General features: G+C 37.9%; 1 protein-coding gene and 2 long non-coding RNA genes across 7 annotated transcripts; all 3 read right to left on the bottom strand.

Annotated features, from left to right (window-relative positions):
* Window positions 1–22,781: 22,781 nt before the first annotated feature.
* Window positions 22,782–26,368, bottom strand: LOC145099986 (uncharacterized). The gene is made up of 3 exons (XR_013704744.1): window positions 25,202–26,368; window positions 23,372–23,451; window positions 22,782–23,074 (listed from the first exon to the last, which is right to left on the bottom strand). It is a non-coding gene; the product is annotated as an uncharacterized LOC145099986 (long non-coding RNA).
* Window positions 26,369–29,781: 3,413 nt separating this feature from the next.
* On the bottom strand, window positions 29,782–36,187 carry LOC145101154 (uncharacterized). 5 transcript variants are annotated; one of them, XR_013705497.1, is made up of 10 exons: window positions 35,826–36,186; window positions 35,241–35,301; window positions 35,089–35,149; window positions 34,905–34,992; window positions 34,723–34,804; window positions 34,539–34,640; window positions 33,676–33,814; window positions 30,748–31,584; window positions 30,541–30,623; window positions 29,782–30,276 (listed from the first exon to the last, which is right to left on the bottom strand). It is a non-coding gene; the product is annotated as an uncharacterized LOC145101154 (long non-coding RNA). The 5 variants fall into 5 exon arrangements; XR_013705498.1 differs by having other exon boundaries at window positions 29,782–30,105; XR_013705499.1 differs by lacking the exon at window positions 29,782–30,276 and adding an exon at window positions 33,902–33,966 and having other exon boundaries at window positions 30,360–30,623; window positions 35,826–36,187.
* Window positions 36,188–36,609: 422 nt separating this feature from the next.
* LOC145099985 (uncharacterized) lies at window positions 36,610–37,678 on the bottom strand. The gene is made up of 2 exons (XM_079037439.1): window positions 37,371–37,678; window positions 36,610–37,282 (listed from the first exon to the last, which is right to left on the bottom strand). The coding sequence occupies exons 1-2, from the start codon at window positions 37,653–37,655 to the stop codon at window positions 36,644–36,646; spliced, it is 924 nt and encodes a 307-aa protein (XP_078893565.1). The 5' UTR covers window positions 37,656–37,678; the 3' UTR covers window positions 36,610–36,643.
* Window positions 37,679–72,089: the final 34,411 nt, after the last annotated feature.

Here is a 72,089-nt window from a genome sequence, read left to right as displayed (position 1 = left end):
AAAGGAAAGTATTCATCCTAAGAATAAGAAGGAGTCCAAAATAAGGACTTATTTGGTAACTCGAAGGTTATGATTGAAAGTACAACATAGTACGAAAAGCAGATGCAAGATTGAGCATCATCTGCAGTCAACAAACCCGAGATTTAGATACTCTTTCTAAGAAACATAGAAGTTACTATTATTACCTAGGATGAAGAAATAACGGATGGAATCATTTTTCAAGCCTTATTTCATTGATGTTTCCGAGACGTAATCATCTTAAGGGGGAGATAAGTGTAACGCCCATAGATCCGGGCTAGTCAATTTAGATACGATAAGCGTCAAAAATGACTTTTTGATAGAATATTATTTAGAATGAATAATCTTCACTAAGTTGTAGTGGTCGTGACAAGGATTCCGAATATATAAAGAATGTCGAAATCCGAGTTATAACGAATAAGTTATGACATGTCGAAGTTTCGCGACAGAACCGGCACAACACAGCGTGACTTAAATAGTGAATTTACGATGAAGTGATTTTTAGCCAAAACAATCTAAACGAGAATCGAAGATCTCGTCGATAGTGGTGTAACGGTAAAAAGACAGACGAAAACGGACGTCGGATGAAGAAGTTATGATTTAGTAGCGGACTTTTCATATCCCGGCCTACTAAAAATAATATAATAAAAATGAATTCAAAATTAGCCAACGGAGTCTAAACAAGAGTTGTAGATCATAGTCTCACCTACGCGTGGATATCAATAACGTTGAAAACGGAGCTCGTATGTGAAAGATATGAATTTCTGAAGTTCGGGGCACGAAACCCGACCCTATGTCAGGGTTCACAACGTGAACAGTGTGTTCACGACGTGAACTCAGTGATTCGACCCTTCAGAGCCTGCAGACCCAACTTGCGTTGACGCACCGGATGATGGTCGATCTCACGACGTGAGCACTTGAAACTCACGACGTGAGTATAATATTTTTGCCCTATAAATAGAAATCGAAGGGTATCCGGCCATGGTTGCTAATTCCTTCAATCTTTCACTCCCGATACCCTCTCTACCTGTCTTGAAGTACCCCCCAAAGCCCTGATATCATCCCGAGACCCGGAGTGAGTCCCGAAATCCGAAGATCCCGAGAAGAAAAGAGTTTTCAAGCCAAAGCTCTGCCCGCGGGAAACCCGGTTTGTGAAGATACCCGGTTTCACCGAAGAGTTACTACTTGGAAAGCCGTAGTGCTGTTCGATAATCATCTTATCAAGTGAGTGTGTAGTCACTTTCTTCTAACACATAAATATGAAGTATTTCTATGAAATGTGTGCTATGTGTTTACATCTTGTTGTTTATTTGAGATGAGTGTGGAATGAATGTTTTATATAGGTTTTAAATGAGTTAAATATATATATATATATATATATATATATATATATATATATATATATATATATATCTACATATATATATATCTACATATATGTTGGGTAGAACATGGGTAGATGAGATTGTTGGTGTGTGATAAAATATGAGTTGGATAAAGAGATAAAAGGGTGAGGATATTAGTTTTAGATCCGGGAGTATGGATCAGATCAGGAGGTTAGTTTTAGACCCAGGAGTACAGATTATGTATTTTTGAACTATGTGTTCATCCGATAAGGTCTCATGTGCATAGTCCCTTTTATGGACATGATTTTAATATAAGTATTGATTAAAGTATTAAATCTATATGTATATGAAGTATTTGTTATTTCCCGAAATACGTGTTAGATATATTTGATGATATTCAACGTGCGAATCAGTTATGGTTCAATATGTGTTAAGATGTGTATATGTGATATTATTACTTAAAACTTTGTGTTAAGTATACACTAGTTAGCATTGCCTAAATGGAGATAGTATCGAAATTTGATTATAAGCATTGTAGGTTTGCCTAAGTGATGGGTTTAGACTTAAAAAGGGATGTTTACTTCAATTAAGTTTGGACATTGGGTAGCCTCTTATTAAGAGTACGTGTATGGTGAGATCGATGATCGGTGGAGTACGTCTTACGTACAGAAGTACATTTTATGTACAAAGTCCTTTTCAAAGCTCTGTGTCTTAGGTGCTGCTTGTGTCGGGGTACTATTATGTTCTCGGGTACGAGTCCTATGCATACCACAGTACTATAATGTGCCATAAGTACTTTCATGTACAAAGTCCTTTTGACACTATTGTGTGTCGGTTACGGGAGCGTACGGGAGTACTCTATTGGTATTTCCCCATACTTTTTATCTTGAAAGAGATTTGGAGTCAGTGTTTCTTTTATGAAGTGATCGTATGAGCTACATATGGCAGTGTTTCCTTTCATGAAGTAATTAAGGGAACTTCGTAGACTGCCTAATAAAGTGTATCGGTAATAGACCACTACTAGGTATGTCTGGTGTTATATTGTTGAATAGGGTGCGTATGGGGTTGAAATACCTCATGATATTCAGACCACTGCTAGGCAAAGTTCGATGCTAGATAGGGTGAGTCTGGGGGTAAAATACCTCACGATATTCGGACCACAGCTAAGCATTGTTATCTAGATAACTACCCCTGACTTAATTATCTTGTGGTTCTTTCTTTTACGAATGAAGGTTCGTGGTGAAACTTATTTCATTCCCCTCATTTGATGTCTTTATTTATCCTTGTTTGCTGCCAGGGAATTTCCGAAGCAGTTTCATCAGTTTGTTGTTCATATCGATTCCGTAGGATAGATCTCATAAGATCATTGTATAAGGTCAGTATGCGGGGGATCGACGGGATGGGATAGATTGTTTTAGAAACATGATATATATGTGTTAATAATAAGAGTTGTTTTGCGGGATTGAGATATACATTATTATCACATTTTTTGAACTAGGAGTTTTGTACTATGTGTACATTAGGTGATTGGGTTCACTAGGAGTTTTTGTCCTGTGTGTACATTATGTGATTGAGTTCACTAGGAGTTTTTGTATTTTGTGTATATTAGGTGATTGTGTTCACTAGGAGTTTTTGTACTCTGTGTTCATTAGGTGATTGGGTTCACCAGGTGCTTTTGTACTCTGTGTTCATTAGGTGATTGAGTTCACTAGGAGCTTTTGTACTCCGTGTTCATTAGGTGATTGGGTTCACTAGGAAATTCTGGACTCTGTGTTCATTAGGTATTTCTGAACTATGTGTTCATTACGTATTTTTGAATTGAGTGGTTACTAGATGATTTAAACTGCGTGTTCACCAGATGTAATCTAAGAACCTTGGCAGCACTAAACTTTGTGTCAATTCCTTAGGAATGAATGTGAGAAGGATAATTGGTTCTTGGGGTAAATATTTAAGAAGTAAATGGAGAAAATGGGGGTGGGTAATTGGATTGATTGTTTGATGATTGAATATGAAAATTGTATTACTGTGGGTTTAAAAACCTATATGCTCACCAGGCTCCGAAGCCTGACCCACTCAGTTTTCTTTGTATTACAGGTAGTGGCTCAAGAGCATAAGTTAGTTGACATGACAAGAGATTATGGGTTGTAGGCTAGTAGGTATAAATAACTGTTGTAAGGTCTATTTTGTTCTGTTTATGCTTTTGGTCTGTATCGGAACATGACATCCCGAGATTTTGTTATATAATAAAAATACATTTCTTTAAAGAAATGCTTTTTTAAATTCTTATCATATTTTGTTTTGGGAACAAATTCCGCAACTGTTTTAATCAAGGGATCTTCTGACTATATTTTAAAAGCATAAATACAAATCGGTCTTTTCTGACCGTGAAATTGGGGATGTCACAGAAACACATATATCTTTGAATAAGAAAAGAAATTATTCAATGTTAACCTGATAGATATTTATATACATTAACGCGTGAACAAAGCTTGCAAAAAGGAATGAAATTGAAAGAATATCGTTGGAACAACGATAATGGAAGGTGAGAATCTGAAACTAATGTAGCAGGCATGAACTTAACGTATATATCCTTCTGTAGTGGCTGATAAAAAATATCGTATGTAAGAACTTCAAAGTTATGTATCCTGTAGACACCTCCTTCTTTGATTTTGTTATTAAATGAGTTTATCAATCTATGAGGAATGGTTGCATGGATGCAACAATTCTAAAAATAACAAAGAGTTAGACAAAACAGAATGTTTAAACAAATAGCAATTTATGTTGATACAAAGAAGAAAACTTACATGTTCATCCGATATGATTAGGTCAAAAGATATGAGCCGATTGTTGATAGGGTTGTATACTGTCCATATACGGGAAACAATTACATGCACTTTCCACCTATTTGTTATATTAGGACGTAAATCGCTAACCAAACGATAAACATATTGCATCTTCGTCAATGGTTGCCTGCATTTGTAATTATTTATATATATATATATATATATATATATATATATATATATATATATATATATATATAAGCATGGGTGAATAAGTAGATATGTACAATATTTGTACGGGTAGTTACTTTTTTATGCGACAACATTTGATGGATTTTGCTATTTATGTAACAAATATTTTTTTTATACAATATACAAACTATGTTTAAAGGATGACAACATAACACAACATGTTAACCTGAAAGTAATAAACAACAAAGGAGAAGTTGTAAAAGAAAGATTTTTAATTATTATCATGTAGGTGAAACAGAGGAGAAAAAATTGAAACATATTACTCGATTAGATAAACCAACAAATACCTGAGAATGTCATAAATACATCATCAATAAGTAGAATGTGGTTAAATAATGACCTAGGGTATCAACATTGGACTCTAATTTTAAAATGGTGTAAAGTACAGTTTAAGTTTTATGTGTTGGTTATTTTCTAAGGATCGTTAATGTGAACAAACATTTTCAAATTATTTTTACAGGCAAGTATTATAGATTGTTTATATAATAATAATAATAATAATAATAATAATAATAATAATAATAATAATAATAATAATAATAATAATTTCGAAAAAGTATAGAATCTAAAATTATAAACATCTATACTAATAATACTAATACTACTACATTATAAACAAAAAGAAGATTGTATAGGTATTCACAGAAGAACATAGAGAAATAGAATTTCAGTATTCTTGAGTGATATAAGAGGAGTGATATAAAAGGACAAATTCAAACCTACAAAAATATAGCTGATATAATATTAAAGAGCTTGAAAATGTATGTACATATAGCAGAAAAAACAATTAACATGAAAAAGTAAAAAACTTACGGTGCCATATTTCCTTTATACAGAAATCAACCAAATAAAAAAAAAGTGAACTCAAACAAAATATAAACAGTTATGTAGTAAAATCAACATAATCAAATGAAGCAGTTAAAGTTGTGTAACACTGTAATTTTTCAAACAAATTTTTTCATTTTAAAATCGCATACTTTTCATAACATTTTATATGGAAATCTCGTTTATTCAAATTACAAAACACAACTCTTATTAATAATCCAGGATCCTCAACACATAACTCTTTCTCTGGTGTGTACTGATAGGTTTTGGACATAAGAACTTTCCCTATGTGCACATACAACCCTATAGCTTGGGTCTAGGTTTCACTAATTGAACATGCCATAATTCCAAGACTTTCATGGCTAGATCTAAGAACAAAACATATGAAAAGAGATCTAGAATAATACCTTGAGTTACTTGCTTATTGAAACCTTCTTCTTCTTGGAGCTAAGAGTCACAAATGTCACTCCTCTAATGGCTTACAAACACCAACTAGCAAGAAGGTGACTTGAGAGAGATGAGGAAGAGGGAAGTCGGCTCTAGGGTTTCTCCAATCACAATGGTGGCCGATTTCCTCAACCCTATGGGTCTATTTATACTGTGAGCTCCTAGGGTTTCACCCTTAAACCCTAATTGGATAACTTAGCCTCAAAGCAATCCAAATCCCTTCCCAGATAAGGCCTTGGATGATTTCTAGGTGATCCATATCCCTAAAATCGTCCAACCCTATATCCATTAGGATTATCAGCTCAAAATACAACTTTCATATATTTGACAGTTTATACCCCTTTACTCAATTAATCTCTTTAAGTCACTAAATTAATTCCTTATTAATTTATGACTTATATTAATCAAATAATATAATTATTCTTTTAATATATTATTCTTATAATATATAAATAATATCTCTTCTCTCTAAATCACCCTATCAAGTTGCTATGGTGAAGGCAGCCCAAAAGGACCATGCACAATCGGGTCAAGTACTTACCAAATATAGTTACAGCCTTATACACTAATCCAACAGTCTCCCACTTGGATAAGTCTAGTAACTATAAACACAAACACAATCCAATTAGCAATCGTAGCTCTCAAAGACGCTGTCAACTCTGATCTTATCAGTAACCTGTCCTTTAGATAAGGGATCATACAACCCACTATTTTGATATCGTGTAGACGATTTCATGAGACATTGTTATACTCATTGTCCATCAACTATTTTCTCGATCTCAGATTTACTTGACATAGAACTTAATTGAACACATCAATTCAGTCCTGACCGGGCCCAACACATAAGTCAAATCAAATCATCGAGCGGCCGTGATATCGCTTTTACCCTCTTAGAATAAAAGTAACAGATAAACTTCGACTTATATGCATTTACTTATCGACTAACCAACTATACACAACAATGCGTTTTATGACATCAATTTACTGATGCGGTTTTGCATTATCAATGTACAACCAATTAGTAAATAATAAGCCATATATCTAGGTTTTAAGACCCTATGATATTATCGTCTTGCGATCACTCCAAAATGATTCTAGCAAGCGCGGGTTTATTCCAATGCTCATAACTTGTTCATAAGCACTCATGAACGTTGTAGCAACCCTTTGCTATGTCTAATACCATTTAGACAATCTACACACCAATTCATGACAATCTTCATTCATACCTACTTCCAACATATGAACGATTGTGGACTGTTTGAATAATTCAATTATTCTTAATAAACTTAATTATTCTGGAAGTCAAAACATGCAAAGTGAAACAATAGCTAAACAATTAACATAAGACAGTAACAATACTTATAAATAATACTCCTTTATTTAATCATCAAATGTCAATTACATTTATCTATTACACGTTTCTAATACTATCTAATCTAAACTAATATCATCCTTCAGCCCAATACTCCTAGCATGCTGCAAGTGCTTAACCCTGCTCAGTCCCTTCGTAAGCGGATCTGCTGGGTTATCTTCTGATGATATCCTCTTAACCACGAGGTGTCCTTCTTCTACTTGATGCCTAATAAAGTGATATTTTCTGTCGATATGCCGAGATCTACCATGATCCCTCGGTTCCTTGGTCAAGGCAACCACTCCTTCATTATCACAGAAAGTTTCCATGGGCTCCTTTATAGCAGGCACAACTCCAAGGTCGCCAATGAAGTTCTTCAACCATATTGCCTCCTTTGACGCTTCGCTCGCTGCAATGTACTCTGATTCACATGTTGAATCAGCTACAGTTTCCTGTTTGGAACTTTTCCAAGTTACCGCTCCTCCATTAAGGGTAAAGACCCATCTCGACTGCGAACGGTAGTTGTCCCTTTCAGTCTGGCATCACTGTACCCTCGCACCTTTAAGTCATCATTCCCTCTGAGGACTAGAAACCATTCCTTGGTCCTCCGAAGGTACTTAAGAATGTTCTTGACCGCAATCCAATGCGCTCTACCAGGATTCCCTTGATATCTACTGACCATGCTCAGAGCGAAGTCCTGTTAGTCTCTTACTTCTTTCTCTCACTATCCTTATTCCCAAAATATAGGAAGCCTCTCCGAGGTCCTTCATACCGAAGCACTTCCCGAGCCAGGACTTTACCTCCTGCAGAGTCGGGACGTCGTTTCCTATGAGCAGTATGTCATCTACATACAAAACGAGAAAGCTAACTATGCTCCCACTGGCTTTGACATATACACATGATTCATTTTCGCTCGTACAAATCCAAACTCTTTGACCTTCTCATCAAAGCAAAGATTCCATATGCGAGATGCCTGCTTAAGTCCATAAAGGGACTTCTCAAGCTTGCACACTCTATTCGGATGCTTCGGATCGACAAAACCCTCTGGCTGAGCCATGTAAACATCCTCAGCGAACTTCCCATTAAGGAATGCAGTTTTGACATCCATTTTCCATATCTCATAATCATGAAATGCGGCAATAGATAGCATCACTCTAATAGACTTTATCTTTGCAACTGGTGAGAAGGTCTCATCATAGTCAACTCTGGGAGTTTGAGTAAAGCCCTTCGCAACCAATCGCGCCTTGTACGTGTGCACATTCCCATCCATGTCGGTCTTTTTCTTGAAGATCCATTTGCACCCAACCGTCTTACGTCCGGGCATATTGTCAACCAAATTCCGAACTTGGTTGTCATACATGGACTGAATCTCGCTGTCCATTGCCTCTTTCCATTTTGCAGACTCCGGGCCTGCCATGAATTCCTTATAGCAATTAGGTTCATCTAGACTTATTAGTGTACTATCACTAATATACGTGTCCCCTTCGGTAGTAATATGAAAACCATACAACTGGGGTTGAACTCTAACTCTTTCGGAACGTCTAAGTGGCAATGACTCGTCAATTGGTTCAACCAGAGTTTCCTCCTCGGGTTGAGCACTAGCGGTAGAGGTTCCTTCATCACTCGACTCTTGAATCTCTTCAATATCGATTTGCCTCCCACTGTCTCCTTGGTTTATGAGTTCTCGCTCTCGGAAAACCCCTCTCCTCGCAACGAAGGCCACATTGTCACTCGGTCTATAGAAGAGATATCCAAAGGATTTTTGCGGGTAGCCGATGAAAATACATCGCTCACTACGAGGTTCGAGCTTATCATGAGTTTCTCGTCTTACGAAAACTTCACAACCCCAAACCTTGATATGTGCCAACGAGGGAGCTTTCCCTGTCCACGTCTCGTGAGGTGTTTTGGCAACCTTCTTTGTAGGGACTCGGTTAAGGATATGGGCGGAAGTCTCTAGGCATACCCCCAAAATGAGATAGGTAGTGCAGCACGACTCATCATAGAACGAACCATGTCCAACAAGGTTCGATTGCGCCTTTCTGCTACACCGTTTAACTGCAGTGTCCTAGGTGGCGTCAATTGTGAAACTCTTCCACATTCTTTGAGATAGGCGTGGAATTCAAGACTTAGGTACTCTCCTCCTCGATCGTATCGAAGCATCTTGATTTTCCTGCCCAATTGATTCTCCACTTCATTCTTGAACTCTATGAACTTTTCAAACGTTTCAGAATTGTGTTTGATTAAGTAAATATACCCATATCTACTATAATCATCAGTGAAAGTCACGTAGAAGCGGTTTCCATCCTTTGTGGTGGATCTAAAGGGCCCACATACATCGGTATGTTTGAGATCCGATAAACCCTCACCCCTTTCACAAGTGCCAGTGAAGGGTGACTTGGTCATCTTTCCAAGTAAACAAGATTCGCACGTGTCATCTTCCCTAAGGTCGAATGACTCCAACACTCCATCCTTTTGGAGTTGGTCTATGCGCTTCTTGTTGACATGTCCAAGACGACAATGCCACAAAGATGCCTTATCCATACTATTGGAAGAATCTATACACAACACATCATTTCCTAGGTTATCTACAACCATAACAGTCTCATAAATTCCATTACAAGGCATTGCTTCAAAGTATAAAACACCATTTAGATAAGCATAAATAGAACCATTCATATTATTAAACGAATATCTAAATCCTTGTCTAAATAAACCATGAAATGAAATGATGTTTCTTGCCATATCAGGCGAGTAGCAACAATTATTTAAATCTAGACCTAATCCATTACTAAGCACTAAAGAATACACTCCAATCTTGGTGACAGGCGACGATCTTCTGTTTCCCATGATTAGATTTATTCTTTCTTGCTCCACATCTCTATTTCTTCTTAGTCCCTGCAAATCAGAACAAATGTGGTAACCACATCCTGTATCAAGAACCCAAGAAATAGTGTGAGATGAATTACTAGATTTAATTGTGTATATACCTGCAAAAGATGGCTTGATCTTTCCCTCCTTGATGGCTTGCAGATATTCCGGGCAACTTCTCTTCCAATGCCCTATCTTGTGGCAATGATGGCACTCTGCCTCCTTCGGGTTAGGGTTGGGCTTAGCAGGATCAACTTTGGTCCCACTAGAAGAGGAACCATCTTAGGACTTTCCTTTGCGGTGGCTCTTTGAAGGAGCCTTCCTCTTCTTTCCCCTTCCCTGCCCTATAGCCAAAACAGGAGCAGCGGTTGGTGCAGGAGTTGGTGAAACAGACTTGTCCTTTAGGTTGCTCTCAGCAGTCCTTAGGAGTCCTTGGAGTTTGCTTAGGGTGACCTCTTCCTTATTCATGTGGTAGGTCATCCTAAATTGGTTGTAGCATGAAGGCAAGGAATGAAGAACAATGCAGATGGCCAAATCCTCCCCAAAGTTAACATTTAACTTGCGAAGACGATCAACATATCGCTGCATCTTTTGCAAGTGCACAGTCAACGATTCTCCATTTCCCATCTTAGCGGTGATCATATTAGTGATGATCTCGTAGCGCTCTTGCCTCGCGCTTTGGTGGTACCTCTCCATCAAGTCTTGATGCATTTCATACGGATACATGTCCTCATAGGACTTTTGGAATTATTGGTTCATAGTGGCTATCATGATGCAATGTACTTTCGTTGCATCACGTTCGTGTGTCTCAAAGACATCCATCTCTTCGGGAGTAGCGATTTCCGGGTTGAACTTCTCGAGCTTTTCGTCGAGGACATACTCTTTGTCCTCATAGCGTGCAATGGTGCGAATGTATCTTATCCATTCGCTAAAGTTGGTACCATCGAAGGTCACCTTTTGGTAAAGACTCATTAAGGTGAATGAGTTGGCAGCAGCGTTGTTTGCGTTCGACATCTACAAATAGAAAGGGCAAAGTTTGATTAGAATTTGGATCCCTAATTAAACACCCAAAATGAAAAATTAGGGCTAGGACCCAACAACATTATTCACATATTAGAAAAGGGATGCCGTAATCCAATCATGCAAATAATTTGGAGGTAAGTGAATGACGATTCACTAATTATTCACCACGAAAACATAACTTTAAGTTTTATTGAGAATTCCTAGATTTTAGAGATTCATTGAACCTTTCAATGGCATGTTTAAATCTCGATATGCCCCTCTAGTTTGTGACTGGGATACCGAGGATCACAAAGCGGGTGTGAATTACCATGCAAATCTACATGGTGCCTTCATTGTTTCAATCATCTATTCGATGTGCCGGTAAACCACACACGCTCCATCGAACTATGATAAACAATGAATCACCCTTTACCACCTTTGCTTAGAACCAATTAGTGTGCCGGTAAACCACACACGCTCCACTAACTTCTTAGCAAGGGTGCGAAGTGCAATTTCATGGGATTGCATCAATTCACTTTTCCTAAAGTAACTAAGATTGGGAATTTTATAAAATAGTTTAGTTACTTTATAGATTCATTATACTTATTAATGAGGAGAGGGAGTTGCCCTATCCTACCCGTTCGGCTAACGACCCTCCACCGATCAAGCAAGCGGTAGGTGTGAGTGTACACCCATTAAGCGCCATTTATAGGCAGCAACCTTATACCCACCTTATAGACCGACTTCGTGAATGAGGCCTACTAACGGTAAGACTAGCATTTTAATCTTACTTATATATTTATTAAGATTTTAATAATATAATAGTATAGGGTTGAATTTTAAACTTGTAAAACTCTAGGGGTTGAAATTTAAATTCTTCTAAATTAAACTATTAATCACAAAATTCAAAATTCAAAACTTCGGGATAGAAATTGAACTTTTCAAACAATAGGGATCAAATAACAAATAATTGAAATTAAACAATTAATTTCATAATTATCTATATTTGACCTAATCCAATTTTAGTCATTAGATAATTACCAAATAATCTTAAATAGTCAAATATTTATCATATAAATAATCAATATTTAAAAGATTTGAAATTATCTTTATTTATGTCAAGGATAATCATTAAATTAAGTTAAAATTTGGATTTTTACATAATAAAACGATTTAGGTATCAATCCAAGACAAAACAGCAACAAAATCCCGAATTATCCTCTGTCTGACGCTCGGACTCGCCGAGTCCAGCTTTGGGACTCGCCGAGTAGGGTCAACTCGCCGAGTCCAAAAACTGACTCGCCGAGTTGGGTCGACAGAGGGCAAGAAAAACGATTTTCAGCAAGTAAAACATTTAAGCATCATATTCAATTGAAACCAATCATGGCTCTGATACCACTGATGGGTTTTGGACATAAGAACTTTCCCTATGTGCACATACAACCCTATAGCTTGGATCTAGGTTTCACTAATTGAACATGCCATAATTCCAACACTTTCATGGCTAGATCTAAGAACAAAACATATGAAAAGAGATCTAGAATAATACCTTGAGTTACTTGCTTGAAACCTTATTCTTCTTGGAGCTAAGAGTCACAAATGTCACTCCTCTAATGGCTTACAAACACCAACTAGCAAGAAGGTGACTTGAGAGAGATGAGGAAGAGGGAAGTCGGCTCTAGGGTTTCTCCAATCACAATGGTGGTCGATTTCCTCAACCCTATGGGTCTATTTATACTGTGAGCTCCTAGGGTTTCACCCTTAAACCCTAATTGGATAACTTAGCCTCAAAGCAATCCAAATCCCTTCCCAGATAAGGCCTTGGACGATTTCTAGGTGATCCATATCCCTAAAATCATCCAACCCTATATCCATTAGGATTATCAGCTCAAAATACAACTTTCATACATTTGACAGTTTATACCCCTTTACTCAATTAATCTCTTTAAGTTACTAAATTAATTCCTTATTAATTTATGAATTATATTAATCAAATAATATAATTATTCTTTTAATATATTATTCTTACAATATATAAATAATATCTCTTCTCTCTAAATCACCCTATCAAGTTGCTATGGTGAAGGCAACCCAAAAGGACCATGCATAATCGGGTCAAGTACTTACCAAATATAGTTACAGCCTTAGACACTAATCCAACATGTACAATCAAGTCGGTGCCTTCCCGCGACTCTCTGAGATACCTGAAACACATATCACAATACACGGTAAGCACGAAGCTTAGTGAGTTCCCCAAAATACCACATACAACACATATTAGCCACTCGAGGCTATAAATCTGTTGACCCTCTGGTCAATGTGTCTCAGTGGGACCCTCCAGTCCCATAACTCTGTGGACCCTCTGGTTCTAAGCTCGTTGGACCCTCCGGTCCGGTCTGCTTGAGCCTTCCGGCCTCATGAATCATTGGACCCTCCGGTCCGGTCTATAAACTCTGCATAGCATAAATCACAAAGACATAATGCATAACATGTCACATACAACAGGATAACATAATACTCAATGTGAGCACATAAGAACTTCCGGTCACACATAACTACCACTCAAGGTAAAGTATAGTGAGAAGACTCACCTGAAAGCAGAAAGTGGTTATCCTTACACTTGAATCTCGAACTCGCCACCGCCTAACACATAAGGAAAATATCTCTAATTAAACCGACAATTTCTCTTTCCCTCTCTAATCGGGTAGTGGGTAAAAGACCATTTTACCCCTCTATGATCTCTATTACTTATGTTGACCAAAACCCCAAAGTCAACAGAAGTCAACTCAAGTCAACGGTCAACTCTGACCAGACTCGTCGAGTGCACAAGAGTGACTCGGCGAGTCCATGCATGTCACCCGACTCCTCTAAGGCCTCACTCGACTTGTCGAGTGATCCTTTCACTTGACGGGTTTCCGTTGCATTCGAATCGCGGGGCAACCCAACTCGACTCGTCGAGTCTTCCGATGGACTCGGCGAGTTGCTCCCATGACAACACTCATCTGACCTTCTGAGATCAGATCTGTTCCTCTAATCCATAGATCTGGCTCCTTACGACCAATAACCACATAAAGGTCGAATCTTGGTACACATGCAAGGCTCTCTATGCTTATTTTGATGAAATCCTTTATATCATGACAATCCTAGCTCATAACTCCAAGGAAAAGGCATAAAGCAGAATGGAAGGGACTCTCTGGACCTCTTAAGGTCCAGATCTAGGAATCATTTCACCATGGGACCTCATACTCTAGATTCAAGCTAAATGAAGCATGAAGAAACCCTAGATTCATAAATCTACTAAACAAACGCAGGTGGACATGAATCATTACCTCTCACAGCAGCTCTGAACGAAATGATGGAAGATTTGAGTCCCACAAGACAGCCCAACTCAAAATCCTTCCTTCCCTTTGCTAAGACACTCCAAAGGATGATGAATTAGCCCTCCTCTTGCACTACAAGCTTCCTCTCTGCTCTCTATGGTTTCTAAGGGTGTGGTAGCCGCAAATGAAGGCCATAAGGACCTTTAAATAGGTCCCAAACCCAAGAAATTAGGGTTTCTCTGCCCAGCACCTACTCGGCGAGTCCCTCCTCTGACTCGTCGAGTCCACTCATTAAATCTGCGTGAGAAACCCGACTCGACTCGGCGAGTTGGATCCTCAACTCGTCGAGCCTCTCATTTAATCAAAAGATTAACCTACACAATAATAACCCCAAAAATCCGGATGTTACAATTCTCCCCCACTTGAATTAGATTTCGCCCTCGAAATCATTCCTTAACCACACATAGATTAAATCATTAACCCGAAAGGCACTACCGAAATGATCTTCAAAGCACACTGATGTCTTTATCTATGGACACCCAAAACCACATAGAACCTCCAAAACCAGAGTTTAAACCAACTCTTTCGTCGCTAAAATATTCCTTTCCAATAACCGGAAACTCTAGTGGCCTGACCCGCCGCCAGACCGCCTACTTGAGCGATCACCATGATATTTGCTCCTCGAATATCAACCCAGTTTCTTCACTAGCTCTCTGATTCTCATAAGACCACATCCAACAACCGTCTATCTCTTCTCCAAGACGATCATGCTAAATCATAAGAATCATGCCCCACGAAAATAAAGGGATCACACTCCACCGTGGCACATCTACTTTACTGCTATCAGAAACCATCCGAACAAAGAATCCCCAACACTCTGCCCTTAGACACAAATGCATAACCATGCTCGCTCAGAAGTGTCCTCAAACATCACATTCATAATCCTCAGCTCCAAATTCCGTATCTTTTTTAATACCACACGAGGTCTGACCTCAACCCTATAGTTGAACCTCCATGGTTACCCATAACATGATCCAAAATGTCTCACTGACTTCCTATTCACATCAACTATCTCGGCCCTGTGACACACAAGTCACAAAATTCTCAAACGAAATCTACAATCCAACCGAAGATCGACTTAGCCCCGACCTCTGATGTCTACTACACATATCTCCGCACATCTTGCGGTATCTCCCACACCCGAGCACTGACCTATACAGGCCTAAGACATCAGATTATGAACAATACCCCTCATCTTGGAACCCAACTCAGAATCCAGAATCTCATCTCGCCTACTCAATGCACTACTAGAGCCAAACTCAACTCGAGAGTCTGGTCCGACCCAGAGTTGGAACCACTCGTTCCAACGAACCACTCAACTCATGACTCATGACCCGCAACCCATGCGTACATCACTTCCCAAATTCCTTCTGATTGTGATAACCATACCTTAACTCAGGATATAACGACTCCTGATCGTTAAGGAGACCCCTGTCACGCCCCTGATCCGACCACCAATCTCCCAAAACTCATAGATTAGGGCTACCCAAGCCTAAAACTTTTCTGCGTCATGCTCTAATCAAAGAGTACTTCATCATAAAAAACCTCGTGCTGACTAGCGAGTACTACGTCTCCCCGTAGCATCACCACACCCTCTCTCTGACTAGTGAGTACTACGTCCCCCCGTAGCATCATAACACCCTTTCTCTGCCTAGTGAGTACTACGGCTCCCCGTAGCATCACAACACCCTCTCTCTAATAGTGAGTACTACGGCTCCCCGTAGCATCACAACACCCTCTCTCTGACTAGTGAGTACTACGGCTCCCCCGTAGCATCACAACGCCCTTTCTCTGACTAGTAAGTACTATGGCTCCCCGTAGCATCACCGATTCTGACGACAACCGCCATAACAAAGCATCCTTCCATGCTGAAATCCATATTCTTGAATAATCCCTCTTGATGTCAATACCCGAAGGGCTCCCACTGGAACCGTAGATACTTAATTCACCATTTGCCGCCTCAAATTCACGACTCTAATATAATTCGGAATTCAGGACATCATACTCGGATACCCCGGAACACCATCGCAGAACATCACAATGTCCTGCTTCAACCACCAATCCCATACTTACGACATCGTTCACGGATACCTCCGTACATTCCCTCAGGATATCATAACTATCCTTCATTTCACACAACGCGCAACTTCGGAGTATCCCAACTCTCAATCGACACACTGATGAATCGACAATGACTCAGAACATGATGATAACCATCCGAAACTCCCTCCTTTATTGCTCAAAACACATGCAAGAATACACTGAACGACCCTGAGGTTGGTCGCCCAATCAACTTCTTTCCTTCCCATACTGCATATAATAGCCCATACTCTGAACCAGAAATTATCAACCGCCGAACTAACCTCGCAAGCCAACCACCTCGATTTCACCATTTTAACCTTGAAGGATTCCTAACTACCACAAGGTCTCCGACCAACGGCCAATTGCCGTGGAGACACTCATCCTTTCTCAAACATGTATCACATGCACTATCTTGCTCTGCACCTCTCCTTGACCACCAATAACTCTGGTCTCAGGAATTCGCATTGCAGGCCTCTCTATCCAGTTCTCTAATCGCTCTTGAACAATTCTCAAATCTCCTCAAAAGTACTCGGTTCTCCCCCACTTAGGGTTTGATCCATCACCAATTGGTTCGCCAACAATCTAACCCACAAACTATTTTTTACCAATAACATCACACCTACTCTTGGAAGGTGATACACAATGCTCGATGATCTCCCTGATGGAGGTCAAGCAATTCCAAATTCTCTGAATCTCCGATGAAATCCTCAGAAACTTCTCATCATGACTACCTCTAGTCATTTAGAATCTCATACCATCCCACTACCGGACATCTCAACTGTCCATTCGTAACCCTGACTCTCAGTCTGAAAATAACGAACTACATATTCCTCATCCTCGACTCTTCAACCAACGTTCCATCACGTGGGTTGTAATAAGAGTGGATTCCTCGTTACCACACTTGTCACTCATCATAGACAATAATAGCCACCGCCCCAATATCCTCTTCTTGATCGTCTGCCGCTGCAGCTAATACATGCCCTACTATGCTCAGATAGGGTGTATCCTTGTCCTTAACCATCTCAGTCTCCGTTGACAACCTGCTCAGGCTCTAACATTACCTCTCGGCAGACATACTGCCCAAATACTCTGATGAAAGATTGTAACCAAAGCCACCCTACAGGGCTCACCCCCATCCCCAGGAAACTGAAAATCTCAATATCTCTCATGTTTCCCACAGGAACAGAAATAACACCACTCAGGTCACAGAAAATGACATCTCCACCATCGGATGATTGCTCAACTCATGCCACAATCCTCTATAACCGCCATCTCTACTCATTCCTGAGTCTTGTGACTCCAATTGGCATCTCACCAACAATTCCTCAGAGCTAACTCGATTTCTCTTTTTATGGATGCTCCACTAAAACTTGTTCATCATGGCCCTCTGGCCCCATACTTTTTCACATCTGATCTCGGTCTAACCAATCACCACAGAATAACTGGTAGAACCAATAACACTAACTTCCATGGGTCATGGTACTCGAACCATGTGGCCACCTCTCGATCTGCTATGAATCATGGTACCTGAACCATGTTATCTCTTCTCAACCCGCTACAAATCATGGTACTCGAACCATGACGTCATTCCTCCATCTGCTACGATGTATGGTACTCGAACCATAACACCACTCCTCAATCTGCTATGATGCATGATACTCGAACCATAACATCACTCCTCAATCTGCTACAATGTATGGTACTCGAGCCATAACATCACTCCTCAATCTGCTATGATGCATGGTACTCGAACCATGACATCACTCCTTAATCTGCTACGATGTATGGTACTCAAACCATAACATCACTCCTCAATCTGCTACAATGTATGGTACTCGAACCATAACATTACTCCTCAATCTGCTACGATGTATGGTACTCGAACCATAACATCACTCCTCAATCTGCTACAATGTATGGTACTCGAACCATAACATCACTCATCAATCTGCTACTTAGAACCTTCAGAATACTCCCTGTATTGAGTATGGGTCCTCTGCTTTCGATAGTACAGGCCTATACTACCTGCCACATCTACCCATACTTTCCACACGGACCATCCCAGAGCTCCTAAGTAGCTGCTCAACCTTCTCGTTCACCAATTCCGCCACGCGTGCCTGCTCCCCAGCGAAATGCTATACTCTACCAGCACACTCATCTAGCTAAGGTTACTACCTAGGCTCTTCCTTGGTTCTACCACTTATCCGCCATCAGTTGTTGAAGAACTCCTAATGATGCCAGCCATCTACCTCCTGAATATCGTCATATTCACTTAGTAGCTAACTCCCATCATCGAGAGCTCCACAAAGCACGAAGCAAGCAGCATCCGAGCATCGAAGTATCTCCTTCAGCACGTAAAACCTCCTTAGGTTATTATCTACTCGCTTTCCTCATACTCGAATGATATCACCTAACTCTAACATCTTCGCCCCACATGGCCTCTGGCTACCCTCTCGGAAGACTCCTCATATGCTCATATAGATACCTCTTCTAGATTACTCCTCTACTCGAATCCCCTAAAGGATTCCTGCTGAATACTCTCACTCATCTCATACTCAAAAGCACATCACATACAACAACAACTCCTAGGGTAAGGCATCACAAATAAGGCCACTCTAGTCCTAACATATGAAATACCTAGCCTGTCTCTAGCATACATAATATTTCATAAAATGTGTCATAAACATCTCGTAACAAAAGTAAGGGTATTTTGGGAAATCACCGTTCGGGCTCTAGCTGATTGTACACACTGCTCTTTCTCGTTTTCTCCTTGAACTCTTATTCGCTTTAGAAAAATCATTTCTTAGAAATTTTTTCTCAATTCCTCAGTTTGAGTCCAGATTTACCCGAAGGTGAGTTCGAATCCCTCAAACCAAGGCTCTGATACCAACTTGTAACACCGTAATTTTTCAAACAAATTTTTTCATTCTAAAATCGCATACTTTTCATAACATTTTATATGGAAATCTCGTTTATTCAAATTACAAAACACACCTCTTATTAATAATCCAGGATCCTCAACACATAACTCTTTCTGTGGTGTGTACAATCAATCCGGTGCCTTCCCGCGATCCTCTGAGATACTTGAAACACATATCACAATAGACAATAAGCACGAAGCTTAGTGAATTCCCCAAAATACTACATACAACACATATTAGCCACTCGAGGCTATAACTCTGTTGACCCTCTGGTCAATGTGTCTCAGTGGGACCCATCAGTCCCATAACTCTGTGGACCCTCTGGTCCTAAGCTCATTGGACCCTTCGGTCCGGTCTGCTTGAGCCTTCCGGCCTCATGAATCGTTGGACCCTACGGTTCGGTCTATAAACTTTGCATAGCATAAATCACAAAGACATAATGCATAGCATGTCACATACAACAGAATAACATAATACTCAATGTGAGCACATAAGACCTTCTGGTCACACATAACTACCACTCAAGGTAAAGTATAGTGAGAAACTCACCTGAAAGCAGAAAGCGGTTATCCTTACACTTGAATCTCGAACTCGCCACCGCCTAACACATAAGGCAAATATCTCTAATTAAACCGACAATTTCTCTTTCCCTCTCTAATCGGGTAGTGGGTAAAAGACCATTTTACCCCTCTATAATCTTTATTACTTATGTTGACCAAAACCCCAAAGTCAACAGAAGTCAACTCAAGTCAACGGTCAACTCTGACCAGACTCGTAGAGTGCACAAGAGTGACTCGGTGAGTCCATGCGTGTCACCCGACTCCTCTAAGGCCTCATTCGACTCGTCGAGTGAACCTTTCACTGGACGGGTTTTTGTTGCATTCGAATCGCGGGGCAACCCGACTCGACTCGTCGAGTCTTCCTATGGACTCGGCGAGTTGCTCCCATGACAACACTCATCTGACCTTCTGAGATCAGATATGTTCCTCTAATCCATAGATTTGGCTTCCTTACGACCAATAACCACGTAAAGGTCGAATCCTGGTACACATGCAAGGCTCTCTATGCTTATTTTGGTGAAATCCTTCATATCATGACAACCCTAGCTCATAACTCCAAGGAAAAGGCATAAAGCAGAATGGAAGGGACTCTCTGGACCTTTTAAGGTCCAGATCTAGGAATCATTTCACCATGGGACCTCTCATACTCTAGATTCAAGCTAAATAAAGCATGAAGAAACCCTAGATTCATAAAATCTACTAAACAAACGCAGATGGACATGAATCCTTACCTCTCACAGCATCTCTGAACGAAATGATGGAAGATTTGAGTCCTACAAGACAGCTCAACTCGAAATCCTTCCTTCCCTTTGCTAAGACACTCCAAAGGATGATGAATTAGCCCTCCTCTTGCACTACAAGCTTCCTATCTGCTCTCTATGGTTTCTCAGGGTGTGGTAGCCGCAAATGAAGGCCATAAGGACCTTTAAATAGGTCCCAAACCCGAGAAATTAGGGTTTCTCTGCCCAGCACCTACTCGTCGAGTCCACTCATTAAATCTGCGTGAGAAACCCGACTCAACTCGGCGAGTTGGATCCTCAACTCGTCGAGTCTCTCATTTAATTAAAAGATTAACCTACACAATAATAACCCTAAAAATCCGGATGTTACAAGTTGAATAAAAATTTACGTAACTTATATGATGATCATAGCCTATTAGGTCAACATTCAAAAAGTTTTTTTTTATATTTACATCATTTTGGACAATTTTGCCCCGGTTCCTAATATCATGGTCATTTGGGCCAAATAAAGTAAGTGTATCAGAACAAAACGATGACATAATAGTAAATCAAAAAGAAATTAAGATGTATTAGTCGATATTTTTTCCAAAATATGCAACCTATATATTTAACAATGATGCAACATGTTAATCTTCTTCTATTAAACATAAAAGGAGAAGGTTAAAAACACATATTACTAAGTATTAAGATACAGCTAAAACAGAGCATAAAATAACTAAACATTTGCCTCTGTAACTCAAACCAGGAAACAATAGAATTTGATTAAAACATCATAAATAAGTAGAATTCGATAAAATAAACAGTATGGGTAAAATGGAAAATGAAGAGCAAAAGGGCCACTAATGGAACAATGGAAAATAAAGAAAAAAAGTTACATAATATACAAAATTAAAGACAATGTAGGAACTTACAATCCCTCTTCTACAATTCACCACTGAACCTCTTTTGTTATTGGTTTCTGGCAAACACCGAAACCCCCCCCCCCCCCCCCCATCTTTTAAAAATCTGTAAAGAAAAAAATGGATAATGGGGAAGGACAACTTGAATTATAGTGCTCAAAGCCTCACACAATGAACATCATAAGGGATAAAACCGAATTATATTGACCATATATTAAACATCATGAAGGATAAAACCGACATAATGATGTGAGAAAAACATGGAGAACTGCCTTGGTCAAGTTATAAAAAAACCACATATACCAACCCACAACTCTAAAATGTAACTGTACGTGTGATAAAAAACCAAATGTTGGCCAGTACCGATTATATTTTCAATAAAATACATTTTCAATAAAATAAATAGTATACAACAAATATGAATCTGAAAAAATAATCAAATCATCTATTTTTTGTTCTGAGGAACTCAATTAAGTGATTAGTTGTGTATTTGATGTTATAATTATGTCGCATTTATAATATAAATCCCTTATTATATTTTTAGTTTTCTTTTTATGATATTTACAATCTTTCAGTTCGTCAATTGAGAAAAAACATAGGTTTTAATTAAATTGTTATGTATGTTTGAGCTTATTTCACATGGTATTGATTGTATTATACGTATGAACTGCCAAACTGAATTACCCCTCAAAGACACACACACACACCCACACATAAGTATGAAATTCAATATGACATTGTTGGAAACTATTATTTGACACACATTAAAGAGAATGAGAATATCAGTGAGAAATAAATTCCATTGATGAAGTGTAGGGGTAGTTTGCTAATTACATTAACCATTTGCAGTGGACCAATCATTGGGGAGCCATGAGGGAGGACAAATTAGCTCAATTTTGGTTCAGGTAAAAGAAATAGCTAAACAAAGGGCTAAAATATGTAATTTACTCAATATATGTATAAAAAAGGAATTAAAATTTTTATTTAATGTAATTTACCCTACATGTTCATAAATAAAAAGTATAAGTTTTTGTGAAGAACATGAATTGTTACATATCTGTTTTTAATGTCATATAATTTCCGAACGTTTTTACCCTTGTTCATGATATAATGGTTTTTTGGCAAATAAAGTCAGTGCATCAGTAAAGTAGATGACATAATAATAAAGTACCTTTTCTGTACATCTTCATGTATTAGTAAAGTACAATGACATATTAATAACAGAACATAAGTAAGATGTATTACCCTTGACAAACAGCAAATTGTAATCATATGGTACTGAAAAGATGGGTATAGTGGGTGTCAAAAGTCTTAAAACATACCCATGTTTCAAAAACCAAAACAAAATGACATGAAATAAATGGTATATATCACGTGCTTGTACAACCAATATGTCTAATTATAACATCAAACTGTATCAAAATGAAAAAACATGATCATATTTACAATCACATCTAACACCTTGGCATACAAACTGTCTCAAAATCTGAATGAAATGAAAAGACTTCATAACATTAATGAATCGGAACAACACACTCAAGTTTTTTTCCTGTTAAGAAAGATAGTTCATTGTTTCGATAATCCCACCATTCATGTGCATCTGCATTGTTATTAATAAAATCAACTTCAACCCACTGATTGCGAATGAGAACCCAAAGACGCCACATTCAATCTCCATTTAGACATAGAAATCCCAATTTCCCCTCAAATTTTATTAGCCTCGAAGTATACGACATGTAATGTATATGTGTATAAGGTGAAAATATGATTACATATTCTTCTGAATATGCATCAAATCGTAATATCTCATAGTTTGACAGTAAGATGTAAACTACATCTTTACTTATGATTGCTACATCCGATACAGGATGAAAAGAAGATAGTAAGTGAATATTACCAAGGTCCCTCCATTCCCAAGTAGTGGAGTGAAATAATTCTACTTGGAAGTTTTCATAGCCATGATCATTTGTCAAGTCACTACAATAAAAAAACATAAAAGTTATAGAACCAACTAAAACAAATAGTTAAATAATAATAGTAAAAGAGGCTTACGATGGCTCTGCATATGATAAACGAATAATCTTGAAATGTAATGGGTTCGAACGCATAACCACCATAGCAAACTTAACCGCAATGTACTTATAAATCGGAAATGGTAATGATTTGGCATCTAAAGTCGTTGGCTTACATACAAATAAAAACTTATTTGGATATTCATTTCGGTTATCACATTCACCAACAATGAGTCTGTTCAACGAAGTTGCTAAAATTGTAAACGCTTTTGGTAGACAACCAATGCCAAAACTCTTTGCACCAGACAATGGAACAAACTGACGCTCTATCGTTCCCCATGGTTTTTTTTGTTGAACAATAAAACCATGAAGCACATTATTTTTTCGCTTGTAAAGATCAAGAACATGCTTGTTGCAAGTTAGTTTTTCAAGACGTTTACTTGTGCAACGTATAATATGAAACGTTTTTAATGATGTTCTTGAAAGAATTTCAATAAACACGTCAGTCTCCAATACTACAAGCTGTAAAACAATCAAAATAATTATATAATGAACAAACATAAAGTAAAATTTGTAACGAACCAATTTTTCAAAGAAATTTTTCATTTTAAAATAAGCAACCACATTTCCATAATTAAAGAAATTCAATCGTAATTGATTTCAAAACATATATCAAATAAAACTTTTGTTCCAAATATGCGGATTTGGGAAGAAAGTGAGAGGAAGGAAAATTTTAAGTTTTATTTTCTTATTCCTCCTAACTCAGGATCACAAAAACTTAAAATTTTCCTTTCATTTCCTTTGAACTCGGGAACATGGAATAATGAATATTTTCCTTCTTCTCCCTTTCTTTATGTCAAAATGTTCCTTCCCTTTCCTTTATTGAGTTTACAAAAAAACTCGGGAACAAGGCATTAGAGAGTGTTTGGCAAAACTTATTTAAAAAGGCTTATAGCGGAGTCAAAACGGAATTTTTAAAAAAGTATTTGGCTAAGCTTATCCGATGTCAAAACGCTATAAGCTGATAAGTCATTTTTAGTGTTTGCAAAAAAAAACAGCTTATAAATGTAAAATTACCAAAAAAGGACTTCCTTGATAATTGAAGCACAAACACATTTACAAATCAAAAAAATCGACAGCAACACAAAATTCAGCTCATTTTTTTGAGTTCCAATTCAAATTAGTATCAATGGCAGCACAAAAATAAAACACAGCATCACAGAAAAAAAAATCAACATCAGCAAAAAAAAAAAAAAAAAAAAAAAAGAACTCACAATTTTTATTCTTTGATAATTGAAGCACAAACACATACACAAATCAAAATAATCGGCAGGAACACAAGATTCAGATCATATTTTTGAGTTCCAATTCAAATTAGTAGCAATGGGAGCACAAAAAATAAAACACAGTAGCTAAAAAAATATGTCCTTTAATATACATCAAATTCTAACAGAAGGTTTCAATAAAATATTTTTTGTAAAATACTTCGGTTAACTCCATTGATATACATCTTCTGTCCTTTAACTTAAAGGTCAAAAGATTGATAACATTGTATGTGCCGGGGAACAAAAGGAAGTGAAATCACATAAAAAATCGACATCAGCAAAAACAAGCCATGATTTTTTGAGTTCCAATTCTATCATACAAAAGAAAACAAAGGGAAAAGAAGGAATATCGACAGCAAGGGTAAAAAAAATGAATGCAGAAACACAAACCTTTATGGGGTCGAAGGTCGCCAGTGCTGTGGGTTGTGACGATCGGCCGGTGGGGAGGAGATGCCTAATGGTGATGCTTCGTGGGGACGGCTTGAGGAGGCAAATCGAGAACAGCATATGTTGGAGGCGTACGATTATTTGAGTCGATGTAAGGTTTAGGGTAAGGATATATTTGTCAAATTTTTTGAACGGTGAAATAAGGAGTTTTGATATGTGAGGGGTAAGTTACTTATCAAAAAACGACTTATTTGAGGTTCCCAACAGCTAAAAGCTGTTTATAAAAAAATAAAAAAAATACCCAAACATTTTTTTTTACTTGTACCGGTGTGGAATCGGTAATAAGTTAAAAAGGCATTTTTATAAGCTTTGCAAACACCCTCTTAGAATAACAAAAAAGAATGGAAAAAACAAGATGGAAGAAAGAACGTTTGATGGACGAGATACACGAAGCGGGGGGAACCACAATCATCAAGGAATACGGCTTGAAACCACCCGGTATTGCTGCTTGAAACCACTTGGTATTGAGCACGACTTAGGCACCGTGCATAAGCCTTTTGGGATTTTATTATATATATAATCAGTTAGGTCGGTTAAAGGTTGTTAACTCTCCATCCAATCCTTTCCTAGGAGCTTTTCGTGGGATACCCATGAAGATCGCACAATGGGAAGGAATCATCAACCTAATAGTGGTTCCGATGGACGACCATCGACCAGGGATGATCTAGAAGATACAAGATGAAACTAGAATAACTCTGAGGACTTTAGAACATCCTAGAACATGCTAGGTCACGAAAGAACAAGTTGGATAATGCTGGAACGTCCTAGAAATCTCTAGGACATTGTAGAATAGTGTAGTGTATTATAGAATCTTGTAAATGTTATATAGATATCATTGGAAGAGCCTATAAGAGTCGGCAAGATACAGAACCTAGAAACTTTCATTTGAGGAGGTGTAAAGTCCCTATAAATAGAAAGGATGTCTCATTAGTAGAATTCATTGATAAGTTGCCTTGTAAAGTAGTTGAGTTCTACAATACAAGATTTCTTTCATAGAATTCATCGATAAGTGTCTCTTGATTTCCAAGTTCGTTAGTACATCTAGATCATCAAAGTTAGCTTGATTTCCAAGTTCGTTAGTACATCTAGATCATCAAAGTTAGCTTGAATTAGTCGAAGAAAAGCTATATGGCACACGAGATAGACTAGTCATCCCGTGACAAGGAACTTATACTTTTATTAACAAATACATTTTCTGAATTACAATGTTTTAATAAAAAAAAAATAGACAGTGCTATTACAATTAGTTTACCTGACTTCTCATATTAACTTCCAAAACTAAATCAAATGAATTGGCATCCCCATTTGATCATCTATTTGAAGCAATTCACTCCCATAATATACGAACTCATATGTCTTCATCAGTTGATCAAGCTCTTGAATCATCCTTGTAACATTTTCTCCATTGACATTTAATCTTGAGCTTAAACATGAATCTTTTTCAACCAGCCAAACCCTTCAGGAACCTCTTAAAAAAACTTTTTTCTTGAAAAAACACTTTAAAAGGATTTGAAATTTGGTTTAGAAATCAATATAAAACCTTTTGATATAGTTGTGTAAAAGGAACACGAAAGATTGAATTGTCATTTGACCATATCAATGTCGAGTTTGCATCAGATGTTATTATCTTCCCCTCTAACCCACCCAGCCACTCACTCCATTTTGACACTGCTATAAGCTAATAGGCTATAAGTTAATAAGTTGAAAGCTATTTTAATAAACTTTGCCAAACACCCTCTAAAACCTAGCAAGAATATGTTCATCATAATACTAAATTGATCCAAAATATGTAATTAATCTTGTTTGATGATTATGTGTTTCTATCATTGTTCATATTTCTTAGTTTTTTGATTGATTAACTCTGTTTTATCTACTTGTTAATCTATTCTGTTTTCGATCTATTGTATCGGATTCCAGTTTAGAGGAATTGAGCTCATCGGATTCAAGAAAGATATATAAGCTAGTTGAAACCAAATTGCCTTTAGACGAAGTTAGCGATTTCCCCCTTATTTATTCTGTATGTAATGAAATTTTCTGTAAGTGGAGGTTTTCAAGTATTAAAACACTGGTCAAATGAGTAATTCTATGCAAATATTAACTGATTTTGGTTTATTAATGGATGATTTTAAGTTTTAGATGATTTTGTAACTTCAATGATAGAATGGAATCAAGATCACAAATCTATAAGATGTTAAGAGTTTTGTATTTTGAGTTTTAATAATTATCTTTTATTACAGAAATGGTCACTTTGATTCGTTGTCTAGTTACAACAAGGTAAAATTTATTTTTAACTATAAACATTATGTAAGCATTTGTTTGAATACAATCAACTTCATAACTTAAAATTCTATTTTTGTTTTTCATAAAACATATCTTTGGAAAAACCTCCAAAGGTACTCCTTGGACCTTAAGAGGAAGGGTCTTCATCTTCAAGTCTTTGAATGTAATCTCCCTGGTGGTATGGTTTAAGAGATATCATCAAAGAAATCATTTCTTTAGTGATATCTCTTTAACCATGCAACCAAACAGTTCAAGAAATGATTTCTTTAGTGATATCTCTTTAACCATGCAACCAAACAAGGAGATTAAGTTCAAAGGCTCGAACATGAAAGTCCATCCTCTTAACGTCTAAAGTAGCACCTTTAGAGTCGAAAACTTGCGTTAATTTGTATCCCTGTCCCATTGAAGATTCCGTTTTTTCTTTAGTAATTTTCTTAAAGAGGTCAAAATGGGATATTTAGGATCCTTCCACATTTTCTAGTTGGTCTATGGTTGATTGTGCCAATTTGTGTGAGACTTATTTTTTTATTCCTCCGGTTGAAAGTAGAAAATGAAACATCATTTAACTGAATGTTGTTTGATGCTATCAATATATCCCTTAAAGTTGGTGCAAAACTAACAATAGTCCTCTAACGGTAAATTTTATGTTTTTATTATTAATTTACCTTTTTAATAATAAAAACATAAGGGAGATATTGATAGCATAAGCATAAAATTTACCATTAGAGGAGTGTCATTAGTGTTGCACCAACTTTAAGGAGATATTGATAGCATTAAAAAACATCAAGCCAAATGACGTTTCATCTTTTATTTTCAACCGGAGGAATGAACAAATAAGACTCACACAAATTCACACAATCAGCCGTATACAAATCAACCTTAGACCAAGTGGAAAGATCCTAAATATCCCCATTTTGACCTCTTTAAGAAAATTACCGAAGGAAAAACCATGATCGTCATTGGGATAGGGATACGAACTAACGCAAATTTCGACTCTAAAGATACTGCTTGGACCTTAAGATGAGGGGCCTTCATGTTTAAGCCTTTGAATGTAATCTCCCTGTTTGGTTGCATGGTTAAAGAGATGTCACCAAAAAAATCATTTCTTGAACACTTTATAGGCAATGTGAAATGTTCAAGAAATTATTTCTTTGATCATATCTCTTTAACCATGCAACCAAACAGGGAGATTATGTTCAAAGGCTTGAAGATAAAGACCCCTCCTTTTAAGGTCCAAACAGTACCTTTATGAGTCATAGTAGTTGGAAGAGGTTTTTGCCAAAAGATCTATTTTATCAAAAAGAAAAATAGAATTTTAAGTTATAAAGTAGATTGTATTCAAACAAATATTCACAGAATGTTTATAGTTAAAATTAAATTTTACCTCGTTACTAGACAAAAATCAAAGTGACCATTTCTGTAAAAAAAAGATAATTATTAAAACTCTTAACATCTTATAAATTAGTGATCTTGATTCCATTCTATCATTAAAGTTACAAAATCATTTAAAACTTAAAATCATCAATTAATAAACTAAAATCATTTTATATTTGCATAGAATTATTCAATTGAGTTCATAATTCATGTTTTAATACTTGAAAACCTCCGGACATTTAATTGAACACCTGGCGGTCAAAAAATTTCATTACATATAGAATAATAAAAGGGGAAAATTGCTAACCTGACTAAACTTTTTAAACTTCTGAAGACAATTCGGTTTCAACTAGTTTATGTCTTTCTTGAATCCAATGAGCTCAAATCCTCTAAACCGGAATCCAAGACAATAGATCGAAAATAGAAGAGATTAACAATTATATAAGATAGAGTCAATCAATCAAAAAACTAAGAAATATGAACAATAATACAAAAGCGTAATCATCAGACAAGATTAATTACCTTTTTTGGATCAATTCAGTATGACGATGAACACATTCTTGCTAGGTCTTACAGGGTGTGTGGCAAAGCTTATTAAAATAGTTTTAACTTATTAACTTATATCTTATTAGCTTATAGCGATGTCAAAACAGAGTTTTTAAAAAAATATATTTGACAAAACTTATCCGATGTCAAACTGCTATAAGTTCCACTCTTAGTGTTTGGCAAAAAAAACTGCTTATATGTGTAAAATTACCAAAAAAGGCTTCCTTGTAGTTAACATATACAAATCCTCCATCATGGAATTGCTATGAAATATCATAACACTATATAGTGATTTCTTTTCAAAAGCTATTTTCCAAAGGAGCTACCAGAAAACTTCATAATCATTTAAGGAAACTACCATGATTCACACTCATCCCCCAACTCTTTACTGAATGTATACTTCTCATTCAGTAAAAAAAAATAGAATCTTGAGTGCATAAAGTTACAGTTTTTTAAGTATTAAACAGCATTAATGAAAACTGCTTATAACACCATTTAAGTAGCCTCCGGTCGTAACAAATGACACCACCAACATAACACCAGCCGGAAACTATACCAAACTTCTTAAACCGTATACCCATCACTCCTAAAGAAGCACCGGGTAAACCAAGTCCAACACATGATGCAAACACAAGATTCGCCGGCAACTGTGTAAACAAACAACAATAATGCTTGCAGATATATAGGCTTCCACTCTTCAAAAAACCCATCACACCACCCAACCCAACCAAGCAAGAAATTAAAGATTTATGGCTTCCTGTTCTTATGGTTTAACATCTAGGTTACATGTTTAACATTTTGATTTAACATCTAGCATCCTACAATCATATAACAGAATTGAAAGATAAACAACTTTCAGAGCTCTTATGCATCAATTGATAACAGAATTGAAGAATAAAGCTAGGTAATAAAAACGACACATTGATGTTTCTACTTTACAACTCTTATGCATCATATAATAAATTCAATGAACCAACAAATTATTCTAACAGAAACCAGGGAAAAGAAGGAAGAATAAAGCTAAGAAAAAATCGACAGCAGCAAAAAAACGAAGATGGTAGGAAAAATTGACAAAAACGAACCTAGCAAAATCGACAGCAGAAAAAACAACACAGTGATGTTTCTACTTTACAGCCAGACTTCTTAAACCGCATACCCATCGCTCCTAAACAACACAGTGAACCAACAAATTATTCTAACAGAAGGAAAAAAAGGAAGAATAAAGCTAAGAAAAAAATCAACAGCAGCAAAAAAACAAAGATAACAGGAAAAATTGACAAAAAACAAACCTAGCAGTGGAGTCAACGGAATTTGGCAGGTGGCTTCACATGGGAGAAGGCTACGATCAGGAGAGGCGAGCTGGAGGTCTCGCTTGGAGGAAACGATCGAAAGATGGAGGCGTATGTGATGTGTACAGTAGATGTAAAAGTTTATTAGGTTAAAGTTTATTGATCAATTTCTTCAAATGGTAAGACATAGTGGAATAACGAGTTTAGTTGTTTTTAAAAAAAATGTTTGTTAAAACATTCTTTTTAGAGAGACATTATTTTTAAGTTATATTGGTGTGAAATTGGTAATAAGTTAAAATGTTTTTTTAAGCTTAGCCAAATATAGTCTTAGGGAAACTAAAAGAGCGAGAAAGCTTAGAGTAAAAGATGGATGGGAACGAATTGGGACATCGCACTTTTATAAATTACTTATACAGGGTAATATATTTATCCTTTCATCAAGGGTTTTTTGGAATTTTAAGGAAAAACAAAAATGCTTATGTGGGTTTTTTCGTGGATTTAACCTCTTTATACCCGTCTGACCCGGACACCACATATTTAATATGTGGCTTTCTCGATCAGATTGTCTGGCCCAACTTTCTTACCCGGTCAGCTTGTAACATACGTTAATTAGAAATAAGAACGCTCCTATCCCTCTCCATTACTTCTTCCCTCGTAACCTAAAAGAAAGCACAGAGCCAAAAAACAATGTCGCCATCGAGAGCTCCCCATCGAGGCCAAAGAGAGCTCGTCGGCCGTCGCCATCTTGCCACCAGGTCGCCCGTCGGACCTCCACCCTCCCTATTTTCGACCTCCAGACAGAAATTCATCAAACAGGTAAGCTAATCTTCTCCTTTTCTGTTAATAAATTTTGAAATCAGAAAATGTTTATGTATAAGCTATATGAAATTTGAATACTTCTATGCTCTAATATTATAAAATCTGAAATTGTTTGCGTATAAGTTATAGAATCAGAATTCTTTTTTGTTTATAAGCTAAGAAATCAGAAATCTTATTATTTCTAATGTTATGAAATCAAAATCCAAATGTTATGAAATTGTTTGGGTATATGTGGACACTGTTGACCTTAATTGTGTTATTGTTATTTAGGATAATGTTGATTTCATCAGTATAAAATTGTTTTATATTTAAATAGTTATGTTAGTTTGTTATTTTTGGGATTTGGGAGCAATTTCGGTGTTTTATCTTGATCTTGATAAAAGTTATGATAAATTGGTTTAAATATTTCTGTTTTAGGATGTTAGTTTATACCTTTGTGGTGATTTAAATTAGTTGAATATTTATGTTTTAGGATGTTGGTTTGGACCGAGTGTGAGGACAAAACTTTTATTGATGCATGTATCCATGAACTAAACCACTAATGGTCGTGAGGGTTCTGGGCTTAAGGCAGGTTCATGGAAGACAATACGCGAAAAATTGATAAACGAACACGGTAAAGAGGTTGATCAGTAACAAATGAGAAACCATTTTGACTACTATAAATCAAAGTATGTTGATTGGGTGAAACTGAAAACCAAAACCGACAATATATATGAACCTATAAAAATAAATTTAATCTGACCAATAAACAATGGAAGGAAGAGGGCAAGGTAATATTTTTATAACAAATATTAATATGATTACTTTATAACAAATACTAATATTTACAAAAATTGTAAATAACTGAACAAGTTCGTGTTGTCACTGAAAACTAAGTCCCTGTTGTTCCCTGATCTTTGCACCCAACTATTTGAAGGGTCGATCTCGATCGGCTTTCAAAGTTGAAGGTCATCTTCTACACTCCATCGTCCTGTAGAAGAGTTTAGTGTCCATGATTTTGATGATGATGTTCTGATGGAAACCGCAACATAACACATACGTGCAAGTGAAGAATCTTCAGGGCATTCAAAATATAAGGAAGTTGGTGGAAACAAAAGAGTTGGTGGAAAAAAAAAGATACAAGGGCACTAAAAGTTGAGGAGGATATTGTCAAGCTTGCAAGGTAATTTGTGGGAAAAAATTAAATTGAAAAAAATGAAATGGATAGGGATGTTGATGTATGGATAAACCGAAGAAAGTGTAACGAGGAGAATATGAAAGACACAAGATCGCTCTTTTGCTATTTGGTGAAAGTGCTGATGTTCGAAAAGTTTGGTTACGACTTTCGCCTACTAGTTGTGAGTCATGATTAATGGGTGCGTGTAGGAAGTTTGCTTACCTTTGATGTCTTCCGACTACAAGTTTTTTGTTGCATGACTTTTGTTATTTGCATGACTTCTGGATGCTATGTTTGATGATTTTTTAGATGTTACTTTGGATGATTTTTACTAGTTTTTTGTTGGATGACTTTTGTTACTTTGGATGTTATGTTTTTTGATATTGAAGATGAATTTTGTTATTTACTAGTTTTTTGGTGCATGATTTTTTTTTTACTTTAACATGTCATCTATAATTGTTTATAAGATGTAAACTATGGTTTCTGATGGTGAAGTTGTAGTTTTTCTTTTACTTGTGTTTTATTGGTTAAGGTCAAACCGACGAAGGCTAAACAAAATTCATAGAATAAGAGATAACGATTCAAACATGTATGCGTATACACAAGATTTGATGCATGGAGACCCTACACAATGTTATGATATGATGTGTCTTACACAAGAGGCATTTGTATTATTATGCAACCATTTTACCCAAAAAAATTTGGTTGCAAGCTAGTAGGAAAATAAGCATTGAAGAGAAGATGACTATGTTCTTACATGTTATAGGACATAATGAACGTTTTCGCGCGGTTAAGGAAAGGTTAAACACTCCACACAAACGATTCATCAATGTTTTCAAGAGGTCTTAAGAGCAATGATGTGTTTTGCAAAAGAAATTATAGTACCAACAACTCCTAATCCAACAAGACATGACTCAAAACGACATAGACAGGTTGTAACATGTTGTGCTTACCTCTTGATATTGTTGTCTGAGAACTCACAGTGACAAATGAGACTCAAAAACAAATTATGCGGTCTTCAGTTACTTGTCTATGTTGTTGATTTTTCTAATATATAGCAAGTGAAGTTAAGGTTCATCTTTCCTAAGCAAACTGCAATCAAAATTAAGTCGCAAAGATTAAACATGTTAACATTACTATACAAATTTTCATGTGCATAGAACCTTGCATGCTATTTACCTAGTTTCAAGTTTAGCATCTCGTATAAACAACATTCTATACTTTCTCTTTCATAACAAAATAATCTGAAAGCCGACAACCACACAAGTTGAAAATAACTACAATAAAGCTTTAAAATTGGTCATATGTAGGTTTGAAAGCAAAGTAAGCAAATCATATTTGAAACAATATTTTCAATTAGATTAAAAGCAAAATAGAATTTGATGGTTGTTTTTAAAGAACCAATATCATCATCATATATCATATTATGGACACTTAATTTGACAGTAAACCCCGTTGACCTTTTAAAACTACCATCAAATCACCTGTTCTTATCTAAACATTTATGTATTAAAAGAAATGAACATAAACCATATTAATTTACCCTGATGTATGATATTAGTGTTTAACAATAAAAATCACGATATCAGATTAATGGAACAAATGGAACAGGTAACCGGTTCATTCCAATTAATCAAGTTAGAAAAACACATGCTTTTTGCCATTCAACACGAAAGATGATAGATAAACAAAGTATTAAATAAGAAAATCGAACTCTAAAATTACAAAACCAGTCACATTAGCAAACTAATCAATCATATAACTTCAGGGAAAAAAAATTGACATCAGTAAATATATTAAGTCAAGCTTTTTAAACCTGTGGGACATAGGAAACAGATCTACTTGAATGTGTAGATCCCTTGGTAAGCTTCATTTCTCCCGGGATAGTGTTCAACAAGGATGATTTACCTGAACCAACCTGCAATGCAAATACGTATTTCATTTAAATACTGATAGCCATAGGTAGAGATATAAGTCAAATGAGTAAGTTTGACTTTGACCTCTCCAATAACTGCAACTAGAGATCCCTTTGGAATGGAAAGATTGACATGATCCATAATCAGCTACTTCACTTCTTGATCACTGCTTGACAATACATAACATGCATCTTTCATGAGAATATCCATATTTTCATCTCTACATTTGGAGCAAGATGATGAAGAATCACACAAGAATGATTTACCTTTTCAAATATAAAAGTCATAAGGCCAGAACGTAGTTTTAACTTTAATTTGGAAAGCCGAAATGTGTATTTTGTATCAAGAAAAGATCTTGCACAATCAGAACATAAATCACATTATTAAATGGTGAGAAGTTAATATGCAATTCAAAAAATTACAAGATTCCATATTAAGCATGACACTTACTTCAAAATGGAAGTCAATCCAAGGGAAATTGCTAGGATATAACCATCAAAATTCTCAGATCCTGTTAATAGAAAAATATGTATTTTAATGGGGGCTATCTAATATATATCACCCTTCTATAAATCCAAACGAAATAAAAAATAGATATAGACCTTCTTGAAGATACTTAATCAGCTTATTCAGAAGCAAGGGTCCAAGACAATCATTAAGTACCTGCAATTTATGAAATATGAGATTTACCTTTACTTTTTTTTAATTCTTCTGTAATTTAGGAAAGATTACATATATGGCCAACTAAGAAGCATGTTTCTGTAGCTCCAAACAATTCGGCTGCTTGCTTTTGAGCATCTAAAACGGGTCCCACAGGTGCAAATAAGTTGTCAAGTTCTGGAAGCTCAGGTAAGTCATGGAGGGTTAAACACCAAAAATACACCGAATTTTCCTGATTTCAGCACAAAATTCGGCATCCAAATTCTAATTTCTAGTCAACATGTCATTCTCTTCGAAAACAAAGAAGAGTTGAACTAAAATCGGTAGCAAACAAACTCCCATTAATAAACTCAACCAACACATATAGCCATGCTTTCGTTTCAAGTTAACCAAATCCCATACGCAAACAAACAAACACGATTACACAATCTTCACCAATTAACACTAAACTTCCTAAAACAAAAAACAAAAAGAAAAGAAAAAAATCTATTTTTTGGGAAAAAATTGAAAGAAAACAAGATTCTCACCCGGGAAGTGTCGACGTTTTACGTCTTACGAACTAGTCGTCTTCAATCTAACCGGCGTGAGTGGAGTGTGGTGATAACTGAACTTGGAGAATAGTTGCAGATTGAACCTTCGATTGAGCCGATTGAACAACCTAGGTTACGACTTTGACGAGAGTGACAACGGATGGCGTTTGATGTCGGGCGGATGACGATTGAAAGGAGAATAACGTGGTATTTCTGTTAATCGGTAATGTGAGCGAACAAGATGACTGGTTTGAGAGAGGAGACCACCCTGTTCCCGAGTTTATAGAAAAGAAAAAGAAAAGAAGAGAAATGTAGAGAGAAAACAATGGAAAAGAAAAAGAAAGTAAAGTGTATTTTTATGTTTATTTTTTTGGTGTTCCTGAGTTGGAAGGAAAGAAAGAAAACTAAAAGTTGACAACTATATTCTTGTCACTTTTTTTCCATAATTTTAAATATATACCATGCCATTCTTTTAAAAACAAAATTATGCCTAAACTATTTTTCTTTAATTATTTTTTTCACATGATTATTTATATAAAAATCATTAATGCATAATTCATTATTAATCACAATTCTAGTATATTCTTCATTTATATAACTTTTTCAAACAAAATCAATATAAAGGGTAAAAGAAGTAAATAAACCCAAACCAAAAATAACATAAATGTATCAATAATCAAACAAATTCATAAAAAACCAATTTAAAGTCAATGCAAGAATAATCAAACAAATTCCAATGTATGAACTCAAACCAAAAACCAAAAAGTATGAAGTCAAACTAATAAAAAAATCAAAAAACTATCATCCTAAGTAAGTCATTTACTTGCCCCCATCATTTTTTTCAGCAAACTTTTTCGTATTTTAAATGGAACTCTAAATAAAGTCCCCGCATCAATTTGATTTCGCGACAAAAACATGAGAGCTTCCGCTAATTCATCGGGTTCCAAATCCATTGGCTCAAACTCTTTATAAATTTCATCACCAGTATAAACTCGATGATGAGAGTTTTCGAAGATTTTGTTACCCTCCCTCATAGCAGAAGCCACATCTTTAACTGCACTCATAATAACCTTTTCAAACGATTCAGGTTTAACTTCAGGTTCATCTTCATCTTCAATTTCATGTTTCCTTTTTTTAGTTTTGTACTTCTTAGAACTTGAATTTTGCACCGGTGAAAAGCATGTAGGAGATAACACTTGAATATCATCAAGACCATCATCATCATCATCATTATTTTTTTGTTGTTTCTCAAGTGTTATGTCATTGCTTGCTAGTAACTGATCCACTTCTTCAATTGTTTCTACTTTGATATCCCCAGTCTTGTTCAATCGAGCATTCTTCTCTTTCGGGGTTTCAGCATGCACCCCTGAAGCCCTATCTCTCGCAAACAAAGCTATCATTTCATTGTAGTTTGGTATTTTTTTGGACTTCAATGAAATTGCCTCTGGCTTTAACTGTAACACACAATCCCAAATACAATTATTGTTAAGAAAAATAACATAAATGTATACAAACTAAGTAACATGCAGTAAAAAAACTTACATTAATTAGGTTGGCCCACACTTCCTCGTCCGCTTCAATTAGTTGTGTTTCAGAATTCCAACCGAACCCACTCAATGAAGTTCCGCGGAACATGTCATACCATTGCGAGAAACCTGATTTTAAAGTTTTCAAACGATTCTTTAAATGACTTTTTGTTAAACTCTTCCCAAACTTTTGATTAAGCTCCTCCACCATGTTAGAGTACGCTTGTGGGATGAAACTCCCACTAATCCTTAATCCTTTGTCATCTTGTGTCATCATAGATTGAATAAAACAAGAATCCATCCAATATGTCCATTTTATGTGTTCTTTCTTAGTAACTTGTTCTTCCTTCATCATCTTGACCTACATAACATCATAAATAAACAAACCAAGCATTGATAACATAAAAAATACTTACTTAGAGGATGTACAAATAATGAGTAAATAACATGTCCAAAAGATAAATAACACAAATAAAGTCAAAACAGTAACGATTCATACAAAATCAAGTCAAACACAAAAGATCCAAACAAAATCAAATTGAAATGTTATAATAAAAACTGGTAGCTACATTGACATATCTATCTCATTGTTTCGATTTGGCAAGTAATCAGTCCACATTTGATTTGCAATTAAGTTCCTCATTTGCTCTGCCGCAGCATTACCCTGATTTGTCTCTCTTATATTATGGCGCATTTCCTCTCTTGGTTCATTTAACATTTCTTGTAGGACCTCATCTTCAAGATTTTTGTCTCGATCTTCTTCTAACAAAAAGTTATGTAAAATACAACATGCCAAGAAAATGTTTGATTGTGTTTCACAAGAATAAAAATGTTCTTGTGTACTTCTAATGATAGGAAACCTTCTCTTTAAAACACCAAATGCCCGTTCTATAGCGTTACGTAATGAAGCATGACGGAGATTAAACAACTCTTTTGCATTCTCAGGGGCCCGAGCAGAATACTCTTTCAAATGATATCTAACACCGCGATATGGTGCCATTAGTGTAGTTGTATGGGGCAAACCAGCATCTACCAAATAGTATCGACCTATAAATAAGTTGTAATTAGTTATGTATTAAAAATTAGATTACACATAAGAGTAATTTTGGTATTAAAAATTTACCCTTTGGAATTACTAGTTTATCTTCTCTATTGAGTGCATTCTTTAGTATCCTTGAGTCTGATGCTGTACCCTCCCAGCCACTTAAAATGTACGTAAATTTTAAATCAAATGTACAAGCAGCTAAGACATTTATCGTAGGGTATCCCTTGCGACCACGATATCTAGGGGCATCTTTGTTAGGTACTTTGACACGAACATGTGTCCCGTCAACTGCACCTATACAATTCTTGAAGTAAGGATAAAATCGTTCTTTTTTTTGAATTTCTTTTTGTACAACATCACCTTTTGGTTGTTGAATATAATAACTTTCCACTGATATAATTGCTCCGAGAACTCTATAGAAGCACCTACTTGTAGTGGATTTAGAGCGACGGTATAGCCAAGAGACAAATCGATTTCTAACATCATTGCCGACAATGTGCAAAAATCTTGCAACATGCTCTTCAACGAACATGCGTCGAGTAGCTCGAAGACCACCAACTTGTTGTAAGATAGTTCACAATTTCTTAAAAGTCTGCTCACTCATACGGATAAGTTCACGACATTGACCACCGTTTGAAAGGTCGTGTAGCAACTGTTCACGTATACGTCGCCGTTTTAAAATAAGTTTCCTAGAACGTACTTTGGGACGGTTTGTGTTGGCAAGGGCACGATATGTCAGAATGGCCATCAACAAGAAAAGCAGATGAACTACTTGTCTTTGCCTGACTCTCAGAAATTGAGCGGGTGTTTGTAGTTCACTATCCATCGAATTTTTTACCTATTTTATGAAAATTATTAAACTGTGATTATTGTCTTATATATGGATGTATAGGTTATTGTATGGTTATAGTTGCTTACTCAAACCAAAGGTATATTCAAGGGCAAACAAATTTGTGAAAATAAATTTCTTAAACGATATATAAAAATGTACTTGTTTATAATTTATACATTTATAATAATATGAAAAATCAATATTGAATTGAAGAAACTTATGAAAAAAATTATAATAAAATAAATAATGATGTATACATTTTTAAAGAAATACGTTTATAGATAAAATAGTAAAGCATAATAAATATAAAATATGAATGAAAGATAACAAAATATTGATAATAAAAAGGGATATGCATCTAATATGTTATGATAGTTTAACTGTTTATGGGACTCCAATATAATTTTTTGCAAAAAACTCCTATGTAGTAGTATTGGCACCAAGAAAATGAATCAAATAATCTGTGCAATAATTAGTCATATGTTAACAACTACCACCAAATTAAAAACAAGAGAAAAGTTATAGAAGCACATGCACCGGTCATTATCATTTTATTTTTCATTTGTTTCTTTTAGATATAAATAGAATTATTTGTAGCTACTTTATGAGATATCTTTTTCATATGTTTCTATTACATATAAATATCATAATTTGTTTGTAGTTACTTGATAAATAGCAAAAGAAAAGTTCACATCTCTTTTTTTTCTTTTTTCTTGTCGTGTACAGCAGCAAAAGCAAAAGCAAAATACTTGTTGCTTCTTTTGTTACTTATTTGTTCAGAGTTGGAGGGTTGAACCAGCAATTACACCAAAATAAAATAAAAACACATAAGAATCATACATAAGAAGTCGAAGAAGGGGTTGAAACAGCAACTAACACCAAATTAAAAACAAATAACGATCATACAGAAGAAAGCGAAGAACAGAATGAAACCTGATGTTTTGCTGAAAGAGAGAACAGCCAACAGAGCGTGAAGAAGGAAGCAGCGATTTTTTTTTTTCTGTGTTTTGCTGTTGACGTGATTATATAGGGTTCAAGGGCAATTTGGGAATCACCGAGATTTTTTGCTTGTCAATGATTCTTTCTCTCCAAATCTCTCCAATTTGGGAGGAAGATTAGGAGAGAAAAGATACCTCCGATTTCCTTTCCTTTCTTCCCAAATCAGTCAAAAAAATAAACTCGGGAACGCCATTGAATCCTTCTTTCTCTACAAATCCATCCTTTTCACTCGATTTCCCTCGTTAATTGCAACTCGGGAACAGGGTGTAACACCCTGTTCCCGAGTTTCATTTAAAGGAAAGAAAAGAAAATAAGAGAAATGTGGAGAGAAAAGAAAAGAAAAGAAGAGAAAGTAAAGTGTATTTTTATGTTCCTGAGTTCGAGAGAAAGGAAAGGAAAATTATTTTTCTTTGTGTTCCTGAGTTGGAAGGAAAAGAAAGGAAAACTAAAAGTGGACAACTATACCCTTGTCACCTGTTAACAACTACCACCAAATTAAAAACAAGAGAAAAGTTATAGAAGCACATGCACTACCACCAAATTAAAAACAAGAGAAAAGTTATAGAAGCACATGCACTGGTCATTATCATTTTATTTTTCATTTGTTGCTTTTAGATATAAATAGCATTATTTGTAGCTACTTGCTTTTAGATATAAATAGCATTATTTGTAGCTACTTTATGAGATATCTTTTTCATATGTTTCTATTACATATAAATATCATAATTTGTTTGTAGTTACTTGATAAATAGCAAAAGAAAAGTTCACATCTCTTTTTTTTTCTTTTTTTTTTTGTCGTGTACAACAGCAAAAGCAAAAGCAAAATACTTGTTGCTTCTTTTGTTACTTATTTGTTTAGAGTTGGAGGGTTGAACCAGCAATTACACCAAAATAAAATAAAAACACATAAGAATCATACATAAGAAGTCGAAGAAGGGGTTGAAACAACAACTAACACCAAATTAAAAACAAATAACGATCATACAGAAGAAAGCGAAGAACAGAATGAAACCTGATGTTTTGCTGAAAGAGAGAACAGCCAACAGAGCGTGAAGAAGGAAGCAGCGATTTTTTTTCTGTGTTTTGCTGTTGACGTGATTATATAGTGTTCAAGGGCAATTTGGGAATCACCGAGATTTTTTGCTTGTCAATGATTCTTTCTCTCCAAATCTCTCCAATTTGGGAGGAAGATTAGGAGAGAAAAGATACCTCCGATTTCCTTTCCTTTCTCCCCAAATCAGTCAAAAAAATAAACTCGGGAACGCCATTAAATCCTTCTTTCTCTATAAATCCATCCTTTTCACTTGATTTCCCTCGTTAATTGCAACTCGGGAACAGGGTGTAACACCCTGTTCCCGAGTTTCATTTAAAGGAAAGAAAAGAAAATAAGAGAAATGTGGAGAGAAAAGAAAAGAAAAGAAGAGAAAGTAAAGTGTATTTTTATGTTCCTGAGTTCGAGAGAAAGGAAAGGAAAATTATTTTTCTTTGTGTTCCTGAGTTGGAAGGAAAAGAAAGGAAAACTAAAAGTGGACAACTATACCCTTGTTTCTATTACATATAAATATCATAATTTGTTTGTAGTTACTTGATAAATAGCAAAAGAAAAGTTCACATCTCTTTTTTTTCTTTTTTCTTGTCGTGTACAGCAGCAAAAGCAAAAGCAAAATACTTGTTGCTTCTTTTGTTACTTATTTGTTCAGAGTTGGAGGGTTGAACCAGCAATTACACCAAAATAAAATAAAAACACATAAGAATCATACATAAGAAGTCGAAGAAGGGGTTGAAACAGCAACTAACACCAAATTAAAAACAAATAACGATCATACAGAAGAAAGCGAAGAACAGAATGAAACCTGATGTTTTGCTGAAAGAGAGAACAACCAACAGAGTGTGAAGAAGGAAGCAGCGATTTTTTTTTCTGTGTTTTGCTGTTGATGTGATTATATAGGGTTCAAGGGCAATTTGGGAATCACCGAGATTTTTTGCTTGTCAATGATTCTTTCTCTCCAAATCTCTCCAATTTGGGAGGAAGATTAGGAGAGAAAAGATACCTCCGATTTCCTTTCCTTTCTTCCCAAATCAGTCAAAAAAATAAACTTGGGAATGCCATTGAATCCTTCTTTCTCTCCAAATCCATCCTTTTCACTCGATTTCCCTCGTTAATTGCCACTCGGGAACAGAGGGTGTCGGCGTTATTTTGTATGAATGAATCACCAAAACCCTAAACACGACTAAGGTCTAAGGTAATCACGTATAAATATATTTCCTTATTTTTTAAATACAAAATCACCAAAATATATATAATTTTTAGAAAAAATGCAGGTACCCGTCGTTACCGGTTCGGGTAACCGCCGATTTTGGGTATCCATTATTGGAACTGGAACCGGCGGGCATCAATTTCGTAAAATGATAATTGAAATTGAAACCGCATAAGGCAGTTCAATTACCTGTGGAATATTAAGGACTGGGTTTTTACCCTCGGTGGAAGTGATTACTTGAGAGTGGTGGGGTATAGTGTAACAGACCGTTATTTCAAACTTATGTAATAGTGTAGGTCAAATTGTTCTTCTTTTTAATTAAATAAAGAGAAATTTTGGCATACTATGTATATTTACATAATTGACCCTCAAAAATAAATTATTAAATAATCTCAATTGGGTTGAACCAAGTGATAGAGATTGTAACAAGGTTTCCAAAAATATAAGGAACACTAAAATCCGAGTTATAACGAAGAAGTTATGACCAATCGAAAATCCGCGACAAAACCGGCAAAACACTGTTCAGTGTAAAAACTGAATTTTTGATAGAAGGCTTTCTAGCCTTAACAATCTAAATGAAAGTTATAGTTTATGTTAAACCGAGAACTTTCTTAAAAAGAACGCCAAAATCTGACTTCGTATGAGGAAGTTATGATTTTTCGAAGTTTCAGTATAGCAGTGTACAGCTAGAAACTCGAAATAAAGATCGAGTGGTTTTTAACCGACACGACCTAAACGAGAATTGAAGGTATCGTCATTAGTAGTACAACGGTAAAAAGACAGACAAAAACGGACGTCGTATGAAGAAGTTATGAATTTATAACGGATTCAAAATTAAGTCAAAATTAGCCGACGAAGTCAAAACGAAAGTCGTAGAGTATAATTTTAGCTACGCGTGCATATAAAGAACGTCAAAAACGGAGTTTGTATGCAAAAGTTATGAATTTTACAAGTTTTGGCAAAAAAATAAAGAAAAATAGAAATACCCGGGAAAATTCGCATGAACAGTAGCGCCACGTCACCCCTCGCATGCGAGCCTCCACGTGTCGGCTGCTGAGTGGACCGAAGTATCGCGTGTCACCTCCTGATTCGGCCACCTCTGCGGTCCAATCCCACTCGGACAGCCTCGCATGAAGACACACCGGAGATGCTCCTCGCACACGCCTCGCACCACCCTCGAACACCCCTTCGCACTTGGCTTCTTTGCATTGGACCGAGGGCTAGACCAATCCGAGCCTACCACCTCCGAACCGAAGCTGCTTCCCTTCGCAGAATGTCAGCCTCGCATAGCCTCGCACAAGCTTCGGATCCGAGGCTTCGGCCTATATAAGGCATGCGAGGGTTTCCGGATATTTTACACTTTTCACCCCAAATTTTACTCTCTTTCACTTTTTCCACACCCTTAAGCTTATATACAACCCTTAAAGCCCCAGTATCAAGACTCGAGCCCGAAGTAAGCCGTGAAGCCCAGAAATTCTCGAGAATTCATCCTCTCTCCTGTCAAAACTCTGCCCGATTTGAGCCGGTTTCTCGACAAATAAACTCCTTTCGTGAAACGAAACCCTGTCCGAATTACCACCTATCAAGTGAGTTCATACCCCCGTATTTTCATAATTTCTACTGTTTTAAGGGGGGAAATACAAGTATAACACAACAACTTTGTGTTATAAATAAATTATTTCAAATCACGATAAAATGATTTTAAAGCATCAAAAATACTTCAAATTTTGAACTCTTTTATAAACTTATATTTTTCCCAAATATACATATTTGTATATATAATTTAATATAAATAAGATTTAAAAGGCTTAGGACTAATAATTCATTCTAGGTCCTTTTCCTTGTTTGGATGTGGACTTATAGTACCAGTTATTTGTCCGAAGGTCGTTCAAATTTTACATATATATAAAATAGTATATATATAAAATTAAAAGTTATTTCATCAGTTTAATCACCCTTTGTAACATGTTGAGCAAAGGATTACATGCAAAATAGTTATTTACAAATTCATAAAGTACATATAAATTATAATAGGTATAATTTATGATACATAGAGCAATAATTCATATGAATACATTGTTTTACATACAACAAGGGTTTTAACTCAAAACAAATCAAGGGTTTACACTTATCAAATACATGTTCGGGATACTAAGTCAAGAACATACTGTCAATCATTTATCTCAGAATGATTGGGTTTTCATAACTAATATACATGTAACGTTTATATATTGTTTTTATGAGACATTCAATTCAGGTTGTTTAGATTCAGTCTAGACAACCAAGGTAAAGCCCTGACATTATAACCAGAATCTCCAGTCCGGGGATCAAAACAAGTGGTGTGTAGATCTATATCGGGATTGACAACCCCGCACTCAGGCTGCTAGCTACAGTCAGGCATACATGCCAATGAGTGGCAATTGTTATCAACAGTTTAAGCGCTCATCAGGCGTTTGTTTCAGGCGTTCATGTCTTAGTATGGTTATAATAACTCATTAAAAAGATATTAACAACACGTTAGTGTATAAACAACTAAACGTAAGTATATCTTCAAAGTACCAGTTTACAAAATGCAAAGTACAATGCTATACTATAGTTTTCAATAACAGATGGTGAAGCCAGGCACACTCTCAAATACAAGTTTTACAAATACAATGGTTTACAAATAAGACGGTTTTATAGGAATAAAACTACTTTTCACATACCACAAAAAATATGGGATTTTCTAGAAGTGTTTTCATATTCAAAATACAAATACACCCATTCAAACATAAAGACTTATGTACTCACTAAACTTGTTGTTGATACTCTCTTTTCAAATTACTTGTATTATCAGGGAAATAATAACAGGTACTCCCCGAGCTTTTTGAGAAGATGAAGCCATTATGAGTCTTATCTTCTTCCTTTGTATAACTGTTTTGGTTTCAATATACAATGATTGAACACATGTAAATATTATACTTTTAAATACAATGGTTGTTTGTACTTTGATTACTATGATGCATGTGTTGTGATACTACAAATGAAGTCCTCCACCCCCGGACGTTTCCGCCGTCTGGTTTGGGGGTGTGACAGATTGGTATCAGAGCATTGTTTATAGTGAACTCAGTATATCAATCCATAAAAGATATACAAACTATAAATACATTGGGGCTAAGAGCTCTGACTACAAGTATACTTTTAAGAATTTTAAGTATTTTTACAAGAAGTATACTAACCCTCATCCCTACACGTACATAGTCATAAGAACTTAAAAGTATTTGGATGTTGAACATTACAGTTAAACCCAGGCAGTTATGTAATGATGTCTAGAATTAATATAGCCTAATCAACTATATTGATTTCAGACATGACCAACATGTGTTTGGGAGTGATAGTAGTGTTGTGACGTATCTAAAACTTACCAACTACCAAAGAAACTCTAAGAACAGAACATAAAATACTATAAGAATATTATAAACATCGATATGCTTTAGTTTTCTTTTCAGGCATTTCTCATAACCTCATTCTCGTACAGACACAATGGTAGGACATCATCTACTAGGGGACCCTTATTTTCCAAATCATGGCAATCAAGGATGGATAGAGGAAGATCCGGAGGAGGATCCAGAAGAAGATTCAGATGAAGAACCGTTTGAGGATAGTGAATCAAGCGGTACAGATACAGAGCCACAAGTCTGCAACCCGGGGATACGTCCCCCGAGACAAGAGGAAGCAATACCTATACCCGAGTGGGGCCAATACATAAACCATTGGAGTCGACAAGACGGCCAACGCCCTCCCTACGGAATGCAACAGGGTTTCTATAACGTCTCAGAAGGAGGAGCAGCCGACAGAGCTCTTCCAGTTATAGTGAACCGAATTGCCCGACAATTCGATCAATCAAGGATGTCAATCAATCGTATCCTAGAAGTGAATGCGGCTGCACAGGCTAATGTTGCCGATATCCTTCGTCTTGACGAGATGCAAGATGATACCCAACACCATACTGAAGCCCTTCAAAGGCAACTTAATGCTGCCGAATCAGAGATCAGAGGACTGAGGGAGCATCAAGCTGCCCAAGAAAGGCGCTGGAAATCGCAAGACGAAGCGGAACCCAGTAACCGTCGTAGCAACCGCCGCAAGTAGTGTTACACTACTTTCTAGTTTAATATACTGAATGTATAGACTACTTTCAGGAGATGTATAAATCAAGTATCAATACAATAATAAACATTTACTTCAACAAGAGTTATTACAAGTTACATAAACATTCCATTTCCAAAGTTTTGGGATATTGGATATGTTTCAGTGTTATTTTTCATACTTTTCAAATACGACCGCGAAAATTTTTATTTTCGGTAGGTCGGTTTGATGACGATACTTTTACAATATTGTGGTCTATTAAAGACCTACTTTAGGGTTAAGTATCCAAATTACATATACTTAAATATACCAATACAAGAGACATGTACTTTCATACTCTTTGAAAGATAACCACTTCATTTTAATCTATCCAGTTGCAAGTTGTACTTGCAATGGACATCCATTTTCAATTCTTTACAATATTCGTGTTGAATTAAGTGTTTAAGTTCAGAGATATCAAATTCATATTCATTCTTGATATCTCACTAGCTTTTTATCTATTGACTTTTATAGAAAAAGATGCCTCCTCGTAGGAATCCAAGAAGTAACAATGAAACGGAAGCATTGACACCACCTCCACCACCACCCCCTCAATTCGATGCTGCCATGTTCTAAGCGGCAGTCACGACGGCTGTAGCGGCTGCCTTATCTCATATCAATGCTGGCGGTACTAGTGGGTCGGGAGCTGATCCACGTCCTTCTAACCTTGTCGAGGGTCATGAGCACTCGAGGGAGTGCACTTATAAAGACTTCTCGAATGCCAAACCCAAGACCTTTAATGGAACTGGAGGAGTGATGGTTTTAAGGTAGTGGATTGAGAAGATAGAAGCAGTCTTTGAAATCTGCTCCTGTCCAGAGGGTAGCAAAGTTAAATTTGTTGCCTTTACTTTCTTAGATAGGGCCCTAACATGGTGGAATGGCCATGTTAAGTCACTAACTTTGGTGGTGGCTAATACTATAAGCTGGGAGAACCTAAAAACCATGTTGATGCGGGAATACTGCCCACGAGGGGAAATTCAGAAATTGGAACAAGAACTCTGGAATATTACTATGGCCGGTGCCGATGTAATAACTTACACGAATCGGTTCTGTGACTTGGCGACTCTGTGTCCGGAGATGATTGCTCCAGAGAGCAAAAAGATTGAAAGGTATATTTGGGGATTGTCGCCCCAGATACAAGCAAGTGTCATTGCATCTAAACCTGTCACTTTTGACAATGCCAAGGAAATGGCACAGTCACTTATTGACCACAGAAACCGTCAAAACTCTGTGGTTACTGCCCCAGAACAACCTAGGGAGAACAACAACACCAGCAAGAAGAAGGGTTGGAACAAAAGGAAGGGAAAATCTCCTCTGGAACCTTCAAAGAAGCAACAAATAGTGGCAGTCCATGCTACTATTGTGCCTGCTACCATACCTACTACTACACCTGCTGTTGCCCCTAACTACTCAGCACCAACTAAGCCCTATGCCGGTAGCCTCCCTAAATTCAACAAGTGCAATTTTCACCACACCGGAAATTGCCCTGAAATGTAGTGCCGTAACTGCAACAGGAAAGGGCATACTGCCTGATTCTGTAGAACACCGCCTCAACCCCTTAACCATGTACCTGCCGCTGGAGTAAGTCGAGCATGCTACCAATGCGGTGATGTGGGGCATTTCAAGAAAGATTGTCTAAAAGCTGGAAATGCCGGTGGGGTTGGGAGAATTCTGGCACTAGGTCACGAAGAAGCGGTGGCAGACCCTGCTGTGGTCACGGGTACATTCCTTCTCAATAATACTTATGCATGCATTCTTTTTTATTGTGGTGCCGAGAGGAGCTTCGTGAGCCATAACTTTAAACATCTACTAAATCAGAACTCCCAACCACTAAATAAAACCTTCACAGTAGAAATGGCTAACGGGAAATCCGAATCCACCAATGATATATACATAGGATGTACCCTTATGTTAAATGACTTGTCTTTCCCAATAGACCTTATGCCGGTCTCTATCAAAAGTTTTGACATCATAATAGGTATGGATTGGTTGTGCCCCAACCATGCCGACATCCTATGCTATGAAAGAGCTATTCGTTTGAACTTACCAACTAATGAAACTCTTATTATCTATGGTGACAAACCCGGAACAAACCTTCAGATCATTTCAAGCATCAAGGCACAGAAATACCTTCGCAAGGAGTATTGTGCATTCCTAGCTCATGTGGTAGATAAAAAGCAAGAAGTGAAAGACATGGCAAGCATTCCTGAAGTCTGCAATTTTCCTGATGTATTTCCCGATGATCTTCCAGGAGTGCCTCCCGAACGACAAGTCGAATTCCGAATCGACTTAATCCCTGGAGCTACCCCTGTAGCTAAATTCCCCTATCGTCTTGCACCTTCCGAGATGCAGGAATTATCCAGCCAACTTAACGAACTCCTAAGCAAAGGATTCATAAGACCAAGCTTCTCACCTTGGGGAGCACCGGTTTTGTTCGTAAAGAAGAAGGATGGATCATTCCGCATGTGTATTGACTACCGTGAGCTGAATAAACTTACCATCAAGAATCGATACCCTCTGCCTCGCATTGACGATCTATTCGACCAACTTCAAGGGGCGAACTACTTCTCAAAAATAGACTTAAGATCTGGGTATAACCAGTTACGAATTTTGGAGGAAGACGTTCCCAAAACCGCATTCAGAACTCGTTATGGTCATTACGAGTTTATAGTGATGCCATTCGGATTGACGAATGCACCTGCAGTGTTCATGGACCTAATGAACAGAGTGTGTCGTCCATTCTTGGACAATTTCGTTATAGTCTTCATTGACGATATCCTTATCTACTCAAAGAGCAAAGAGGAACATGGCCAGCATCTTCATCAAATATTACAAACACTTAGGTCGGAGAAGCTCTATGCGAAGTTTTCAAAGTGTGAATTTTGGATCAGGAAGGTAGAGTTCCTAGGTCACGTGGTTAGTTCAAAAGGAATACACGTCGACCCTTCCAAAATAAAGGCAATTGAAAACTGGTCAGCACCCAAAACACCTACAGAAATCCGTCAATTCTTAGGTCTTGCTGGCTATTATCGCAGATTCATTCAAAATTTCTCTCGAATAGCTAAGCCTCTTACTACTCTGACCCAAAAGGGTGTAACTTTTAGTTGGGGAGAAAAGCAAGAAACAGCGTTCCAAATGCTGAAGCGAGCCTTGTGTAGTGCACCAATCATGTCTCTCCCTGAAGGGACAGAGGATTTCGTAGTGTACTGTGATGCTTCTAATCAAGGGCTTGGATGTGTTCTTATGCAAAGAGGAAAGGTTATATCCTACGCCTCAAGACAGCTAAAGACACATGAAGTCAACTATACAACACATGACCTTGAACTAGGAGCAGTGGTGTTTGCTCTGAAGATTTGGAGACATTACTTATATGGCACGAAATGCACAATATTCACGGACCATAAAAGTCTCCAACACATCTTCGACCAGAAAGAGCTGAATATGAGACAAAGACGATGGGTGGAGCTACTGAACGATTACGAGTGTGAAATTCGTTATCACCCTGGTAAAGCAAACGTAGTAGCTGACGCCCTTAGTAGAAAAGAATACTCGGGACGCCGGGTAAAGTCGTTGACCATGACAATCCATTCGCATCTGTCCACGCAGATCAAGGAAGCTCAATTTGAAGCCTTGAAACCCGAAAACGTAGCAGGTGAAACTCTAAGAGGAATGGATAAGAACTTCGAAGTCAGGGATGATGGAGTCTATTATTTCACGAACCGGATCTGGACACCAAAGTTCGGTGGTTACAGAGATGTGGTTATGAATGAAGCACACAAAACCCGATACTCCATCCACCCAGGTTCAGACAAGATGTATCTGGACCTTAAGAAGTTATATTGGTGGCCTAACATGAAGGCCGAAATCGCTACCTTTGTGGGCAAGTGCCTTACTTGCGCCAAAATTAAGGTAGAGTACCAGAAACCTTCAGGCTTATTACAACAACCTAAAATCCCTGAATGGAAGTGGGAGCCGATTACAATGGATTTCATAACCAAGTTACCCAAAACATCAAGTGGTTATGATACTATTTGGGTAATCGTCGATAGATTAACCAAATCCGCACACTTCTTACCAATCAAGGAGACCGACAAGATGGAAAAGCTAACCAGAACGTACCTCAAGGAGATTGTTAGACTACATGGTGTACCAATATCTATTATTTCAGACCGAGATAGTAGATTCACCTCTCATTTTTGGCAATCTTTACAAAACGCTCTGGGAACTAGGCGAGACATGAGCACAGCCTACCATCCACAAACTGATGGACAAAGTGAAAGGACGATTCAAACGTTAGAAGATATGTTACGAGCTTGCGTGATAGACTTTGGGAAGGCATGGGATATTCATTTACCCCTTGCTGAGTTCTCTTATAACAACAGTTATCACACTAGCATAAAAGTTGTTCCATTCGAAGCCCTCTATGGTCGTAAGTGCAGATCCCCTTTGTGCTGGGCTGAAGTGGGTGACACGCAGCTAGCTAGAGGTCAAACTCCTGACAGTGCTCTCACTGGTCCAGAAATTATCCGAGAAACTACCGAAAAGATCGTTCAAATTCGGGAACGACTTAAAGCTTCCAGAGATAGACAGAAAAGCTATGCAGACAAAAGGAGAAAATCCTTGGAATTCCAGGTTGGCGACCGAGTTTTGCTAAAGGTCTCACCTTGGAAAGGCATGATACGCTTTGGAAAGCGTGACAAACTGAACCCAAGGTATATAGGACCATTCGAGATTCTTGCCCGAATCCGCCCTGTAGCTTACAAACTTCGATTACCCCAAGAACTAAGTAACATTCATCCTACCTTCCATGTCTTTGCCTGACTCTCAGAAATTGAGCGGGTGTTTGTAGTTCACTATCCATCGAAATTTTTACCTATTTTATGAAAATTATTAAACTGTGATTATTGTCTTATATGTGGATGTATAGGTTATAGTATGGTTATAGTTGCTTACTCAAACCAAAGGTATATTCAAGGGCAAACAAATTTGTGAAAATAAATTTCTTAAACGATATATAAAAATGTACTTGTTTACAATTTATACATTTATAATAATATGAAAAATCAATATTGAATTGAAGAAACTTATGAAAAAAATTATAATAAAATAAATAATGATGTATACATTTTTAAAGAAATACGTTTATAGATAAAATAATAAAGCATAATAAATATAAAACATGAATGAAAGATAACAAAGTATTGATAATAAAAAAGGATATGCATCTAATATGTTATGATAGTTTAACTGTTTATTGGACTCCAACATAATTTTTTGCAAAAAACTCCTATGTAGTAGTATTGGCACCAAGAAAATGAATCAAATAATCTGTGCAATAATTAGTCATATGTTAACAACTACCACCAAATTAAAAACAAGAGAAAAGTTATAGAAGCACATGCACTGGTCATTATCATTTTATTTTTCATTTGTTGCTTTTAGATATAAATAGCATTATTTGTAGCTACTTGCTTTTAGATATAAATAGCATTATTTGTAGCTACTTTATGAGATATCTTTTTCATATGTTTCTATTACATATAAATATCATAATTTGTTTGTAGTTACTTGATAAATAGCAAAAGAAAAGTTCACATCTCTTTTTTTTCTTTTTTCTTGTCGTGTACAGCAGCAAAAGCAAAAGCAAAATACTTGTTGCTTCTTTTGTTACTTATTTGTTCAGAGTTGGAGGGTTGAACCAGCAATTACACCAAAATAAAATAAAAACACATAAGAATCATACATAAGAAGTCGAAGAAGGGGTTGAAACAGCAACTAACACCAAATTAAAAACAAATAACGATCATACAGAAGAAAGCGAAGAACAGAATGAAACCTGATGTTTTGCTGAAAGAGAGAACAACCAACAGAGTGTGAAGAAGGAAGCAGCGATTTTTTTTTCTGTGTTTTGCTGTTGATGTGATTATATAGGGTTCAAGGGCAATTTGGGAATCACCGAGATTTTTTGCTTGTCAATGATTCTTTCTCTCCAAATCTCTCCAATTTGGGAGGAAGATTAGGAGAGAAAAGATACCTCCGATTTCCTTTCCTTTCTTCCCAAATCAGTCAAAAAAATAAACTTGGGAATGCCATTGAATCCTTCTTTCTCTCCAAATCCATCCTTTTCACTCGATTTCCCTCGTTAATTGCCACTCGGGAACAGAGGGTGTCGGCGTTATTTTGTATGAATGAATCACCAAAACCCTAAACACGACTAAGGTCTAAGGTAATCACGTATAAATATATTTCCTTATTTTTTAAATACAAAATCACCAAAATATATATAATTTTTAGAAAAAATGCAGGTACCCGTCGTTACCGGTTCGGGTAACCGCCGATTTTGGGTATCCATTATTGGAACTGGAACCGGCGGGCATCAATTTCGTAAAATGATAATTGAAATTGAAACCGCATAAGGCAGTTCAATTACCTGTGGAATATTAAGGACTGGGTTTTTACCCTCGGTGGAAGTGATTACTTGAGAGTGGTGGGGTATAGTGTAACAGACCGTTATTTCAAACTTATGTAATAGTGTAGGTCAAATTGTTCTTCTTTTTAATTAAATAAAGAGAAATTTTGGCATACTATGTATATTTACATAATTGACCCTCAAAAATAAATTATTAAATAATCTCAATTGGGTTGAACCAAGTGATAGAGATTGTAACAAGGTTTCCAAAAATATAAGGAACACTAAAATCCGAGTTATAACGAAGAAGTTATGACCAATCGAAAATCCGCGACAAAACCGGCAAAACACTGTTCAGTGTAAAAACTGAATTTTTGATAGAAGGCTTTCTAGCCTTAACAATCTAAATGAAAGTTATAGTTTATGTTAAACCGAGAAAATTCGCATGAACAGTAGCGCCACGTCACCCCTCGCATGCGAGCCTCCACGTGTCGGCTGCTGAGTGGACCGAAGTATCGCGTGTCACCTCCTGATTTGGCCACCTCTGCGGTCCAATCCCACTCGGACAGCCTCGCATGAAGACACACCGGAGATGCTCCTCGCACACGCCTCGCACCACCCTCGGACACCCCTTCGCACGTGGCTTCTTTGCATTGGACCGAGGGCTAGACCAATCCGAGCCTACCACCTTCGAACCGAAGCTGCTTCCCTTCGCAGAATGTCAGCCTCGCATAGCCTCGCACAAGCTTCGGATCCGAGGCTTCGGCCTATATAAGGCATGCGAGGGTTTCCGGATATTTTACACTTTTCACCCCAAATTTTACTCTCTTTCACTTTTTCCACACCCTTAAGCTTATATACAACCCTTAAAGCCCCGGTATCAAGACTCGAGCCCGAAGTAAGCCGTGAAGCCCCGAAATTCTCGAGAATTCATCCTCTCTCCTGTCAAAACTCTGCCCGATTTGAGCCGGTTTCTCGACAAATAAACTCCTTTCGTGAAACGAAACCCTGTCCGAATTACCACCTATCAAGTGAGTTCATACCCCCGTATTTTCATAATTTCTACTGTTTTAAGGGGGGAAATACAAGTATAACACAACAACTTTGTGTTATAAATAAATTATTTCAAATCACGATAAAATGATTTTAAAGCATCAAAAATACTTCAAATTTTGAACTCTTTTATAAACTTATATTTTTCCCAAATATACATATTTGTATATATAATTTAATATAAATAAGATTTAAAAGGCTTAGGACTAATAATTCATTCTAGGTCATTTTCCTTGTTTAGATGTGGACTTATAGTACCAGTTATTTGTCCGAAGGTCGTTCAAATTTTACTTATATATAAAATAGTATATATATAAAATTAAAAGTTATTTCATCAGTTTAATCACCCTTTGTAACATGTTGAGCAAAGGATTACATGCAAAATAGTTATTTACAAATTCATAAAGTACATATAAATTATAATAGGTATAATTTATGATACATAAAGCAATAATTCATATGAATACATTGTTTTACATACAACAAGGGTTTTAACTCAAAACAAATCAAGGGTTTACACTTATCAAATACATGTTCGGGATACTAAGTCAAGAACATACTGTCAATCATTTATCTCAGAATGATTGGGTTTTCATAACTAATATACATGTAACGTTTATATATTGTTTTTATGAGACATTCAATTCAGGTTGTTTAGATTCAGTCTAGACAACCAAGGTAAAGCCCTGACATTATAACCAGAATCTCCAGTCCGGGGATCAAAACAAGTGGTGTGTAGATCTATATCGGGATTGACAACCCCGCACTCAGGCTGCTAGCTACAGTCAGGCATACATGCCAATGAGTGGCAATTGTTATCAACAGTTTAAGCGCTCATCAGGCGTTTGTTTCAGGCGTTCATGTCTTAGTATGGTTATAATAACTCATTAAAAAGATATTAACAACACGTTAGTGTATAAACAACTAAACGTAAGTATATCTTCAAAGTACCAGTTTACAAAATGCAAAGTACAATGTTATACTATAGTTTTCAATAACAGATGGTGAAGCCAGGCACACTCTCAAATACAAGTTTTACAAATACAATGGTTTACAAATAAGACGGTTTTATAGGAATAAAACTACTTTTCACATACCACAAAAAATATGGGATTTTCTAGAAGTGTTTTCATATTCAAAATACAAATACACCCATTCAAACATAAAGACTTATGTACTCACTCAACTTATTGTTGATACTCTCTTTTCAAATTACTTGTATTATCAGGGAAATAATAACAGGTACTCCCCGAGCTTTTTGAGAAGATGAAGCCATTAGGAGTCTTATCTTCTTCCTTTGTATAACTGTTTTGGTTTCAATATACAATGATTGAACACATGTAAATATTATACTTTTAAATACAATGGTTGTTTGTACTTTGATTACTATGATGCATGTGTTGTGATACTACAAATGAAGTCCTCCACCCCCGGACGTTTCCGCCGTCTGGTTTGGGGGTGTGACAGATTGGTATCAGAGCATTGTTTATAGTGACGTCAGTTTTCAGAAGTTAATGAGGACGACGAGGGGTGTAGATGCCATATGGGTAATTGTGGATAAATTGATGAAGAGTGCCTACTTTATTTCGATCTCTGAGAGTATATCCACTGAAAAGTTGTCTGATATTTATGTGTGAGAAGTGGTGGCGAGACACGGGGTACCTATATCAATATTCTCAGATCGAGATGTTCGATTCACTTCTAGATTTTGGAAGAAGTTCCATGAGGAACTGTGCATTCAGTTGCATTTTAGTATAACGTATCACCCTAGATAAATGGCCAGAGCAAGAGGACCATCCAGACACTTGAGGATATGCTTCGGGCATGCGTGTTGGATTTTGGAGGGAGTTGGGATACATACCTCCTATTGGCAGAGTTTTCATACAACAACAATTACCATACCAGTATCGACCGACCACCGTTTGAGATGTTGTATGGTAGGATATGTAGGACTCCGGTCTGTTGGGGTGAAGTTGGACACCGGGTCATGGGGAGCACGGACGTAGTGCTCAAGACTACCAGGTTAATTCAACAGGTGCGCGACCGGCTTCGAGTCGCGTAGAGCCGTCAGAAAAACTATTCTGACCGACGATGATCGGATCTTGAGTTCTAGTTGAGGGATTTTGTGTCACTGAGAGTGTCCCCATGGAAGGGAGTCATCAGGTTTCAGAAGAGGGGCAAGCTAGGGCCCCAATATATTGGACCATTTAGGATTACGACCCGGGTAGGCAAGGTGGTATATCGTTTGGATCTGTCGGATGAGCTTAGCCAGATTCACAACACCTTCCACGTGTCACAACTTCGGAAGTGTGTCACCGACGAGGCCGTAGTCGTTTCTCTGGACGACATTCACGTGGATGAGAGCCTGAACTACATTGAGCGGCCTGTGGCGATTCTGGATAGAAAGACCAAGGTTCTTCGGAACAAGGAAGTGAAGCTGGCGAAGGTACAATGGCAGCACCGAAGGGGATCCGAATGAACCTGGGAGCCGAATAACGAGATGTGAGATCACTACCCAGATTTGTTTGGATCAGTAGACTCAGAGGATGAAGTGTAGTTCAAGTGGGGGAGATTTGTAACACATGTTCTAGTTATTACTTGATTCAATTAATTTTAGGATTTTTGGTGCGTGGACTCGACGAGTTGGGAGTCCAACTCGTCGAATAGAGGCATTATTTATGGACGCAGAATCGGGACCTACTTGACAAGTCAGAAGGCCCCGACTCAGCGAGTAGGATATGTAAAGAGAAAACCCTAATTTCAGGGGTTTACACCCTATTTAAAGGATTTTTTGGCTCATTTGTAGCTTCCATTAGCATTCTTGCAACCCAAAAAGAAACCTTATCTGTTTGTTGAGCTTCCTTGAGTGTGTGTGATCCATTTTGGGATATTTGTGAAGGATTTCAAGCTTAAAGAGGAAGGAGCAAGGATAGGAACAGTAGATCCAACATCTACTTCATTTTAGCTATCACCTTGAGGTATAAAGCTGCCACCTTGAGCTCTTGCTGATTAGATCCCTTCTCTTACTAGTAAATGACCATTTTTGGGGCAAATAGAGTCCAAACTCGGATCTGGACCTATCACAAGGATATGGTTCCATATTTGTATCCCTTTAGGTCCCCAATGACATAAAGTTTCTCACTTTGTGTAGTCTAGCCACTTTCCATGCACATGAACCTTGTAAGAAGCCTAGTTTTGGAGTTATAGCCTTGGAGGGCCTTACACGCACCACGTAAATTTTGCAACTTTACGCGGTATCTGCACTAAGGGAAGTTGGATCTGAAGTTTGGGACCTTAGATCCTACTGAAAAGGACTGAACATGAAATGGTCTGAAGGAACTCGTCGAATCCTTTAGTTGACTGGACAAGTCGAGGAGGGTTTACCCATTTTCGGATCTTTCGAGTGATTCAGAGGAGGATTAGGGTTTTCGGCCTTCATGGGTTTTCGATTTTCCTGGTCATGGAGGAAATCGACGAGTTACAATGGTAAATCGGTGGGTTGATGAGTTACTCAGGTAACTCGAAGAGTTGCTGGATGCACTCGGCGAGTTGAGGTCAACATTGACTGTTGACCTTGACTGTTGACATTGACTTTGATCAGGGCTGACCAGGGCTGACTTTGAGGGTATTTATGGGATTGCGATAAGTTAATCACTTGATGATTATAGGAAGTAGAGGAGGAGCAGCGCGTGGGAGATACTTGACTTTAGCCTATCAGCTCAGCATTCGAGAGGTGAGTCTTCTCACCATACAAATGGGTCTAAGGCACCAAGTCCGACCCATTTTGTAGAGATGTGTGGTATACTTGTTGTGTAGAGTTATGTGGTATACTTGTTGTAGAGATATGTGGCATGATAGTTAGATATGTTTGGTGATATGCTAGCTATATATGTAATACTTGCAGGGAAGACCATGGGAGGAGCCCATGGCATTTGGATGTAAGACCATATGAGGGATCCCATGGCTTTCCAACTAAAGACCATGGGGGGGGGCATGCCATTTGGATGTAAGCCCATGTGAGGGAGCCCATGTCTATCCAATTAAAGACCATGGGGGAGCCCATGGCACTTAGGTGTAAGACCATGTAGGGGAGCCCATGACATCCTGAAGTAAGACCTTGGGAGGAGCCCACGACATCCTTATATTTCAGTAAGCATGGCTTATGTGGTAGAGATAGATTTTAGAGCTAATATGATATATGTTATGTGGATTGTGTGTGGGGTATTCTCTGGGGGACTCACTAAGCATTAGCTTACAGTTTGTGGATTTGTTTCAGGTACATTTTTGCCCAATGGCAAGGGCAAGGCTTGATGACGCGACGTACACTCTCTCACATGTAATTTTGGGACACTCTGATGATTTGAAATAAATTTGTAACTATTATTGGTTGAAAACAATTGTATTTTGGATATTGTGGAAAGTGTTTTGACAAATTAAAAACGAAAAATTTCTTTTGAAAATTGGGTCGTTACATAACTAGTCGTTACCTTGATCACTCTAACATTAGATCCCCTTATTTATGAGTTTATGGCTTTTTTAGCTTCTTTTTGAGTCATTTATGATTGTGAGCATGATATGGAGATGTGACTTCAAATCTGGATAGTAGGAGGTCCCTTGGACAAAGAGACACAAGCTTTATCAAGCTTAGGACAACCTACAAGAGCTAATGTCCTTGTAAAGCCTTGTTTTGATGACTTTATCCCTTCTAAACCTGCATGGATGTAAAGCTTGCAGCTTTACGTGGTATCTCAGCCTTGGGAGGCTAGATCTAGAGTTTGGGGTGGTTTTTCTGCCTTAAAATATCTGAATGAGAAAGCATACTTAAGGGACTCGACGAGTCGATTAGAGTTTACCCCGATGGTTTGGACGCGTCACAAACTCGGCGAGTTGGTAAGACAACTCGACAAGTTGAGAGGGTTTTACCCATCTATGGATTCAGAGTGGACTTGACGAATTGATGAGACAAATCGACAAGTAGGTGGGGTTTTCATGGTGTTTTGGACACTGTGTGGACTCGACAAGTTGGCTAGCAACTCGGCGAGCAGACTTGGGTTTTCGTAATTTACTATGTTTCAGGGGACTCGACGAGTTCATGAGTTGCACTCAGCGAGTTGAGTCAACATGGACTGTTGACTATTAGAATTGGGTCAGGTTTGACTGTTGACTTCCATTGACTTAGGGTTTTTGTCAACTATGGATTTTGGTGGCCGTGGAGGGGCGGAGATTAGACCAATAACAACGAGTGTGGGATATATTGCTTTACTCTACGAGGTGATTCTTCTCACTATACTTACCTGAGCGGTAACTATTATGTGACCAGAGGGTCTTCATTAAGATACAGGACCGGAGGGTCCAACCTGAGCTGTGAGACCGGAGGGTCCTTACTATTGACCGGAGGATCTTATTTGCTTATATCGTGATATGTGTTATTATGCATTCTGTCTTTGTGACTTATGCTATCATATTATTCTGTGTATATACTTAGTTATGACCGAAAGGGTCTTATGTGCTTATATTGCGTTAGGTGATGTATGTATTGTATTGTGATATGTGTTGTATTATTATGTGCTATGTTGAGTTGAGGGACCGGAGGGTCCAACCCGAGTTGTGAGACCAGAAGGTCTTCACTGAGACACTTTGACTGGAGGGTCCGAACTGAGATATATCCATGAGAGGCTAATGAGATGTGTGCAATATTTTTGGAGAACTCACTAAGCTTTGTGCTTACCGTGTTATGTGATATGTGTTTCAGGTACTTCTCAGGATCGCAGGAAGACGCTGATTTAATTGTACACACCTGTTCGAGATTATGAATGAGGATTCTGGGATATTATCAATTATTTCATTGAGTTGTGTTTTGGTAATTTATACATTGTGGTTTTTGAGAAAATGTGATATTGAGTTTTAGATGATCTAAAAATGAAATTTTTTTTCAAAAATTTATAGTGTTACAACTACAAAATGATCGTGACTACTCTAAGTTTATTGAGGTTAAAAATGCTCACATATATGTGAATGTGTACATTGATCATAATAATGAACCTATGTTTGATTGTATTGAGAAGGAAGAGTCGGACCTCGAGGAACCTTAGTATGAAGATGAATATGTTTACTCCATTATAGTATATGTAAGTGTGAGCATGAAGAAGACGGTGACGTTATATCAAGCATTAGAACCTCCAAAAGAACGATAAGTGATCACTTTATGAACAAGTTATGTCCAATAGAACATGATGATGAAGACTCCAATGAACAACTAGTTTTCTACCTTAGGCATGATGCTACTCAGGAATGGAAGAAGATGGAGCATGAATTGGGTATGCGATTCTCCTCTACTGCTGAACTTAAGTCAAGTTATAACAACTATGTAGTAGCATATGGGTATGACTTATATCATGAGAAAAATGACAAAGATGTGTTGCTTGTAAAGTGTTGTAAAGAAAAGAATCCACAATGCCCTTTTAGGCAGTGAGCTTCCTAGACGAAATAGGAACAAGCATTTTAAATAAAGTTCCTTAAAAAGACCATAAATGATCAAGGGAATTCAAGACATTCTAAAAGGGCATTATGTCATCCAGGACTGACATTTATGTTGAATTATTACACTCTCCAGGATAGAAATTTATGTTGAATGTCTTGGAGACCATGGATTTCATCTTCTTCAAACTCATTTTTGGATACTTTAGAATATCATTGACAAATTGTTTCCATATACATGGCAACATAAATAAATTGTTTAACGTGTAACACTATGTTTCGAGAAGTTTCTTATTTTGGGGTTGTGGGAAATAAATAGATCAAATGAAGGCCTTAGTTCCAAGGAGATAGTTTTTAGACTCTATTGGATGATGATAATATGGGTTATGCAATCCAATCCCTTGGTGTGTGTTGGAGCATTAGGTGCATAACAGGAAAAACAGTGTTCGGACTTCTTCCATGAAATATGGATTTTTGTTCGAGAATTTTTAGTCCAAGATATATAGATAATGTTGTAAATCTCTCCAGTACCTTTCCGAGGATACAAGGATCTTCAAAATCGGAGCCTGAAAGAAGAAGTTATGGCCTTCAGAAGTTAGGAGGTTTTCATTCAAAGCTTAGTATGCGGGGCGTACAGGGTGTACTGGATCGGAGTGATCGCGAAGGGTTAACCTAGTACACTGGGCGTACTAGGAATACATATGGTGTACACACTCAGGTGCCAAACCCTAATTTGGGAGTTTTGAGCCCTATTGAAGCTCCTTAACTCACTCCAACCCTTTCTATTCATAACCTCCACCCCCTTAAACATTCTCCCTTAAAACCCTAACCCTAGATGGAGCTTTGTGAGCAAAGAAGGTGTTCTTGTGTGCCTTTGAAGGAAGAAGAATGTGGGGATTTTGTTTAGAAGATTTAAGCAACCTTGGATCTTGAAGTTCTCCTCCATCATTCATCTCCATAAGGTATAAAGTTTGTACCTTTATGCTTCCATTGGTAGATCTATTTTAATGATTAAAGCTATATCCTTTTTTTCCCATGATTTGTTCCATTTGAGTGTGGGTCATTCCTGGTCTTGTGAAGTGCATTTTGAGGCGTGTAAAAGGATATTAAGTTATAAAAATATGATCATGGCCCTGTTCTTCCTCCCATGCATGCATTATGAAGTTTAGAAGATTATGATAAGTTAGTGTTTTAGATATGGACCCTTTATAGTCATGCAATATCATAAAGTTGGAAGCTTTATGATTTAAGGAATCATTTAGACTTATATATGAGTTCTAGACAAAAAGTCTTAAGAGGTAAGGCACTTAATAAGGAGAATGGGTTGTTAGGGGGGTACGATGGGCGTACCCAACCTGTACACCCTGGTCAAGGGTGAGTATGCTAGGTGTAGACTGGGTATGTAGGGCGTACTCATTCGTTTGATACCCATTGACTTTTTGTTGACTTTTGCGTATTGGGTTATATTTTGGACTTTTAGGGTTTGGGTCGTGTTGGGCCAATAGTCATTTGGTATTAGGGCATTTTAAGGCATTTGTCCTTCTAGGATTGGGCCCATAATGGGCTTTGGGTGGCATTTAGGATTTTAGGCCATGTTGGGCTCTTGGAGCTATTGGAATGGGCATTGGTTAATGAGCCAAGTGAATAAAGAGTAAAAGGGTCTTTTACCTTGGTATTGGACAATTGTATGAGATTCATGATTTTGGATTACAACTCAACTTATTAATTGAGTGTATTTGATTGGTTAGTGTGAGGATTTTCCGGATAAGCAGTCCAAGCATTTGTTTAAGATATTCAGCCACTTCAAGTGAGTCTTCCTCGCTGTACTCATGGGTCGAAGGCACCAAGGCCGACCCATTGGATTAGATATCCTTTTGTATGGTAGTATGTTATTATGCTGAAGAGATTTGTGAGATCGGTATCGTGGTATATAGGATGGTAGCATGCCGTAGTGATCTGTATATCTGTCTGGTTATCTGTTGACAGACTATTTGTTTATCTGTTATGTATATGTCGACATGTTATGTTTGGTTAGGTTGAGGCAGTCCTACTTTGTGCTAAAGGCCAAGATACCATGGGCGGTCCGGATAGAATGTAGGCCTTACGAGGCGGTCCAGTCACGCCAAAGGCCCAGAGAGCGTTTCGGTTAGGCTGTAGGCCCTGTGAGGCAGTCCAGTCATGTCGGAGGTTATGAGAGCGGTTCAGATAGGATGTAGGCCCTACGAGGCAGTCCATTTAGGCTGAAGGCTCATTTATGCATGCTGGTGTATGTTATGTTTATGTGGTGGTACTTTGGGGGAACTTAATATGCTTTGGCTTACAATTTTATTTTGTGGTTTTAGGTACTTCTATGGATCGTGGAAAGGCGAAGACTTGATCATACAGGACTTCTAGTTTTATGTCTTCGAATCTTGGGAAAAACTCCAATTTGAAATAATATTTTTTGAAACAATGACTCTTTTGTAAACAATGATGTTGACTGGTTGATTTTTAAAATGTTAAATTTCTTTGATCTTTGGGGATGTTACATAATGACAGATTCTGGAATCCATATGTTAGAGGATACAAAAAATTTGAAGTGGTGCAAGGTAATGAAAGGTATGGTGTTGACCTGGAGAAGAAAGAGTGTGGATGCGGAAGTTGGTAATTGACGGGAATTCCATGTGTACATGACATTTGGGTCATTCAAGAACATGTCAATCAAGAGCCTATGAATCAAGTACATGTCAACCAATTCTCTGTCAATATTGGTTTTAGAGTGCCTAAGAATCTTGGTATTAGAGTGAGGAAGTTTTAGAGTGCCCTCGGCACGTCTGGATCGCCCTCCCGGGGTCTTCAACCTATCCGAATCCCTCTTCGGGGCCTTCGACATTACTAATTTGCCCTATCCGGGCCTGCAGTCTATCCGATCCGCCCTGGGTGTCTTGGCCTACAACATGAAGCAAGACTTGCCTCAACCCATTCCCCAAACCAACAAACATGTACACATAAATATCATAAACTAGCATACATAACAGTCAAACCAACCGACAGACCACTAAGCTTACATGCCCACAGTTTAAACAATCTTAGGCTAGAGAATTCGACCCCACAAAGGATAAACTCAAACAACAGCTGCGAAACAGAACCCAACCTTTCATCGTAAGATCCTTTAAACCATGTAAACTAGCATGTATCGATAGTCATAGATAATTTAACATATCACTAGCATGGCAACCAACATACAGTCAGGTTACAGATCTAACCGATCAATAACATAGCAACCATCTTATAACCAGGATACTGATCTAATCGATCTCTAACATAGCAAACATCCTATAACCAGGATATTGATCTAACCGATCTTTAACATAGCAACCAACCTCTAACCAGGATACTGATCTAACCGATCTCTAACATAGAAACCATCCTATAACCAGGATACTGATCTAACCGATCTCTAACATAACAACCATCCTATAATCAAGATACTAATCTAACCAATCTCTAACATAGCAACCATAATATAACCATGATATAAATCAACAAGCATACCATGAAATAACTTGGATACAAATCCGATAAGGGCCGACATTGGTTTTGTAGACCCTGTCAGTATAGTGAGGAGAACTCACATTGCAAATGTCGAACTGAATCATGAAATCAAGCTCCCAAAATGCGGCCCAAAACACCAGCACCTATAACCACCAATGATCCATTTCCATAAATACTCGATTTACCATATACCCTCAAAAGTCAAACATGGTCAACCATTCTCAAAGTCCAAGTTAACAGTCCATGTTGACCCAACCCGTCAAGCCCAACTACAGACTCGCCGAGTTCCTCCAAAACTCAGAAAACCACGAAAACCCTGAGACAACTTGCCGAGTTTCCAACCAACTCGTCGAGTCCATGCGTTTCCAAACGTCGGGAAGAACCATAGCTGACTCATCGAGTCTTCTTACCGACTCACCGAGTCCATGCAAAACCAACACGGGAAAATCTTCAATCGATTCATCGATTTGATCATGCAACTCATCGAGTCCCATTTAGTCCAACACTTATTCAGATGATTTTAAGCTGCTCCAAAGCTCCAAACAGAATATTTATGCTCCTAGGGTGTTGTTATCACGTAAAGTTGTTAACTTTACGTGCATGTAAGGTCCTTGATGCCAAAACCAAGCTAAGGGAAAGGTTTGAACCAAGAAGAAGAGCCTTAGCTTGCTAAATCCAATAACTTTATGATTAAGGGGACCTGGAGGAGTCCAGATCTAAAACCATGCCCTTGTGACAAGCTCAAACCCGAATGGGACTCCAATTTGCCCTAAAAATGACCATTTTCTTTCGCGAAGGGAGATCTAAGCAATGAAATGTAATGTTGGTAGCTTTATACCTCCAACTTGCTACCACAACACTGGAGAGACTGGATCTACAAGATTTTTCTTGATCCAAGCTTTCCACTCCTCAAGAAATGCTCCAAAACTCTCTCTTTTAGCCTTACACACTCAAGAATGGAGGCTAGCTTGCTATGAGGGTTTCTCTAGACGTGGGAGTGACAAAGGAGGTTGATGGGCAAGTTAAGGACCTTTAAATAGGGAGAAAACCCTATAAATTAGGGTTTTCACTTTGGAGCACCTACTCGTCGAGTCGGGTCCTCCAACTCATCGAGTAGGGTCTAAAACCCACGCGACTGATTTGGTCTCTACTCGACGAGTTTTCCTATCAACTCGTCGAATCGCCTTTGAAACATAACTCTTGGAGCTTTAAACTGCACGGGAAATTGGGATGTTACAAATCTATCCCACTTAAACTAGGCTCGTCCTCGAAGCTTGCTGCAATGCACGATTCGGATAATGCTCTCGCATTGTAGCCTCCGGCTTCCCAGTCAACTTAGATCTCTTCAGCCACTGCTACAATACCTTTACCGAGATAACTTTTTTTCTGTGCAGGACTCTTAGTTTTCCTTCCAGGCCGGCCACCGGCCTCTCTACTTAATGACAACACACATCAACCTAAGTATCACCCAATGATACCACAACATCCCCGTCCTACATGCACTTTCGTAACTTGTGAATGATGGAAATCTCTATAATCCAATTAAGCACATTCAAAAGGCCTAATCTATCTGTCACTTTGCCAATCCCGGCATAATCCCGATGACTCAAAGTATCGGGGACTCATCTTTTCCCCCTCCTGTAGCGAACCCCCTTTTCGTGCTGACATGATAATGTTTCCTTCGGCTCCTGAAACAACTCACATACACAACCAGCTAACAAGCATGAACACTCATACCTGGCCCAATCAGCCTCGGGCTGGAAAACCATGCATGCCTATGACCGGTCCAATCATCCCTAGGATGTAATACCACCGAATACATAACCCAAGTCTAAACCTAGAACTTGAAATCCAAGGATTTATCCTTGCATCGCCTCCAAAATTCTCTGAACCGACGCCACTGAGTATATCTCATCTGAATCTCAACAATACGCTCATTTCAAACATGCCCCAATAGGAGAAATAGTTATTCACTATTCTCTATTCCCACAACCTATGATTGGGATGCTCCCAATAACTTATCATCACTGCTGCCGACACATCACTTGCCCAACTCTCCGACCTGAAGATACCCACCTTCTTCCATTACCCCAAAGGCCTAATCAATGTCCTTTACCACATCAAAGTAGCGCCACAATAATGAAACTCTAACGTACATGATTCCCTTATAAAATAAGTTGATTCCCTCAAGCTTTGCAGGCTCTTCTATATGCCCATCGACAACCCCTATGGGTACTCCACAAATGGTAACCAACGAGCACGTCATGCACGGTTCTCTAAACTATCATCACCAAAATGACCGGATCAATACCAGGAATCAGACATCCTGATTGTTGTAACATAGTAACACACTTAACACCTGCTTACAGATCTAACAGAATCCATACAGAGTCTTCAACATGACTGGACCACCCTCACTGGGCCTTCAGTCTGTCTGGCCCACTCTGCGAACCTTTAGCATGTCTGGTCCACCCTGATCGGGCCTACAGCCTGTCTGGACCATTCTCTGGGCCTTTGGCCTGGCTGGTCTACCTCCCTGGGACCTCAGTCTATCCAGGCCGCCTTGGGTCTGTTGAGCAAAATCCTGAACATGTCCTGGTGCCCCTTCCCTAAATAGCCGGTTCTCCCCCCACTTGGGGTTTCAAACTCATGATCCCATCCGTGAACTATGATCCCAACCTAACTCTAGACCTCATGTTGATTGCCCATCCTCTCAGGAGACCATGGTCTAATCTTTGACCCCGCGTATCCACCGAATGTGCTAAATAACTCGCACACATGTGCTGAAAGTACTACCGAACCCCAGGAAGCTAAACATAACCCTCAATGGTTGATGCTCCATCTGAGAATTCCCAATTCTCTCCTTCGATCCCAGGTGACATTCATTAGCTCCTGTTTACCATCCAAATGGCAATACGACACCCGTCCTACCCGATAATATGATACCTCACCTACCTCGCAAGGTACTCATGCTACATCGTGTCGCCTGCGCTTACCAGTGTTGAAGTGCTGCCACCAACCCCTACGACCAGCGGACCCCGGGCTGGAAGTACCACCTGACCTTGGGTCATAAGACTGCTCACTCCTGTGAACTCGGAAGAACTGAAAAGGGTATCACCCTTGCCATAGATGATAACATTCCAACCTATCAATTAACCATTCTACTTTCCATCCTCTAACGAATACTTGAACTCTAACTACCTACAATCCTTTGCTAATAAACTCTCGTGGCACTTCATCCTGATGACTTAGGAAGTTTCGCAACACATAGATCCAGCAAAGCAGGTAACTAACCCGGAATTACTGCTTATCCACACTCAACGATATTCCAAGGAAACATAACTATCAGTCAAAGACAATCCGACCATGATATTATTACCGAATGGGGGGGGGGGGTTGTCCAATTACATACATGAGATTTCTTGCAGCTCGACTTTGACCTCCTGAGGAACGATGACGATCGGAATCTGAATGACTTCCGTCCCTAATGTAGGATAACTTGACCTAAAATGACCTGGCTGGTGACAGTGAAAACATATCCAATCCTACTTGCAATTCCGTTGCACATGCCCTCTCTCTCCGCACTTATAGCACCTGAATTTGTGGCAAGCATAACCGTGGGTTCCCCCACACCTGCCATACACCTCCTGACCCTCCTAACTTCCTGTACCCAAGTCAGCAGTCGCTAACTCTTCATCATCTACCGTAAAGTCCCTCCTCCTCTTTCCTAGTTGTGACCCTACAACTGACACTCCCCTAGAGGTCTTCCCAGTAGCAACGTCTCTCATAGTTTGCAGGACTGCAATTTGCTCCCCGGGCTTGGCGATCACCCTGGTAGTGACCCGGTCCACAACACTAAGCAATTCTTCTTGCAAAATCTGAGATACCTCCATAGAAATCGTCTCTTGTGTTTTATCAACGGACAATACTGACCTATCATGGACGCTAACTCCTCCCTCTGCCACTGATACAGCTGCAGTAGCTGCCGCGACAGCCACTTGAGTAAGGACTGCGTAGCGCTCATCGAACTACCCAACCATGGCGGTCTTGATAGACCCAAACATCTTTGGCAACTGTTCCCTAAACAATGTAGCAACCTCATCATGCAGGATCTCCTGGATCTTGGCATCTAAACCCTCTGGTCTCATCTGACCAGTAGTCCCTGTCGTTGCTGCTGGCTCACCCTGACTGCCAGCTCCTGATCCTGATCTGGATCCTGTCGCAAATCGCCTCGTGACCACCATGCTGAAAATCTACCAAGAAGATATCAAACACTCCCTATAATAACAGACGACTAGCTCCCAACAAAACCCTAGTGTTTGTGACTTCCTTGCTACGCGTATAGGTCCTGTGTTTTCAGTAGTATGAGCCCATACTACCTTCCATACCTACCCATATTTGTCTCAAGTATCACCACAACGCCCTAACCATATACATAAACATAAATGAGAGCTCGATCCTCACTCCTAGAGGGATGCTAAATATCTCATAACTGGCCTCCCGGCTTCACACAAACCACCCATGAAACTTCCACCAACCCTGTAGCACTAGTGTATGCTATCCATACATAACATTGTACCCCATAGACTTTCGAATACCTGATCCTACGCTAAGCCCTTAATCATACAAGAACATGAAATGAGTCCAAACCAAACATTCTTAGGCTATAAGATCTTAATTATGTACAACCGTGATGCATACACTAAGCAACTACAGTAATGATGTCAATTTCATATAAAGAAAACCCTAGGCTACCAGACATCATATAATCAGGCAATTCTATCATGCAATTCCTAAAGATCCCTAGCCTAGTACTAGCAAGTTGTTCTAACATACCACGATATCAAATAATTGTATGGTATTCTAGGGTCTACTTACTGGCTTTGGCTGATCGTACACATCGCATTCTCCTTTGATATTTTGAAAACCATTTGAAAATCATTTTAGAAATCTTTTCCTTAGTTTGAGATTGGATTCACATGGGTGTTCCTCCAATTCACTCAAACCAAGGCTATGATACCAACTAGTAACATCCATAAAAATCAAGCCAATTTTAAACTTTTTCAAACATTCAAAGCCATTAGTTATTACAAAAAGGTTTCCAAAATAGTTTTATATCAGAGTATCCCATAAATCCAAACCATAAAATGTGAGGATGTGTACAGTCACGCCTTCGCCTTCCCACGGTCATCTGTTGTACCTGAAACAATAATCGATAAATGTAAGCTCGAAGGCTTAGTGAGTTACCCCCAAAATACCATCGCCTCATAATCATATAATATAAGAAATACAACATGCATAATGAGTCTTCAGTCTGACTGGACCGAATCCCGGTCCTTAGTCTATCTGGATCGCTCTCCGAGCCCTCGGCATGTCTGGACCGCCCTCCTCGGGGCCTTCAACCTATTCGGACCACTCGTCGGGCCTTCGGCCTGACTAATTTGCCCTACCCAAGCCTGCAGTCTATCCGGTTCGCCCTAGGTGTCTTGGCCTACAGCACAAAGTAGGACCTGCCTCAACCCATTCCCCAAACCAACAAACATGTACACATAAATATCATACACTAGCATACATAACAGTCCAACCGACCTACAGATCACTAAGCTTACATGCACACAATTTAAACAATCTTAGGCTAAAGAATTCGACCCCACAGCTGTTAGACTCAAACAAGAGCTGCGAAGCAGAACCCAACCCTTCATCCTAAGATCCTTTAAACCATGTAAACTAGCATGTACCGATAATCATACATAATTTAACAAATCACTAGCATGGCAACCATCCTACAATCACATTACAGATCTAACTGATCACTAACATAACAACCATCCTATAACCATGATACTAATCTAACCGATCTATAACATAACAACCATCCTATAACCAGGATACTGATCTAACCGATCTTTAACATAGCAACCATCGTATAACCAAGATACTGATCCAACCGATCTCTAACATAACAACCATCCTATAACTAGGATATTGATCTAACCGATCTCTAACATAACAACCATCCTATAACCATGATATAAATCAATAAACATAACATACAATAACCCGAATACAAATCCGATAAGGGTCGACATTGGTACCATAGACCCTGTCAGTATAGTAAGGATAACTCACCTTGCAAATGCCGAACTGAATCACGAAATCAAGCTCCTAAAATGCGGCCCCAAACACCAACACCTATAACCACCAATGATCCATTTCCATAAATACTTGATTTACCAAATACCCTCAAAAGTCAAACATGGTCAACCATGCTCAAAGTCCAAGTCAACAGTCCATGTTGACCCAACTCGTCGAGTCCAACTACAGACTCGCCGAGTTCCTCCAAAACTCAAAAAACCACGAAAACCCTGAGTCAAATCGTCGAGTTTCCAACCAACTCATTGAGACCATGCATGTCCAAATGTCAGGAAGAACCCTAGCTGACTCGTCGAGTCTTCTTACTGACTCGCCGAGTCCATGTAAAACCAACACGGTCAAATCTTCAACCGACTCGTCGAGTCTCATTCAGTCCAACACTTATTTAGACGATTTTAAGCTACTCCAAAGCTCCAAATAGGAGATCTATGCTCCTAGGGTGTTGTTATCATATAAAGTTGCTAACTTTATGTGCATGCAAGGTCCTTGATACCAAAACCAAGCTAAGATGAAGGTTTGAACCAAGAAGAAGAGCCTTAGCTTACTAAATCCAATAACTTTATGATTAAGGGGACTTAGAGGAGTCCAGATCCGAAACCATGCCCTTGTTACAAGCTCAAACCCGAATGGGACTCCAATTTGCCCTATAAATGACCATTTTCTTTCACAAAGGGAGATCTAAGCAATGAAATGTAAAGGTGGTAGCTTTATACCTCCAACTTGTTGCCACAACACTGGAGATACTGGATCTACAAGCTTTTCCTTGATCCAAGCTTTCCACTCCTCAAGAAATGCTCCAAAACTCTCTCTTTTAGCCTCGCAGACTCAATAATGGAGGCTAGCTTGCTATGAGTTTTTCTCTGGATGTGGAAGTGACAAAGGAGGCTGATGGGAAAGTTAAGGACCTTTAAATAGGGTGTAAACCCTAAAATTTAGGGTTTTCACTTTCCAGCACCTACCCGTCGAGTCGGGTCCTCCAACTCGTCGAGTAAGGTCTAAAACCCACGTAGTTGATTTGGTCTATACTCGACGAGTTTGCCTATCAACTCGTTGAATCGCCTTTGAAACATGACTCTTGGATCTTTAAACTGATATCGGGAAATCGGGATGTTACACAGATGATCTCAAGCGTACCAAGGGTGGTCCAACACTCCAACCTATACCGGAAGCATCCCCACCCGTTACAAGATCTCAAGATTTATCCCTTCAATAGTCGATACCGAAGTTTCCAAGCGCTTCCATACTCATAGAATGAAGCCTTACGATGGAACTACATATCCTGAAGAACATATGACACAATATAGAGAGATTGGAGATAATCCCCATTCCGCCACACTTAAAAGAAGCTTGTCTATGCAAAGGCTTCAGATCGACCCTTACATGATTAACCTTAAAATGGATACTTAATGTTCCTCCCTATGTAATGCCCGTGTTTCTGGGCTAAAGCATTAATGATGATGTAATAGTCTAGGTCAACCTTTGTAACTCGTTTTGAAGTAATAAAGAGGAATTATGTGAATATTATGTGAATTATGTGCTTATTTACTTAATTATTATGATTTAATGAATTAAAAATAAAACTAAGCGTCGAAAATAAATATTAGATAAAGCCAATATCTAAGGATAAAGTTGTAGCGGTTGAAACAAGGATTCCAAAGATATAAAGAATACCGAAATCCGAGTTATAACGAAGAAGTTATGACCTGTCGAAGTTTCGCGATAGAACCAACACGATGTTGTGTGACGTAAAAACTGAATTTACGATAAAGTGCTTTTTAGCATTAGTGATCTAAATGAAATTCGTAGTGTTC

This window comes from Lactuca serriola, chromosome 4, assembly GCF_051521515.1.
Source record: "Lactuca serriola cultivar US96UC23 chromosome 4, Lser_US96UC23_V15, whole genome shotgun sequence".
In the NCBI taxonomy this organism is placed as follows: domain Eukaryota; kingdom Viridiplantae; phylum Streptophyta; class Magnoliopsida; order Asterales; family Asteraceae; genus Lactuca; species Lactuca serriola.
This window is presented reverse-complemented; position numbering and strand designations above follow the sequence as displayed.

Coding starts and splice junctions, on each gene's coding strand:
- LOC145099985 (XM_079037439.1), bottom strand. CDS start 37,655: ATGGATTCTTGTTTTATTCAATCTATGATGACACAAGATGACAAAGGA. Junction 37,283..37,370: donor TGTGGGCCAACCTAATTAAT/GTAAGTTTTTTT, acceptor TGTGTGTTACAG/TTAAAGCCAGAGGCAATTTC.